Source organism: Boleophthalmus pectinirostris, unplaced genomic scaffold, assembly GCF_026225935.1.
Source record: "Boleophthalmus pectinirostris isolate CB_2022bp ecotype Guang Dong unplaced genomic scaffold, ASM2622593v1 HiC_scaffold_15, whole genome shotgun sequence".
Lineage (NCBI taxonomy): Eukaryota > Metazoa > Chordata > Actinopteri > Gobiiformes > Gobiidae > Boleophthalmus > Boleophthalmus pectinirostris.
In genome coordinates, this window is record NW_026571070.1 from 33,636,265 (window position 1) to 33,708,353 (window position 72,089).

General features: G+C 40.8%; 1 protein-coding gene across 1 annotated transcript; it reads left to right on the top strand.

Moving 5' to 3' along the window:
- Nucleotides 1-587: 587 nt before the first annotated feature.
- On the top strand, nucleotides 588-57,671 carry gfod1 (glucose-fructose oxidoreductase domain containing 1). Its single transcript, XM_020940650.2, has 3 exons — nucleotides 588-2,524; nucleotides 48,102-48,295; nucleotides 53,190-57,671. Exons 1-3 carry the CDS (start codon nucleotides 2,272-2,274, stop codon nucleotides 53,910-53,912), a joined length of 1,170 nt encoding a protein of 389 aa, XP_020796309.1. The 5' UTR covers nucleotides 588-2,271; the 3' UTR covers nucleotides 53,913-57,671.
- Nucleotides 57,672-72,089: the final 14,418 nt, after the last annotated feature.

Below are 72,089 nucleotides of genomic sequence, written 5' to 3' on the forward strand. Positions count from 1 at the left end.
TTTAGGTGCCACTTTCTACGTCCGCTTAAGAATAGGGTGACCAGACTTCTCTATTTACCCAGGGCAGTCCCAGTTTTGAGCCTGTGTCCTCTGTCTCAGCAGATTTATACAAAACCACTGATTTATCTCAGTTTTATACAAGAATTGTCTCAGGTTTCCCTATTTTTGACCAATCTGATCTAAACCAGAACTACATCAAGTCTAAACCAGGACTAAAACCAGGACTATCACAATTTTTGACTAATCTGATCCTCGCCAACAGTAAAGAGGAACATAATTTGTTTTGCGAAAATACAGAAATCTGTGTTTGTGAATGACCATAAAGGGGGGGGGGGGTCAAAAATCCCTCAGATTATGACTGACAAAAGAATGAATAATGTTACACTCTCACAATTTTATTTTTACCAAACATCCCAACCCGAGAATGTACCAGTTTATAATTTTGAGAATCTGGTCACCCTATATAAGAAATACGTTTGAAGTAATGTTACTAGAGTACTATTTTTAGCTGCTCTTCCGCTGCTGGTCATTTTAAAACGCAGTAATAGTTTCCTAGTACTTTTATTGTGACAGAGCAGAGCGTGTATCCGGTGCGTGTGTGACTTGACGGTGTGCGGGGAGCGGAGCGGTAACCAGAGCGCAGCGTCGAGGAGCGCGCTGCTGTGTCCAGTCACTGCGTCTACTGCGGCTGGAGCGGCGTGAGAGCGGCGAGAGAGCGGCGAGCGCGCGTCACCAGCAGCCCACAGTGCCCCTCTACCCCCCCCCGCGCTGCCCCCCTCCCGTTCTCCCGACCCCTCCTCCAGCGCCGAGCCGCGTTCCGAGCGCGCAGGGCAGGATAGAGGAGCAGCGCGCAGCCGGGGGACGAGACACGGGCATGACGCAGCCGACGCGCGGATCGCTGTCAGGAGGAACACCGCGTTAAAGCAGCTTTTGGATTATCTGAGGGGGATTATACCTTCCAGTGGTGGATCTGGGCGAGGGAGCGGCGCGTGCTGGAGGTACAAGCGGGCCGGTGATGCAGCAGAGGCGGAGCGGGCACAGGCAGTGAGTCCGGGAGCAGGTGGAGGGCCAGACCGTCGCTCCCCAGCCGCCGCTCCGCCCCAGTCCAGCTGCATAGGCGCTAGTCCGGACCAGTTTGACCCGAGCCAGATGCGACGTGACGGTTCCAGCGCTCGCGTAGAGTAGGCACCCCGTGTGACAGCGCGTTTCGTGTTGCAGGTTTGGCTCTGCACCTAAACATACGGTAGGAGCATGGGTCTACCCCGAGAAGAGATGACTCTAAATATAGATATAGGCAATATTTAGTATGAAGTAGCCTCTGTAGCTTAGTTACTACGAGTGAGTTGTTGATAGAATAAGGTAGAGGCAGTGCATGGGTCATTCCATGTCACTGTGTTAGAATGTTACGATATTTTAAGACAAGTATAAGACTAAAATATATATAAGTAATCTATAGTCATAGTAGTACTCAGTTATACAAGTTAGTTTTAGATAGGAGCCCCAGTATAAAGTTAAACAGTACATTTTCTTTGTATGTTACTATAACGTGCAATTGCCTATATTTGTGAACCTTATGTCATCTCTGTCACATAACACCTGCGTTATTCAATATACTTTTTAATCAAAATAAGGCTGAATTTGCTTCTGCATACAAAGATAGGCACATTATTTGACTGGAATTACATTACATAGGCTGAAAACTTGAATTAGAAGTGAAAGTCATACGTGAATACATGGAAACGTCATCTCCGTCACCTGGTACACTGATTATTGAACTTTGTGGATATTTTTATTTTTTATTTTTCATCGAGCATTCCTAAATATTGCATTATGTTAAAGCCAAAACTACATACAAGATAAAGTTTACAACGTTAAGTCTTATGTGAATAGGCAGGAACGTCAACTCTGTCGCCTGGATCATACGTTATTGGATCTATTTTCTGGACTTGGATCTGCAAATTTTTGCTAAAATTGACTTATCAAAAAAATAAAAATAAAAATTGCTTTCTGCTTGAAACTCGTTGTGAAGTTTAGAATGTTGAGTCATATCTGAATACCTGGTTACATCATCTCTGTCACCTGGATCATATGTTATTGGATATATTCTGGACTTGGACCTTCTAGTTTTGAAGTTTTGATTTTTGCCTGCGCACTTGTTACTGAATCTCATCATAGACTAAAACGTAGAATGTCGAGTCATTTCTGAACACCTGGTTACGTCATCTCCGTCTCGTGGAGCGTGCCTACCACCCATACCCCGTGGACGTCACCATGTTACCGGGCGTGGGCGTGTTCGGCACCAGCCTGACGGCGCGGGTGATCGTGCCGCTGCTGCAGAAGGAGGGCTTCAGCGTGCGGGCGCTGTGGGGGCGGAGTCAGGAGGAGGCGGAGGAGTTGGCGCAGGAGATGGGCGTGGCCTTCTACACCAGTCGCATCGACGACGTTCTGCTGCACCAGGACGTGGACCTGGTCTGCATCAACCTGCCCCCTCCCCTCACACGCCAGATCGCCGTCAAGACCCTCGGTGAGTGTTCCAGCCTCATGACTTTTATATGTGTGCGTTTTATGTGACCTCTTTCGAAGTTTTTTATGACCTTCTTCTAACTGACAGGGTTCTTCTCTGACACGTGTGACATATATTCTCTGTTCACGTCACAAACCAGGAAAACATTTGGAAACATGCGATGACAACTTCCAGTGGGCTCTGTTTGCAATTGTACCATATTTTTCGGACTGTAAGGCGCACTTAAAATCCTTAAATTTTCTCAAAAATCCACAGTGCGCCTTATAATCCAGTGCACTTTACGTTTTAAATCTGGTTGTGTTTACTGACCTCGAACCGATTTTATGTGGTACACGGTACACTCAAAAATCTGTCAGACTGTTGTAGTACAACTTTGGTAAACTACAAAGCCGCACCGCTTGATGGATTGTCAGAGCATTACGGCTACAGTAATCAGGAGCCTTGCAGAGTTAGTCTGAAAGAAGCTAAACCACATCAGCGCACAAGGAGGTGTTTTTATCAGAGCTTATAGTTTCTGCAAATAATCCATGTGGTTTTAAGTTTTGTTTCAGTAAAACGTAAACAAATGTGCACAAAGCTGCATTAAACACATTATTACTCAATGAGTCGTCCTTGTAAGAAATAAAAAACAAATTTAAGCGATCCACCCACATTCACATTCATAATCCACATTCACAAAGACAGAGAGGCAACGATCTGCCGATGGATCATAGACGCCTGGACTAAGAATCAGTCTCAAGTGTTGTCTGTTTGTTTCACTTAATGCGCCTTATAATCCGGTGCAATTTATGTATGAAAATAGAATTCAACATTATTGATACTGCGCCATATAATCCAGTGCACCTTTTAGTCCAGAAAATACGGTAAATCTGACAAAATCTAGGAAAAATGAGAAAATGTTCCAGTTTTCTTCATCTCCATGTCATTGTAGTGTTCCGATATGTTTGACTAATCAACACTTCCAACCATACTTCAGTTTTCATCATTTCCCCACTGACACACATCTCTGTACTGGTGCAAAAATGAGAGCATCAAATTCCAGATGATTCCAAACAGCACATACGTCTGCAGTCTTCATTTTACCACTGATCACATTTACTTCAGTGGGTTTGATCACAGTCGGTCGGTGAATCCAGTGTCGGGAACTACACCGGAAGTTGTCTTCACATGTTTCCAAACGTCTTTCTGGTTTGTGACGAAAGCGTGAGTAGAGTGTATTTTTCATAGCACTCCAGCCTTTTTCTTCAGCCCTATTATCCTGGGAATGATATTTTACTGCTAGTTTTAAATTGTCTGCCATTGTAGCTTTTAGATATAACTCTTTGGATGTGAGACAGGCCGGATATTACGGTTCTGAGTGTGAAATAAGCTGTGGTAGCACTTTAAAACCTCAGATAAAACCTGCTTTTTTAAATGATTCATGATATTGACCACCAGTCTATGGCCTTCCACATGGTCTATGATTCAATCTGTAGCAATATACAGTAAATTTGGACAGCCCTGTTCTGTGAGTTTCTGGGGAAAATGTGTTGAATGTGGAGGAACGGACTTGGGACACTTAAGATCATAGATTAATAACTGTAATAAGACTGTGATACACAGAGAGAGACTGGTATTGCTCTTACAACACCAGTAGTAAACGCAGAAAGTCCTGATTTCTAAAGTTTTCTAGATGTAAATGTCACTTTGTAAGCGATTCAGGTGGCAGCAATCAAAACTGGGACATTGTAATTTGTCGGAGCCTTCCACTTCCACATTTTGTTCAAATGCAGAAGGGTCTGGAATGGGACCATGGAGCGTGACGAACCTCTGGCCAAACTTGGGACAGTTCAACTACAGCTGCTCATTTATATCACGTGTGTCTCAAATGCAGATGACATCTCCTCATATCATTCAGAACTAAATATATCACTTCTTTTACTTGAGATAAATAAGAGTTTAGTGTTTCAGCTGTTGATTCTGTAGAAGTCTGAGCCTGTTTTACTTCTTTGAGTGATTTTTGTTTTTTCTTTGTATGGACCTTGTGTTTTTGTGACTGGTTAATTCTCCTTCCAGACCCACTCGTCTCTGTAAAGTTTTGTAAAAGCCTGTGGGTCCCTATGCCTCTCTGTGCTCGCCAAAGTTGTAATAGTGAGTAAATAGTAAAAGTACCGTATTTTCTGGGCTATTACACGCTCTGGATTATAAGGCGCACTGTCATTAAATGATCTATCTTCGAACTTTTTTTCACAAATAAACCACACTGGACTTTAAAAGAAACCCAACAGTGTGATGGGTGAGTGGTTTTGTTTGTTTGTTCGTTCACGGTGACTCTGGGCTTTGTTCAGTTGTGGCGTGTAGGGAGGGTGTGTCTGGGACCAACAGATTGTCGGCGTGTTCACAGTGACTCAGTTGTTCAGTTGTGTCTAGAAGCGGCACATTGCACTCGCTTTTTCGGTTCGTTCCTCCGTTCTGTTCCTCGTCGGTGTGGAGTGATGAGTGTGTCTGTGGGTGTGTTTCTCTGTGTGGTCGCTGTCTGCTCCGTGTGTGTTTGTGTGTTCTGTGGGTGGTGCAGCTTTGTAGTTTACTGAAGTCGTGCTGGGACACCTGAGTGGATTCGTGTATAGGTGCTCTGGATTGTGGGGCGCAGTCTAATAGCTCGGAAAATACGGTAATGTTTTTTCTCAATAAAGAAAGTCGTTTAAATCCTTGTAGAGTTTGTGAAGGAAAAAATACTGACTGTTGTGTGTGAGACGGCAACACTGAAGGTTGTACTGGTAGTTTTTGTTGTTACCGTGATGTTAAATTCCACTTACACATTTGAAATTTTGAAAAACACCACACTTAAATGAACGTCTGATGGAAATACTTAAAGTGGAGATATTATACAATTTGCAATTTATTTGCAATTTATTTATTTATTTGAGACAGGGACAGCGCACAATTTTCGCATTAACCTTGACAGGAGAGATGCATTGTACATCAGGTTGTAGCATCAGTGCTAATTTCCACCTGTTGTCCCTGGACAGGTTCATTGATTGATTGTATTTAACTGACCTTGACTATCAACTGTTCCGGAGACCTGTAACATGTTTCTATAACATATTTAGATCACCATGTTATCTTTTATTGTTCTGTAAATGCGATGTACTCCGAAAACCAAACAACTATTTCACTTTCATTTTTCACATTCTGAGGTCCCCCCCCCCCCACTTCCCCTTCAGAGCATCGTCACAAGCAATCAGCGTGCACCCAGTGTTGGGGAGTAACAGATTACATGTACCAGGATTATGTAATTGGAGTACAAATTATGAGTAACTGTATTCAGTTACAGTTACTGTTTCTGTGAGTGGTAATTGGATTACAATTACTTTGATAAAATAAATGGATTAGACGGCAGTATTTTCCTGTTTTGAGCTGGGCTATATCCCATTTTTTAAAAAAAATTATTACTTTGGTAATTCCACTCATTGCCGGAAACCCAAACAGAACAAGCACAAAAAGAGCTGTGTCTTATTAACGTTTGTGGCGTCGGTCACTCAGTGGACGAGGTTGAGGAGCCAGTAGAACAGAGCCACCAGTGCACAGGTAAAAATGTATTCATGTCCTCAAAATTCAGACATCAGTTCGTATTTAAAGAAGAAAGGAACCGCGCTTCCTCCTGTGCACATCTAAACCAGAACTAACACCAGGACTAAAACCAAGACTAAATTAGGACTAAAACCAGGACTAAACCTGGACTAAAAGGCAGCAGTGATCTCATATATAAAGCATTTCTCTATCAATAATATTTTTAATCTGTTCAAGGAAAGACTGGACTTTTTATTGTCTTTTAACAGACAAAACTTCTTATGTTCAGATTTCCTAGTCTTTGCTTTTCTACAACAAACCTGTTCGTGGAGACTTGGGCTCAACAGACAATTTGAAGAGAACAAACAAGAATTTTCAGGATGTGGTTGGTACATTCATGTCGTTTTAAAAAGCATGACAATATCAAGTAATCCAAAGTATTCAGATTATGTTACTCACTTTAAGTAATTTAATGGATTATGTTACAAACTACATTTTGGGGTATGTAATCTGTAATCTGTAGGGGAATACATTTTAAAAGTCACCTTCCCAACACTGCGTGCACCCCACTAATGAAACTACTGCACATCACATCAGGTTTGTGTAGTTGTAGTGTGTTTTGTATCATGTTTTTGTATATTTTTGGAGAATTAGCGTGGGAGCATGGGGGATGTAGACTTGTGGGCCCAGAAGAGATCACTTAATTACTCAAACATGCAAAGTCAACTTCTAAAACCTCTTCAGGCATGTTTTTTGACAAGGGAACAGCGGTAAAGGTCTAGTTTGCATAATACCCCCTCTTTAAGTGGAGTGTCTTGCCCAATGACACTATGACAGGTGGTAAAACTGTGATTGAACTCATTACTTTTGGGTTAAAAGATGAAACTAAAGTGATTATTGCATTTCTGAGAGTGAGTACTGCATACTGACACAAGGAGTACACCTTTTTCACATCAGCCGGAAGTAGGGATGGGCATTCGATGAAATTTTCTTAATCGATCGTCGGAAGAATTAACGATCGATTATCGGTTAATCATTAACGTTTTTATATTAAAATGATCATCATTATTATTAATATCTGCACTACTAATCTGCATAAATAAATTCTACTTTACGACGTATAAACTGTGACCGCAAATCTTTTTCCCACTGGACACCAAAACATATGTGCTGCTTTATACACTGTGCACATGGACTCACACTTGTCCCAAACGCAACGGAAAGTGTGGAATTTCTTGTACAAATCATCGTTAAATACACATTTGTGCTTCGGTACGTTGCAGACTGACTGTGTTTGCTCACTCCTTCTAAGTGCAGAGAGCTACATGTACGGACCCTGTTTGGTCACACAGCAACCTACATTCAGTTTGTCGATTAAAATTAACGTAATCGATGAAATTCTTAATGATCAATTATCGATTAATCGACTAATCATGCCCATCCCTAGCTGGAAGTCCCGCCCCGTGAGGTCGCAGAACTTCCGGTTGATGCTTTTCTGCGACAAAATATCTGTGGAAATGTCTGGCGTATTCTCCAGCAGCTTCATAAATCTGCCACATCACCAAACTGATCCACAACTATCAAGATAAGAAAGATGAAAGTGTGAAGTAGAACAACAATGAGCATTACTGAACTACTAACTGAACAAATCTAATGTTATGCTCATGAATAAAACAGAAGGAACTTGAACTCAGACTGATTCTAGAATTCAAATGAAAAATCGATTTCATGATGTAAATATTGGAATAGATGGATACATTTGTGCAGTGTGAATGTGAGACGTGATCTGTGAACATCTGTAACATTCTGCACACATCTGTCTGTGCCAATATCCACATCATGAAATCAATTTTTCATTTGAATTCTAGAATCAGTCTTAGTTCACAAGTTACTTCTTAATGAATTACTTCTTACTTATGTTATTCATGAGCATAACATGAGTTTTGTTCAGTGTGTCACTAATATGTTGTTGTTCTTCTTTAAGTTTTCATCTTTCTTTCCTAGTTGTGGATAAATTCTTCATGAAGAATGTTTATCCTTTGTGGACCTTGTTGGTTGAAAATTTGGTGATTTATGAAGCTGGTCACACACATTTACACACACATTTTGCCACAGAAAACCATTAACCAGACGTTCCACAAACCTGCCAGGCGGGACATCCGGCCGTTGTGAAAAAGTCTATAACTACACTGATACCAGAATGATGTCACTCTTCAAACTTGTTCATGTTCTCCACCCAGTCACAGACAGCAGCACACTGTGTCCATCCTACTTTAGGGCAGGGACACAGCTCTTTACATTTTCATTCTTATCATTTGTTATTATTTCAGACATTGTAAACTGGCTTGAGTTACATCGAGTTAATTATAGTATTGTAATTGTCTAATAACTCTGCTTTGCAAATAAGAAAATCAGGAGTGTTTCATAAGTTGTTTCATAATAATCCTCAATTTTACGATTTAAAAATTTTTCAGAATCTGGATTATTAAAACACAACTTCCATTCATTCATTTCCCAGCCCTGTCCCTTTATTCCAACAGCAGCTGAACAGGGCACAGAACCAAAAAACAAAACAGTGAGTTTTTGAGACTCAGGAAATACCTAAGACCTGACTGAAAATGTGACATTGTTGTGTGTTTGTGATTGGTCACAGTGGTCAGGCCTCATACTCAGACTTAATGCATTTGTCATGTTGGTTTGAAGAATGCACAAAACACAAAACACACTGGTCATCAGGCGTTTCACGGATACTGATGTTTGTTCATTCCACAGACTGTAGATATAAACAGACATACAGAAGATACTTGTTTTATTTTACACAAGAGTCCATGAAAAGGCTGAGATGGAAAAGTTTGAGTCACCTGTTTGGATCAGGAGACGTCACACTGTTTAATGAACAGAATCATATGACGCCTTCATGAGAACATTCTATAAAGAGCCTGACTAAATAAGAGCTCACTAATTATATCACTGAGACATGAGTACTGCAGTTTGTTGTGAAAGTTTTTCCTGACCGCACAGTCCCTTTTGGAATCGAACCACAGAGCGTGAAAAACCTTTGTCCAAACTTGAGACGGTCCAACCAAAGCCTCAACATTGAGCTACTCTCACCTCACAAACTGTGCACATGACCTCACACTTGTCTCGACTGGGACGGAAAATGGAGAATTTCTTGTTCATGTCATTGTTAAATGCGCATTTACACTTCGCCATGTTGCAGACTGACCGACTGTTTGTGTCTCGCTCCTTCTGAGTTACACAGAGCTACAAAAGATGCTCAAATTAATGCCCCCAATGAACGGAAATGAAAACGCGGACATTTCCATCACTTAAAAAAAACAAAAACCTGACGCCCAGGACAGGACGCAAAAACGGACATGTCTAGGGAAAAACGGACGTTTGGTCACCCTTGTATCACATGTCTCTCAAATGCATAAAACATCTCCTCACGAAAATTCTCTTGACTTTCACAACAAAATATAGAACTTTTTTTACCTGAGATAAGTCATAGTTTGGGGTTTCGATTGTTGATTCTGACATAATCCACACTGTTTCTCCGTCCTTTATGTTGTTTTTCTTCCTTTTTAATGTGCCATGTTTGAACAGAGCATGTGTCTCTCTGATTGGTTAATCCACCTGTCAATCATCTGAAATCAGGGACACAGGATATGCTCGACCTGCGTGTGGTTCTGGCTGGTCAGAGAGGTAAATATTGAGCTGTTGATCGTGTTGATAGAGGCAGACCGGCCGCCACTCTTCCATCAGTCTGCCTCAGGAGCATTTGTGCTACAGAAGAGTCCGTTTTTAGTTAGTTTCTTCAAATTACGTTCAAGGTGTGTGATGTGAGTTTTCTGGTAGGGGGTCTGCTGTCTGCTGGTCTCCATGGAGATGTTTCTGTCTGACATGTTCCACAGAAAAACAGCTCATATGACACGATATTCTCATCTGTGTTCTAATGTTTCCTCGTCACAAACAGACCTGGACTTGTGTTTTGTTTCATTCACACGTTTAACACACAAACTGCACATTTAGACTGAGTTCTTCTCTCAAACTGAAAACACTGTTCCACTTTGTCTTAATACAGGAAGCGCTCCACTGTGTTTTTAAACTCTCTTTCTACTCTTTAATGCATTTACTAGAATCTTTCAGATGATTTCAAACCTGGATTTGCTCATCTCTACTAAACTAAAGTTAAAAGGAGCTGTTCACTTGAAAACTACCACTTGATGACATCACAAGGTGGGACAAAACACAACTCCAGGTCTGTTTTTGAGGAGGTAACATTCTAACACGACTTAAAGCTCACTACAGTTTTCAATTTTGTGTAATATTGGACCTTTAAAGAAAAATGAATTCTGTCAACTGGACTTTGGTTGGCAGTGTGACTCCAACTCTCCCTGATGAATGCTGTTGTTGTGTCCTTTGGCAAGACACTTAACCCGACTTGCCCTCATTGTCTGTATTCACTGGTGTACGAGTGTGTGTGTGAATGGGTGAGCAGTTTTTGATGTAAAGACTCGAAGGTGGAAAAGCGTTGTACAAAAATGTGATTGACAAAGGGTACGTTTGAGACGAGGGACGTTTTAAACCCCAAATGTGGGTCAGAAAAGGGTACAGGAGGTCCTCAGGCACACAGGCCTGGGTCACACTCAAACAGTGAGGAGAGCGTGAGGGACGTGGAGCAGAGCTGAGACGGTCTCTGGAGACAGAATGCTCTGCTCGCAGGCGTCAGCAGCTCTGGAGTTTGTGCTGAAAACAAGGAAAAGACTGATATCACAGTTTAGATGAAATAACACACAATTTTGAGTTGATATTGACAAAATGGTTCTCCATGGGACAAAGAAACACTTTTTTTTTGTTACGAATCCACCATAACAAGTATATAGTATCGAATAGTTTTCACATGTCACTATTTTCTGATGTTCTAATGTTTTCTCATCACAAACAGACCTGGAGTTTTGTTTCATTCACATGTTTAACACACAGACCCTGCACATTTAGAAAACTCAGCTCCACCTTGTGATACAGAAAGTGTTCTATTGTGTTTTTAAATGAGTCCACTGCTACATGACATCACAAGGTGGAACAGAGCATCTTGAGTTTTGGAGATGCAGACAAACTAACAATAAAGAGTTATTCAAACATGTGTGAATGAAACAAAACACAACTCCAGGTCTGTTTTTGTTTTTGAGGTAACAACATTCTAACATGGTTTAAAGCTCACAGTAGTTCATTTTGTGCAATTATGGAACTTTAAGGAAGATGAAGTCACTTCTAAGTCACTGATCAGCTGGGATCTTTTTAATGAAGACGTCTACAGTAAAAGCATGTGGTGTGTGAGTTCAGACTTATAAATATAACTCATTAAAAGTCTGTGTTTGTATATTCAGAAAATAAATAATGAAATCCGTTTTAATTGTTTTACTAAGACAAATAAAATGGAATTAAAAATGAAATGTGTTTGATTAATATGTCCTAAGCAGCAGCAGCATCCAGATCCCCCTGCATGCTGTCCCAGTCCCAGTTTTGAGCCTATGTCCCCTGTCCCAGTGGATTTATCCAAAATCACTGATTTGTCCCAGTTTTATACAAGAAATGTGAAGAAAGGTGTCCCTATTTTTGACCAATCTGATCCTGCCAACAGTAAAGAGAGACATAAACTGTCATTTGTTTACGTAAAGTGCAGAAAAGCTGCTTAAAATGATGAAAACACAAAGAAAATGTGACTGCACTGCCATGTTAGTCATGAATGGGCCGTGTGCAGAACAATTTTCCTTAATTGCACAATCGATTCAGTTTTATTATTACCAGTCATCACAAACCGGATGTGCAGTTTTTTATTTTGAAAAATCTGGTCACCAACAATTGGGTTTCCATCAATAGTAATACAGTTTAAAAATATGAGTTTAAAATATATATAGTCTTTCAGTGTGTCTTATAGTGTTGTCATGATACTAAAACATGAATACTCAATACTCAGTAGAATGTGATTTTCAACATTAAATTGTAGAACTTTCTTTTCTATTTCCATGTGTCCTTATGTGTGTGATCCTCAGTGGTGCAAGTGGGGTCCACATCCTATTCTGACATCCCTTCACAACAACATGTCTCTATTTAGATGTGCCTAAACACTTTCAAGTATCGCTATCCCAACACATCATATATGGTTCAATCTGCAGATCGCCTACATGATGAAATGAATGAAGCACCAAGGCCCATGCAGCCTCCGTTTTAGATTCAATATTTTCCAAAGCACTGGCCTATGCTCTTTTTTTTAAATGCAGGACTGTTTCCCACGGCGATCAGTTAGGTAAGTAAGTCTTTATATATATATAGCGCTTTTCACAGACATTTCTTGTCCCCAAAGACACTTTACAGAGCATTATTCATTCACTCTATACCCAGTGATGGTAAGCTACTATTGTAGCCACAGCTGCCCTGGGGCACACTGACAGAAGCATAGCTGCCAAACCAATCACACCATCAGTTTCTCTGACCACCACCATCACTCACACACCACTTTCATACTAGGCAATGTGGGTGAAGTGTCTTGCCTAAGGACACAATGATTGAATTGATTGTATTTAACTGACCTTGACTATCAACTGTTTATGGACCTGGAGCATGTTTTGGGTTGATGGGGGAAACCCATCCAGACACAGGGAGAAACAGAAAGGCCCGGGTGACCCGGGGATCGAACCCAGAACCTTCTTGCTGTGAGGCATGAGTGCTAGCCACTCAGCCACTGTGCCACCTCAATTTCCACGGTCTGATCTCCTCTGTGACCCAAGTATTCTCTGATCAAGTGTCTTATGAAATATGGGAGCGCAAAGTATAATAGTCTATCACATTAATGTTATTCATGTCGGAAAAGTGGAATGTTTGAAAAGTGCCACAACTCCGACAATGAGGAAAAAAAAAATTCAAAATAGTCGGACGCTTGAAAAATAATGTTTATGCCGCTGCTCCAACAATTAGACGTCAATGTGTGAAAAGCATCATGTTGGTGTAGGAGCATTGAACCTGTCCAAGAAGGTGCCATAGTGTCCATGGGTGTATACTAGTCTGTGCTTTCAAGAAAGTTTCACTTCTGTCCTTTCTAGTATCAATACCTGCTCAAATAAGTTTCTAGTTTCAATACTGGTTTTAGTAATGATCAGTTTCTGATTTTTACTACTTTTGACAACCCGAGTGCCTTATAAATCACATCTGTGTAAGAAACAATTTGGGATTAGGTGTTATAAGTACTTTTTACTTCACCCTAAACCCTTTCAGTCCTGATCTATGGGATTGTAGTCTATGTTTTGTTTTGTTTTGTTTTGCAGTGCTGCGAAATGACCGACTAAACTACTACTACTAAAACACACTGGGTATGTCTTGCTTTCCGGTTCAACTTGTGACCTTAAACGGCTTCAAGATAACACGGCCAGCGAGCTTTTGTATTGTGTAAAATACCAAAGTGACTAACAGTGCGGCGCATGTGCTCATACCAGGGTCAGCATGTCAACACACACACATTTCTCTCACCGTCCTCCGCTCTGTTTGCTCTCATTGTCTACCTGCGGGTCAAAGGTCATCTGTTCCATTTGCACATGCGGCTAACTCACTGCCTCACGTTAGCGCGGGCCGTTTACGCGGACACATTATCATTATTTCATTCATGCGTGGAGCCAGCATCAGGAGCTGACGTGAGCGGCATAGGAAAGTATGATGCAGTCTGTGTGTGTGTGTGTGTGTGTGTGTGTGTGTGTCTGTGTGTATATGGTAGGTTAGAGCACTTCCTCTTTTGTCGCGGCGCAGGCTGATGTTATCAGTGAGAGCGTAGCAAAGCTCACCTCAGCCGCTCCAACGTGTGAAGTGTGGGAGTGCACAGACAGAGAGCACAGGCAGGAAGTGATCACTCAAAAAAGAAGAAGTGTTTTTTTCAGTTTCAAGTGCAGTTCTGATCATCTGGACCATTTCTGTTTTTATTTTTCAGATGACATTCACTCATGTCCACTTATGTTTAATACAGATTAGGAGCAGTAAAATGTAGATTTTTGTTGTAATACAGTGAGTAATAAGATCTAGTCCAGGGGTCACTCATTTTGGTCCGGGGGTCGTATCCAACCGACTTTGATCCCAAAGGGTCCGGATCAGAAAACTCATGACATATAAACCCCAAAAATAACAATAAGTTCAAATATTTGTGCAGAGAAACACAAATCTATTACAGAAATTGATGAATTGATGAACTCTTTCTTTTACAAAAACTTTGAGAAAAATACAATTTCAACACAATGTTTTAACATGAACTTGTATGTAAACAGGAATAAGTCAATTTTTCTTGTAAAATCCTGCACTCGGCTCCACTTTTCTCATGTTGGACATTTTTCTGATGAGGGTGTCACGGTCAACAGTCAAAACGATCGTCCTTTAAGAGCGTTTGGAAAGAGACAAGTCTTCATTTGTGCTGCTCTGTGATAAACACCACAGAAAATTAACAAGATTTTAATAGAAAATATTATTAATATATTTTAGTAGAAAATCAACCAAGGGCCAGATTAAAAGTCTTGGAGGGCCAGATCCAGCCCCCAGGCCGTATGTTTGACACCCCTGATGTAGTCAGTAATAGAAATGATCAGGTTCAACATTTGTGAATTTACTAGGGCAGACGTCCCTGTTTAACCGGGACAGTCCCAGTTTTGAATTATGTGTCCCCTGTCCCAGCAGATTTATACAAAACCACTGATTTGTCCCAGCCTGATTCATCAGCCGCTTTCACTTCATTGAAACCGTATGACTTTGCAGCATTACAATTTGTTCACTCGAAAGTACGTGGGTACTTTTTATCATTTAACCAATCACTCCTATTTGGTTGTGATGTATGTAATGTTCCACTAACGGGGCTAACTGGTATATTAAGCTTTTCCCAAATCCAGTAGGAAGAAGGACAATAACGTCTTTCCCCTTGATAAAATTCACCAAACATTCACTTTATTCTCTGTAAGAAGATGACACCCAGTCCTACTGAAACTAATCAGAAACTTGCTGTGCTCAATGTCAGATCTTTATGTAACAAATCATTTCTAATTCATGATTTTATTTCTTCTTTTAATCTTGACTTTATGTTTTTAACTGAAACATGGCTTGACAAAAAACACAGGTCATGCAGTGCTAGTGGAATCAACCCCTCCCAACTTCAAAAAAAAAACACGAGCAAATAAAAAGGGTGGAGGAGTGTGTGCTTTTTTTAGAGATCATTTGGTTACACACAGGTTGTCATTTGGGGTGTTTTCATCATTTGAGTATGTTTCCTTCCAAATGGAGCTAAAACAATCACCGTCCAGACTCTACATCGTCATATACAAACCTCCTCCTGATGATTTTACTGAGATGCTTTCAGTTGTATGCACTTTGATGGTTTAGTCATTACAGGTGGATTTTAATCCACGTGAATGTCTGTGTTGATAGAATAATGTTTGAGATAAAACTAACCTTGTATCACATGAATCGTTGCATGTTGAGGGACTATTTTCTCATATATCAGTCCGCCGCTACTGAGCTTTCTATCTGGAAGAACAACTCACTGCTGCTGCGCACACCTTCACATCCTTCAAATGCAAGGTTGGTTTTACTTCTAAATTATTCTATCAACACAGACATTCACATGGACAGTCTGGTGTAATAATAGATTTGTTTTGGGTGTTTTGTGGAGTGGGTAAGACTGTTTTTAGTGGCAGGAGAACTATGACCATTGACATGCACTAGTCTAGCACCAGTGACCTCTGCAAATACAAGGACTGGATGGAATATTTTAAAAAGTGTCTCCACACGTCTCCAACACTCTGACTCATGAGGAAATGAGGCCCTATGTCCAAAATTCCGAACTGTCCCGTTAATACTCATGTAGTATGAGTGTGTTTTACAGTGTATGACGGGTGTTGTTTTGTGAAGTGTGTGGGTGCTGTGGCCTTGGTCCAGGAGGGGACTAAGGAGGTAAATGAGCTTTGGCTGCATTTTTGCAAGTACATTTTTTCTCTTGCATTATCTTGTGTTTTAATTTGCACTGTCCCTTTACTGTAAATAATATTATAATATACTGAAGTCACTTTACTGAGATTTATTCCGTTCATATGTTGCACTGTTACTTTTATTGTACATAATATTTTTTTTGTTATTTTATATTTTTGCTCCACCGAAACAGTGTGTTACATTAGAGTCTATTTTTAAGCCATTCTCTATTATCTTGTTTTATTGTATGTTAGCATTTTCCTGCTGTTCTTGAATTGTGTGTTACAACACTGGAATTTCCCCACTGTGGGACTAATAAAGGCATATCTTATCTTATCTTATCTTTAATACAGGCATGTCCAAACTATGGCCCGGGGGCCAAATGTGGCCCTCAGACAAATTTTTCTTGGCCCTCCAACTTCTAGGTGAATTGGCCCAAATGACCTTGCATCAATTAAAAAAACATTTTTTACTCCACTACTACTTTGAAAATCTACATTGATAAAACTAATATTTCATATTTAGTGTGTGATTGTAAGGATCTTAGCATGAATAAACACTGATGGCTCATTCTAACGTGTTAAACCTGCACAGATTTCAATTATTCTCTGTATTGAGCACCAGTCTATGACCCTCGATCAGCCCTCTGCTTCATCTGTGTTTAGATATGTGGCCCTTGATGAAAAAAAGTCTGGACACCCCTGCTTTAATAAATAAATACAAATACAAATACAAATACAAATACAAATACAAATGCTGACTGAAAAACTGTCATCTAATACTAGGAAGCTTGTGACTGTAATGATATTTGAGATGGACTTGTTTGGCATGTATCAGATCACCTGTTGTAGTTCTAACTAAGTCATCTCCTTTTGTTCAGATTGTGTTCAAGTAAATCCCACATTAACTTCTAACAAAGGCTCAGACAGAACATGCCTACAGTTAGCATCACACCTTCCAGGGAATGTTGATGACATTCCTAACACTAGTCTCTAATAACCTGAATTAAACCATCCACGCCTGTTTGAGCCGTCTCTACAATCTCTTGAACTTTCACATGGTAAATGTAGCAGTCCCTTAAGGCTTGTCCATTGTCTTTTAAGTCTCTAAACTTGCTTGGCAGTTTCCAGTTTGCCCCAAGTAACACAGTAACTCTCTCCTCTCCGTGGGCTTTGTTATGTCTAGTATCAGGAGCACCACCCGAGCGCCTCCACCTGCAATCTTCTATTGTGCACCTAAAAGAGAGACAGCACCTGGTAGCTGTTCAGGTTTGGCGGGTGTTGAACCAGTCGGTCTTGTCCGTCGGCCGCTCCTTCAGATGAGTTGGAAGGAGCTGCGGCAGAGGGAGTCCTGGAGATGTGAGGTGGGCCTGTGATCCTGAGCAGGAGACGGGAGAGGAGCCCGGGGAGTTCCAGCAGCGCAATCCCACTCTCAGATCTTTAAAAGGGCTTGGATCAGACGTTTCAACTCGAGACTGGTTGGCAGATATATCAGACCCTTATTTGTACTTTTAAGGGTATCGTCTGTCAGTCTTAAATCTTCAGCACAGGCCGAGATTTTCTTTTAAATGATCACCTGCCTAAAGAACCCACATAGAGCTTTATTTGAACACTTGAGCGCAAAGAAATAAGAGCACAAAACATGATTGCGCAGCTCTTTTATAGGATGTGGCAAAAAGGAGGCTATGGGTGAGTTAACGTAGCGTGGGGAAAATAATCAAAATTGGACCAAAAATTACGACAGAGCTTATCAACCATTGGTCGCTCTGAATTCTAAATGATCAGTATCGGCATCGACCATGAAAAAAACAAAACAAACAAACACATAAAATCGGTTCCACTGCAAAAAAGCTTAAGATATAAACACTTAAATCAATCAGAAAATGACATAAATGTAATGAAGTTATCTTGTTACATGGTCAGATAATTGTATTTGACAAGTTATCTTAAAATAAACTTCCTCTAGACTAGAATGAAGCATCTCAGAACTAGTGAGTAGACAATAAATCTGAAAACAAGATGAATAACCTGATATAAGTTTTAAAATCTTAGCCAGATCAGAGAAATTTGCAGTGTGCGATATTGGTGTCAAGTATAGTGTAGTGTAGAGTTTTTTCTCAGCCATCAGTACACAACATTTTGCAGATATTTGACGATATTTTTTATAGTTTGTGTGTCCATGTGTCATTATAGTTTGTCCTCAGATCAGATTTGTCTTTTTGAACAGACTCATGAGAAGCTATGGAAAAAGAAGAGACATGAGGCTAGAAATATGACAGTGCGACAGTTACACAATCTACAACAAAGATCCTGCACAAATTAGGAATGCACCGATATGACACTGGTATCAGATATCAACGCTGTTATTTCAAAATGTTGGTAGATGGAATATTGGTTCAGTTGATATCAGTTCAGTCGATATTCCATTTTGGTCGATAAACTGGTATAATTAGACATTTTACTGGACAAATATTTTCATACTTTATACTTTAAGTCTCTGCCCTATTGTCGGTTAATATCGGGTAGATACTTAAAACCTAAGTATTGATATTGGTATTGAAAAAGCTGCATTGGTTTTGTTATTATTTGTTCAAAAGTGAATAAATAATATGTGACTCTTAACAGAAATGTGAGGGGTTTGCTGTGGGTGTATCAGCAGATAATGGTTACTGGACACAGCAGCATGTTGGTATCGGTAAAAAAAAAAAAAAGTTGAGACTTCTTGTAGTTAATGCAAGAATTAACATGTAGATTAACATGTAGAATAACTCTGCGAAATGACTAAACTAACTAAATCAGTGTTATTGATGAATCCCTTATGGAATTTCAGTAGCTCTGTTCTCCATATCCAAAGGACACGAGCTGCTCTCTGTGCATCTGGACACTAACTCACTAACTCACCACTGCCATCACTTTACATTTGAAGTATGATTCTTCAAATCTAATCATTTGTTTTCTAAAATCATTATTCTGATTACATTTGTTTGTTATTACAGCCCCTCTGCTCTGTGTAACATGTACAAAATATACTGACATTAAAACAAACATTTGTTTTTATTGCTCCAAAGAAAAACTTATAAATACAGACTGTATATATGATTGGACAGAGCTAACCTGCTAGCCAGTACTTTCCAAATAGGAAGTGAGCATGGGTGTGCTTCCAGCTCCATCGACTCTGGCTCCAATTCACTTTGTGTTGCACCTCTCTTCATAACTGCTGCTTTGACTGGAGCTGAACATTTTGGCTGACGTCACTTCCTTATACACACACTTTGCCTGAAATGTTCCATAGTATGGCATAAAAGTTATCTATCTCCATGGAGACAAGCAGGTGCCTGAGCACATGTTACACAGTGCTGCTTTTGTTTTGTAGGTGAATAGTCTGATCATGTCTTAAGTCATGGAGGTCAGACGATTGAAACAAGTGTGAAGCAGTTTCAGGTGCACTTCCTGTGTGTGTGTCTGTGTGTGTGTGTGTATGTGTGTGTGTGTGTGTGTGTGTGTGTGCGTGTGTGTGTGTGTGTGTGTGTCTGTGTGTGTGTGTGTGTGTGTGTGTGTGTGTGTGTGTGTGTGTGTGTGTGTGTGTGTGTGTGTGTCTGTGTGTGTGTGTGTGTGTGTGTGTGTGTCTGTGTGTGTGTGTGTGTGTGTCTGTGTGTGTGTGTGTGTGTGTGTGTGTGTGTCTGTGTGTGTGTGTGTGTCTGTGTGTGTGTGTGTCGTGTGTGTGTGTGTGTCGTGTGTGTGTGTGTGTGTGTGTGTGTGTGTGTGTGTGTGTGTGTGTGTGTGTGTGTGTGTGTGTGTGTGTGTGTCTGTGTGTGTGTGTGTGTGTGTGTGTGTGTGTGTGTGTGTGTGTGTGTGTGTGTGTGTGTGTGTGTGTGTGTGTGTGTGTGTGTGTCTGTGTGTGTGTGTGTGTGTGTGTGTGTGTGTGTGTGTGTGTGTGTGTGTGTGTGTGTGTGTGTGTGTGTGTGTGTGTGTGTGTGTGCGTGTGTGTGTGTGTGTGTGTGTGTGTGTGTGTGTGTGTGTGTGTGTGTGTCTGTGTGTGTGTGTGTCTGTGTGTGTGTCTGTATGTGTGTGTGTGTGTGTGTGTGTGTGTGTGTGTGCTCTTCCTGTGTGTGTCCTGATCTCAGCTCAGCCTCATGTCTCTCAGTCTGTAGTGAATGACCCACACTGTGGCTTCTGATGCTACAGGAGCAGCTGACAGGAAACTGAAGGACGTTTCACATGAAACTGACTCATTTAAAAAACACTTTGAGTGTAAAAGTGCTGTCAACTCTACAGAGGTATTTTCACTGGCACATTTAAAGAGTGTGTGGCAGGTTTGGATGATTTTTGACTTAAGTTGGTGACATAAGACCTTCTGTAAATACAAATGATAGTTTCACATCAATCAATCATCAATCAAGAAGCAGTTTGTGAAGAAAGAAAAACTATGATGAAAAGTACAGGAAGTAGAGAGTTTTATTTTAGAAAGTCCCGCTGATGACATCACTCTGGGAGAATTCCATCCAATAGTCAGACACACAATACACTTTTGATACTTTAAACATAATTTCAACAAAATAAAGATATTTCCTTTATTTCCTTATTTCTCAAATAACAATTCCTGTGTACATTAGTGTTGACTGTGTACCTCATGGTTGCTAGGTAACTGTTATGGAATTCCCCAGAGTGATGTCATGATTTCCAGCCAGGAAGTAAAATCTGAAACCTAAAATATTTTATTTTATTTATTTATTTTTACAATTTTTGGCTAAATATTTAATTGAGATTTAGTAGTCTGGCCTGTCTTAAGCTCTTTAATTTCATTTTTATTTGATTTTGCAGCTGTGAACTGTGATGCTCAGTGTTTTGACAAAAGCATTTGGGCTCTAGTGTGAGGTTCAAACCTGCTACTGTTTGGTCATTGGGCATGTGCTTAACCCACTGAGCCAAAATCACCTGCAACCAGGATAAGAAGCTTGTCTCATGTTTACATCTGTCCATCTCGTCATTTGCATGTTGTGCCTGTGTCCGTTTTAGTGACATGTTGATACTGTTTCTATTTCCTTGTTGCTGCTCTGACAGGTTAAACATCAGAGACATTGCGGGATAGGGTCGGTCTGCAGTGAATGTTTGGAAATGGAATTGGAAAAAAGGTTTTAAACATGTATAATAGACACACGTCAGTACAGGGTGACGTTCTGTGCTAAGATGTGCTGCTGCTGTTGTTGTTGGGAGCTGCAGAGGTTTCCATGGCAACAGAGGAAAGAGCAGGAAGCCCTGATTGGCTCTTTCCTTCCTTCCCTGTTTAATTAGGCTGAATCAAACGCTGTCCTATAATCCGCTGATATCCTGGGCTCTGGCTCTGCTCTGACTCACGATACTTTGCTCTGGTATTTGAAATATGGAGAACACGATCGCTCTTTCACTTTCCTTTCCTTTGGATCAAGTGTCTGTGTCGTCTGCTCGTAACACTGTTTACTAATGTGCATCATGGCTTCTTCAACACGACCAGGTCAAAAGGAGACAAAGGAAGATCTATTTACAGATTTAAACTTAAACTCTCCTGAAAAACACATTTTAAATAGAAACTGCTAAACTGGGCTATACCTGGAGGACTAAAGGGGAGAGGGAGCAGGGGCGGGGTCTGGAGGACTAAAGGGGAGAGGGAGGGGGCAGGAGGAGGGGGTAGGGGCCTGGAGGACTAAAGGGGAGGGGGAGGGGGCAGGAGGAGGGGTAGGGGCCTGGAGGACTAAAGGGGAGAGTGAAGGGGGAGGAGGAGGGGCGGGGATTGGAGGACTAAAGGGGAGAGTGAGGGGGCAGGAGGAGGAGGTGGGGGCCTGGAGGACTAAAGGGGAGAGTAAAGGGGGAGGAGGAGGGGCGGGGATTGGAGGACTAAAGGGGAGAGTGAGGGGGCAGGAGGAGGAGGTGGGGGCCTGGAGGACTAAAGGGGAGAGTGAAGGGGGAGGAGGAGGGGGTCATGGATTGGAGGACTAAAGGGGAGAGTGAGGGGGCAGGAGGAGGGGGTGAGGCCTGGAGGATTAAAGGGGAGAGTGAAGAGGAGGGGGTGGGGTCTGGAGGACTAAAGGCTAGAACAGTAGGCTACTCTAAAAAGTACAATTTCTGTATTCAAGTAAATGTAATTGAGTCCGAACTACCTCTGAATACAGGATTACTCGAACATGCATGAGTCAGTTGAAATAGTTTGGGTAAACGATGATGAGGGACATTTTTATAACATGGTTGATTTCATACGTCTCCTTTAAGAAGTCAGTGTACTGAGACTGTAGATATAAATGGACACAACTAACCTGCCAGCCGCTGCCTTCTAAACATAGAACTCAATAAAAATAAAATGTGGAAGGTGAACCCAAGATGACGTTGTAACGTGCACGGTGTGGAGCGTTTGGACCAATCAGGGCGAGAGCTGCTAGAGTGGAGCAAGATCACTTTTAGGAGCTTTGAGGATTTAAATATTTTAAAAAGTTTATGTTGTGAAAATAGAAAAGACTAAATCTACTAAATCTGCATTGTGTGTCTATGGGAGAATTCTTTCAGGGCCCAAACTCCCTGGAGCCGCAGTACCTGGAGCGGCCACTAGTCAGTCTGGAGCCAGGATGGGGGAGGGGCTTATCCAGTTTTTATTATTGACCATGGCTCTAAATCAGGGGTGGGCAAACTACGGCCCGGGAGCCATATGTGTCCCTTTAATCTTTTTAATCCGGCCCCCCCGAACTTGAAGAACAATAATGATAATAATTTTCAGTGTTTTAAAAGTCATTTCAATAAATAGTAAATACTGTGCAACTTGAAAGACATTTGAAAGATAATTAGTTGTAATGCTGTGTAATGATTTTCTATTATGGGATATTTCAATGTTATTTTGTTCTCTTATAAGGTGGATCACCAAAAAACTCCATCCATCTGCTCTTGGTCCGGCCCTTCCGTCAAATTTTAGAACCCTTTGTGGCCCACGAGTCAAAAAGTTTGCCCACCCCCCGTTTTAAACAGAAAGAGATCATGGGCACGCTTCTGGCTTTATCAACTCCAGCTCCAATTCACTTTGTCTTGAAAAAACGTTGCTCCTCTCTCTGTAACTGCTGCTGTCGGGCTCCTCAATTTGGTCTTAAAATGTTCGCCCGCTCTACATGATCCTGGTGTTTTTATTTCGTTATTTAAATCAATTCCTATGCCTAATAATAAAATCAACTTCTAATTCGGCCCTATAACTATCCTCAGTGAGTTTCATTTTCATTTGACTGGACACTGCAAAAAAGCTTGGCCAAAATGTAAAATATAAACTCTTAAATTGATCAGAAAATGACTTAAAAGTAATGAAATGATCTATGTTATTAGGTTCTTTTTACAGACCGAGAGTTTGTTTTTCATACCTTACAGTTTCGACTGCTCCAGTAAAATGATGTGTCCATGCAAGAAAATCATTTGACTTGACAAGTTCTCTTAAAATAAACTTCCTCTAGACTAGAATGAAGCATCTCAGAAGAAGTAAGTAGATAATAAATCTGAAAACAAGATGAATAAGCTGATATAAGTTTTAAAATCTTGGCCAGATCAGAGAAATTTGCAGTGGAGCTGAATGGCAACGTCACACTCCCTTTGTCCACTTCTTCTTTCATACAATCTGTGGTCTGTTCCGCTTTCAGAAATTGTCTTTAGACCTTCAATCTCCTGAAGCAAACATCTCGTCTTGACAGAGCAGAGATGTGATCATACTTACTGCTGGTGTGGACAGCAGCTCTTCAGGTCAAATGTGTAAGAATAGCCCAGGACTCGTGACCTCCTGATACATCTGCTCTTATCTGCTCCATCTCCTATCACTTCATACTGACTTATACTGTTTTTTTACAACTTTATACTGGCCTGTGTAAAGCTTTACTGCAGTGTTTATGTGTGTGTGTGTGTGTGTGTGCCACTCTATGTTCTAATGTTGTTGCCTCATCACAGACTTGGACTTGTTTTGTTTCTTTCACATGTTTAACACACAAACACATTTACACTGAGCTCTTCTCTCAAACAGAAAACACTCTGTTCCACCTTGTGATGTCAAGTGGAATTGTCGATCTCTACTGAACAGAAGATAAAACGTAGCTGTTAATCTGAAAATGACCTCTTCATGACATCAAAAGGTGGAACAAAGCATTTAGAGCTTTAGAGATGTAAACAGACTAATAATAAAGTGTTGACAAAATTCATTTTTTACATGAACTAGTTCAAAGGTCAGTTCACAAATTTCAAAATGAACTAGTTTGTTCATAGTTCATAATTGTTTATAGTTAATACTTCATTCATGGTTCCAAAAATGAACTAATTCGTAGTTTTAACTTCTTGGGTTCTTTTTAAAGACAATACAGTAAAGTGTGTTTACCTTGTTGACATGTTTCGGCTGCTGTTGCAAACATCAGAAAGTTCTGGAGATGACTGTATTGTCTTTAAAAAGAACCCAAGAAGTTAAAGTATATAAGAAGACAAAATTAACATCTTTGGCTTAATTCATAGTTTTTTTTGTTTTTTTTCTTTAATACGTTGCTACAAGCGATTATTTTTCAATATAGTTGCCAAAGCTCATATAGAACCACAGACAGCAAATATTTGATCAGTTTTAACAATGAAACGATGTGTTAGATTTCATCTTCATATCAAATTTTGAATCCTCATCCGACCAAGGTTCACGTGAGCATTTAGGGAACAGCATTTCGACAGTATTTCTGTGCGTTCAGTCACACGAGAAGCAGCTGCAGCTTTCACACCGACAGTACACACGGATTATTTACCAGTACAGAGGATGAGCCGCAGTCTGAGTGTAGAAAGCGCCGCTGTCTGTGCACGTAACATGAAGTTGCAGCGTTGCTCGTGCTGTTGTCAGTTTGACAGTTTCCCGTGTGATAAAATAAGTTGTGATGCTAAATGAACATGAGTGAGTGAGATACGTCGTATGTGTTAAATCAGGTGAGTGTGTAAACGACGAGAAGAAGCGTGACAAACTTCAGTGTCCGAGCATCCACTTATACCTGAAATATACACCTATCCCCGCCCCCGTGAGAGTCTGAAATCTACTGAAATCCTACAAGACACTGACATGATACAAATAGGACAGCAGTTCTTTCTGCAGGAGACTTGTGCAGTAGAGTGCAAAGTGGATAATCTTGTTTTGATGATGCATGCGGCGATGTAGCGCTGGTGGCGAGTGGTATTGCCATTTTGGATGTTTTTCCACTAAATATCGTGGACTCTTTACGCTGTGTTTACCCGAGTTTTCGTCTGGAACACTAAAGAAATCTGACACCCTACTGAATGAAGTTAAATAGAAGCACATGCAGTTCACAGACTCCAGAATGTTCACGCTCACAGTTTGTTCATCAGGCAGTAATACTGTGCATTCAGTTCACATTCACCCAAAATATTAATGTGTTCATGAATAATTGTTCAATGAATGTGTTCAGGTACAACACTCAAACGTGTGTGAACAGAACAAAACACAACTCCTGGTGTTTTATTCCCCACCATGAGTTTATAAGTATATTTCACAACGTTCAGAGGGAAGAGCAGAGTCTCAATGTGACGGTAACAACTAGCATGCTAAGTGTGCACATCCTGATCCCTGAACAATAAAATGCTTTCTAAATAACCAGTTAACATATTATAATCCTGTACATTTTCATAGATCTTTTCTTTTTAGTTTAGTTTGACATTATATTTGATTGTTTATCTCAGATCAGATTTCTAAAGCAAAGGTCGTGTTTCCTGTTTGTCTGCCTTGTGTGTGTGTGTGTGTGTGTGTGAGTGTGTGTAGTAGTAGTACAGTATTAGTATCTGCAGTAGTATGAGGATGAGCCAGAGTCACCTGCTGAAGGCCGGCCCACATACACTTCTATTTATAACTGCACTCTCATTATAAATACATGTGCTGCTCTTATGCAACTGCGCCTCCCGCTGGACAGGAGCTCCCTGACGTTACACAAGTACTCGAGCCCCTCTTCAAATATTTACTGTATAGATCCTAACAGCTCCAAGTCCACTTTGTCCACCATTTTGTGAGTTTATGACCTATACATTTTACCTCCCTTTTTTATTCTTATGTAACTATGAACTAAAATTCTGTGTTACAGTTGGAAAAGACCCTGGATATGATTTTTTTCCATTGCATATAATTATAAAGTGTTTTAATGTAGGAGAATCAGGAAGTCCACATTAGCATGCTAGTTGTTTGCATTACATAAGAGTTACGTAAAAGTCCATTCTTGTCTCGGAAAGTTGTGAAAAGTGATTATAAACTCATGGTGGTGAATCGTTAGGATGTTCACAATGCAGAAGATAAGTGAGGGAGAACTTTGGAGTACTGCAAACTGTTTCAAATGAAGTACTTTTACACATTTTTAATACTGTAAAAATCAGGTACAGCACCGTTCAGATTTGGCATAACTTAGGTGCACTATGTAACTTTTCACCTGCTTTTCTTAAATATATTACTAAACTTCTGTCATATTGGTTATTTATTTACTTTCAGGCCAAAAGATTTTTTTATACAGCGCCTGCTCATTCTTTCATAGTTTTATTGTTTTTTTCTTTATCTTCGATCACAGTGTGACATTTGTGAATGAGGCGGCACTTTAGAACCTTCCCTTAACAAAAGAAAGAAATTGAAAGAACTGGAACTGGATCTCATTTTTAATAGAACCAAATGGTTTTCTTTGTAACTTTTATGCATTTTGTAGTGATTAGCCATGAACCAACACAACACACCAACACATAATCCTCAAATTATTATTATTGTAGATTAGAGGTGCGCAAAAATATCAACATATTGATACATCGTGTCATTTAATGTAATGATGATGATACAGTTTGGATATTGTGAGTATTTTTTGGTATATTTGTTAAATTATTTTGATTCTGCTACAGTTTTGTTGTTTGTTTAGAGGAAGGAAATTTGTTTATGCGACACATTTGACATTTTCACTGTTGATGATTAAAATGTTTGTCTTTCATATGAACTTTGCACAAGAAGTGATTTAACAAAAACTTTTAGTATCACAGCAATGATTTAGCTTTTATTATTATTTTTTATTATTATTGTTTATTGAATTGAAAGCACTGTATCAAGATATGTATAGCATTATGACCTATGTATCATATTGGCAACTTAATGATATCCAGCCTTATTGTAGAGTAATGTTTTGAGTAAAAGTTCTCCCACTCTCAGTTTGAACCATTTAAAACAGGTTTTAGGTGTGGTCATTTCTTCTCTCTCTTAGATTGTTGATAAAATGAGTTCTCACTCTGGCTTATGCCATATAAATAAATATTTAAAAAAAGAAGTCTTTTAAACGACTCTTTGAAAAGAACAGATCCAAAAGATTCAGATCCCATAAAAGAGCCGAAAGTCCCATCTGGACCCATCACTAAAAGAGAGAGCTGTCTCCAGTGGCTTCAAGTCTCACTACTCCCTTTGTCTGCTCGTGTTGTTTACTCCTCGCCTTGTGTATGCACTGATCCTGTCCCCTCTGTCCTCCTCTGTCCTCCTCTGTCCTCCTCTGCCCTCCTCTGCCCTCCTCTACCCTCCTCTACCCTCCTCTGTCCTCCTCTGTCCTCCTCTGTCCTCCTCTGTCCTCCTCTACCCTCCTCTACCCTCCTCTGTCCTCCTCTGTCCTCCTCTACCCTCCTCTGCCCTCCTCTGTCCTTCTTTTTCCTCCTTTGTCCTCCTCTGTCCTCCTCTGTCCTCCTCTGCCCTCCTCTACCCTCCTCTACCCTCCTCTGTCCTCCTCTGTCCTCCTCTGTCCTCCTCTGCCCTCCTCTGTCCTTCTTTGTCCCCTCTGTCCTCCTCTGTCCTCCTCTGTCCTCCTCTGTCCTTCTTTTGTCCTCCTCTGTCCTCCTCTGTCCTCCTCTGTCCTCCTCTGCCCTCCTCTGTCCTCCTCTGTCCTCCTCTGCCCTCCTCTGTCCTCCTCTGCCCTCCTCTTCCCTCCTCTGTCCTTCTTTGTCCCCTCTGTCCTCCTCTGTCTTCCTCTGGTCTCCTCTGTCCTTCTTTTTCCTCCTTTGTCCTCCTCTGTCCTCCTCTGTCCTCCTCTGTCCTCCTCTTCCCTCCTCTGTCCTTCTCTGTCCTCCTCTACCCTCCTCTGTCCTTCTCTGTCCTCCTCTGTCCTCCTCTGTCCTTGTCTTCCCTCCTCCTCTTCTCTTCTCTTCTCTTCTCTTCCCTCCTGTGTTTTCCTCTGCTCTGTGGTTCTTCTCCTGTTCTCCGGCGGGTCCTTTCCCACCGGGGCAGGGTCCTGTCTGTGTGAGGAGCCTTTTACATGCTAATGCCGCTCTGTGTGTGGCACAGACACACACTGGACAACAGAGCTCCGTACACAGTCTGTGAAATTTGTGAACTCAATGAATGAAGAGCAAAACAACCAACACGAAGAAAAAACTGTGTCCTTCAGATGAACACACGGACTGAGAGAGTGTGGCCTCAGTCACACGGTGCAGGGCTTGTGTTTGGGTTTGGGTGTTTGTGTGTGTGTTTGTGTGTGTTTGTGTTTGTGTTTTGTTTGTGTTGTTCTGTTGGCAGGTGTTCTTTCAGAGCTCTGGGTTCCTTCATCAACTTTAAACATCACATTTTTGTTAAAAAAAAAAAAAAAAAAGGTTTCAGAAGAAGTGCTTCCTGGAGCCCCAGAGGATAATACAGTAGATAAAACTCAGTGGTTTTCTTTGGGAAGGGAAATCAGTAAAACAAACCAAAACCAAAAAACCCAAGGCACTCACTGGTTAAAATAAAATGTCTTTATTAATTAATTCATTCATTAAATACATTAAATTGTATTTAATTCACATGGTTTGCTCTTAATTCTGTTTGTCCCCTGAGGAAACCATCGGCTGAAATGCGTCGGGACTTTTTTAAAATTAGTTCATTAAGACATGTCATAAATGATTAAAAGCATTTTATTTTAACCAGTGAGTGTCTTGGCTTTTTTGCATCTTATCACATTTAGTTTGTTCACACATTTGTTCCCTCTTCATCCTCTTCTTCACCACATTTCACTGTGAGCATTAAAAAGTGACCTTCACCTTTGACCTGACCTTGACCTTAAAGCTGCAGTCACTTTGTCTGAGGAGATGTTATTGTATTGCCTAGAATGTTCCACAGTATGGGATTAAACTACATCCATGGAGACAAACACAGTCTAAGTCACACGGTGCAAAAACTCAAATCCCGCCAAGTTAAGATCAAATTAAGAAAGTTTATTATGATTTGAGTCAATTTCACTTCACAAGTAAAATCATCTGCCAATAGAACAAGACTTTTTGTATTTAAAACATGAAAATACATCTTGCTGCACTTAAAATAAGGAAAACAACAACTTTTTGCAATTAAAATAAGAAACAAAATCAAATATTGCTTGAATTAAGAAAAACACACTTATTCCATTGGTCGATCATTTGACTTGTCAAGTTGAATCGACTCAAATAAAGTCAAATGTTCTTAATTTAACTCATTTTAACTTATTTAGATATTGTTTTTTGCAGTGCGTTTGGGTTTGTGGAGAGTCGAGCCTGTTAGAAAAAATCTGTAACTGAATTAAAACAAGATAGATAAGTTTATTGTCATATTGTGGAACATTCTGGACAAAGCAATGGCGTCTTTAAGGAGACAAACGCCAGAAATGTTACAGTTACTAATTCAACATTCTGCAACCAACAGAGGAATGCACAGAGAAGAGAATTCTAGATTATTGTTCTGAAACTACAGTCAAACAAATGCAAAGATGTAAAAGTAGTATTTCAAACGCCACAACAGTGAAAGTGCTCTGTGGTCTAAACGTGCGGATTAGAGTCATTTCTGTTCAATAATCTGATGGTCACACGCTTTGGAAATAAATCTATTGTTCTTTTCACTCTGGGCACGTTTCTCTCGGCTCATTTGATTTAAAGCATTTCAAGGTTAAACAAAGAAAAACTCCGACTGGACTGGAGGAGCTTAAAGGGATTTTATTTAATGTTTTCATTTTAAATTCCTTAAACATGAACAAACTGTGTCCCCAGATACGAGATAAACATGTTCAAATCAGATATAACAATTCTAATGTAGATTTATTCTTATTTATAAAAACACTGCACATGATGGACGAGTTGTTGTTTTCATTTGGTGTTGAAACTGTCAACACAAACAAGAGTGTTTGTGTTGCCAGTTTCAATGTTCAAATCCAGTGTGTTTAAACCTAAAATGTCTCTCTGATCTGAACGGGCACTCCCTAAACCCCAACACCTGCAACTTATCATGAGTCAGTGCTAGTGCAGCCTCTGCAGCTCAGAATGGGATTCTGGAGGTTCTGAGTTTCACATGAGGCCTGAACATAAACTGAGAATGAGACAAACTTGGATGTGTCTGTATGTGCAGGTGAAGGACACAGGTTCAGTTGTGATTGTGATACTTTAGCCCTGCAGTTTTTTTAAAGGCCCATCTCATGCAAAATCAACTTTTCAGAGCTTTCTACCTTCTAAGAGTGATGTGTGGGCCTTGTATATGACGCAAAGTGGTTTTTAGATTTATTCAGCGTTTTTTTTTTTTTTTACAAATTGCAGTGTATTTTTGCCACTCTCCCACATGACAGCGAACTAAAGCTGCTACAACGATGACGCGGCAGATACACCTATGACACGTTTGACGTAGAAGAAAACACTTTGCACCCGCCCCCCTCCCCCGCTCTCTGTTTCTGTGGGCATCGTCTGACAATTCCCACATGAACACCTAAACAAAAGTAACACCATAAGCTCATTGTTCTACACGGCAGTGAACACGATATAATAAGTTGATCTACTAGTGTTTATTTAGGGTGAACAAACGTCCGTTTTTCCTCAGACATGTCAGTTTTTTGCATCCTGTCCTGGGCGTCCAGGTTTTTTTTTTCATAAAGTGATGCAAATAGGTTTTCATGATCTTTCATTGGGACATTAAATTGAGCATCTCTTGTAGCTCTGTGACTCAGAAGGAGCAGCAGACACAAACAGTTGGTCAGTCTGTAACGTGCCAAAGCACAAATGTGCATTTAACAATGACTTGGACAAGAAATTCCCCATTTTCCATCTCGGTCGGGACAAGTGGGAGACCATGTGCACAGTTTGTGAGGTGAGAGTATATTGAGGCCCCACCCCCCACCCCTGGTAAGGTTTCCAGGTTTCCACAAACAGAAATATGATCACCCTAGTTTATTAATACTTTACCAATCAGTAATGTTCAGCTGATGTGGACGCGGTGCTTGAGCTTCGTGCTCCTCAAAGTCCTCGTCTGATTCCGGGTCCAACACATGCAGCTGAACGCGTGTATCTCCATGATGAATAAAAGTTTATTCCTACCACTATCAGGGTCACGTCTGTCTCCCCCTCCCTCCCTGAGATGGTGGAGGAAGGGATTGGAGGGCGGAGCCTGTGCTTTCTCAGGACGGGTGGGGGGAGGAGCAATAGTCGGACTTTCATAGTTCCTGGTCTGTGACTGTCTCCAAGAAATCAGTAAGATTTCAGAACTGTTGTGTAATGGATGTTCCAAAACCCAAACTGTGCTTGTTTATGTGCAGAAGATACAGTGTGAAAAGAGTTATTTTGTATGAGATTGGCCCTTTAAGGGCACAGGTTCAGTTGTGATTGTGATACCTTGACTCTGCAGTTTCTTTAACAGGTTCCAGTTTAACAAGACATTTTTTTAAACATCAGTGAAAATGAACAAACTGCAGCTCTACTGTGCTCTTTAAAAACACAGAGAACAAACGGTTTTCTGAATAAAGCTGCTGCATTGTTTAGTGTGAGTCCCCAGACGCTGAGGCTCTGTTCTGGGCGTGCTCAGTAGGACTTTATGTGGCACGTGCAGGGGAGGGGGAGGGGGGAGTGTCCTAATTGGCCTTCAGGGATGAGACAAGCGCCAGGGGACGAGGAGGGAGGAGATGAGGAGGGAGGAGACAGCAGAGAGGAGATGAGGAGATAAAAGGACGAGACGAGTAGGTTGGAGATCAGGAGGTAGGACATACAGGTAGAAGACATGAAAGGACATAGAAAGAAGACAGGAAGACATACATGAGGAGACAGGAGGAAGGACACAGGAGTAGGGAGGTAGGAGTCAAGGATATAGGAGACAAGGTAGAAGTCAAGATGTCGAAAACAGTAGGAAGGATGAGGAGTCAAGGAAGTTGGAGATGGAAAGTAAGAAAAGGATGTAGGAGACAAGAAGGTAGGAGTTAAGGAGGTAGGAAACAAGGAAACAAGAAATGTAGGAGACAAAGAGATACGAAGCAAGCAGGTAGGATAGAGGAGGTGACTTGTAGGAGAAGAAAGGAGACGAAGAAAGGAGAAAGAAGGTAGGAGATGTGAGATGATGGTAGGACAGAGGAGGTGTTAATACTCCTCTGTGTGACGTCATCAACATTCTCTGAGGATGTGATGCTAACTGTAGGCTCTGCTCTGTCTGAAACTCAAATTACTCAAGGTCATTTTTAACCAAATTCAAATTTTAATCAACTTTAATCTGAGCTTTATTTCAAAACAATCTGATCAGAAAGAGCTGAGTCCATCTCAAATAACATCACAGTCACAAATAGAAGTGTGAAAAAATATTAAAATATCAATATATCGTATCGTTAAATGTGATGATACAGTACTGATATATTGTGGGTTGCTGTATCGATATATCACCAAGAGTATTTTTTGGTATATCTGACTAAATGATTTTGTTACAGCTACAGTTTTGTTGTTTGTTCAGAGGAAGGAAACTGAAACACTTTGTGTGACACATTTGACATTTTCACTGTTTTGATGATTAAAATGTTTGTGTTTCATATGAACTTTACACAAGAAGTGGTTTAACAAAGACTTTTAGTATCACAGACATGATTTAGCCTTTATATTTTATTGAATCGTATCGAATTGATTTGAAATATATTGTATAGCACCTAAAGCTCACTGTATCGAGGTGTGTATCGCATCGTGGTCTATGTATCGAGGTGTGTATCGTATCGCGGTCTATGTATCAAGGTGTGTATCGCATCGCGGTCTATGTATCGAGGTGTGTATCGTATCGCGGTCTATGTATCGAGGTGTGTATCGTATCGCGGTCTATGTATCGAGGTGTGTATCGCATCGCGGTCTATGTATCGAGGTGTGTATCGTATCGCGGTCTATGTATCGAGGTGTGTATCGTATCGCGGTCTATGTATCAAGGTGTGTATCGCATCGCGGTCTATGTATCGAGGTGTGTATTGTATCGGCAACTTCTTAATTATACCCAGCCCTAGTCACAAAATAACATTTGCCACTTTTTCAGTGAGTCACTCTCACCTTTTTAAAGAAAATCAAACTTCTTAAACAGTAAGGCTGGGTATCGTTAAGAAATTGCTGATATAATACATAGGTCGATACATTAGCCATGATGAGATACACACCTCGATACAGTGAGCTATGAGTTCAACGTAATACATTTCAAATTGATTCAATACGGTTCAATAAAAAATAAAGGTTAAATCATATCTGTGATACTAAAAGTCTTTGTTAAACCACTTCTTGTGTTCATATTCATTCAAGTTCATATGAAACACAAACATTTTAATCATCAAAACAGTGAAAATGTCAAATGTGTCGCATATGCACACACACACACACACACATATGCACACACACACACACACACACACACACACACACACACACACACACACACACACACACACACACACATAGACACACACATATAATGTCCACACTGTCACCAGTCCCTGTCACCTTTGTCCCTATTTGTATGTAATCTTCAATCATAATGTCTGTCTTGTATCTTGTATGTTCCTATTTGTTGTTGTAATGTATGTAGTTTTCAAATAAAATTATTAATAAAAAAGAAAAAGAACAACATATAACGAACCAAAAAAATAAATAAAATAAAAAATACTCTTTGAGCTATATCAATACAGTAGCCCACGATATCAAAACTGTATCATCACATTGAACGATACAGATTATTGATATATTGATATTTTTGCACACCCCTACTAAACAGAACCATGAACACTCCTGAAAATGTGCTCTTTAAATCTCTTTCGTATTCTTCCTGAGTTGAGTTTTCAGACTAAAACCACATTCTGTTGAATGTTGGTGGTGGATAAATCCGAGTCAGTTTTCCCAACATCCATTGTAAATATGTTCCATTGCAACAGTCGGCGAAAATATGGAGCCAGAGAAAGTTTAATGTTTATTTTGTTCTCTTATAAATTACATATACAGTCTGTAGAACGACATTTAGGACAAACTACATAGAACTCACTAGAACTACATCCAACTCTCAAAGAAATCAACCCTCTGACTGAACTCTGAGGAAGTTAACGTCAGGGATTGCCAGCTCCTGCTAATAAATCAAGGCGACTCAAGTATGTCAGTTGGACTTTTACATGTTCAGAAAAAATCTTGTGTTACTGTCAAATGATGTGAAAGAACGTCTAAATGTCACTACAAAGTTTTCAGAAGACACTTTCTTTGCACAGACTCAACTTAACACATCAAAATAAGGAAAAGACAGTCCTCCCTGTTTACAGCGTGCACCCACATAAATCCAACTGACTCAGACTGCGCCAAACTAACCCAAGTTTGTGTTTCGGAACCCCATTTGTTTGGTCATTCCATTGCACTTTCTCGAGGTGGAGGTTGATTTTCCCGAGCACAAGAGAATGCTCCATATGAACATTTTTGCTAGTGTTTGCTAATGTGTGCATTGTGTCTCCATGGTAACTACTCACATTCCTCTATCTAGACATGCATGTAGGCGTGATGTCATGGCAAAGTATCAACAGGAAACTAGAGCGAGGAGGTAGGAGTCTAGGAAGTAGGAAGTAGGAGGTAGGAGGCGAGGCGTGAGTGTGTTTTGGACCGGCCTGTGGGACTCTCTCTCTCTCTGCTCTGGTGATCTGATGCTGATAGTATTGTGCGTTTATGAATGAAGGCGTCTGCATTGTGTACACTCAAGTGGCATTTGTGTTCTAGTGTAAAAACAAGTCTGTTAACACTCTCTGGAGTTACTCGTGTTTAAGATGTTTTCAGACTTTGTTTAACAGGTTCATATTACACGATTTTCTAATGTATGTTATAATAATGTTTCCTCATCACAAACAGACCTGGAGTTGTGTTTTGACGCTCTGTCCCACCTTGTGATGTCATGAGGTAATACAGGAAATACACCACTGTGTTTTTAAACTCCACACACCTTCCCTAGAATCATCTGGAAACATTCAGCCCTGGATTTGCCGGTCTCTGAATGAAATGTAAAGGAGCTGTTCACTTGAAAACTATCATTTCATGACATCACAAGGTGGAACAGAGCATTTTTAACTGTGGAGATGTAGACAGACTAATAATAAAGGATTACTAAAACATATGTGAATGAAACAAACACAACTCCAAATACAAAGTAGAAAAACTGCAGGTCTGTTTTAGAGGAAGTAACAGTGTTAGAACATGAGCTCACTAGAGTCACATTTGCATGATATCAGACGTTTACAGAAGACCGTCTGTGCTCGTGTCTGCTCTGGGGTTATAATCTGTGCATCATTATGTTATTTCTGGCTGCTAACAAGAAACATTGTTATTTCTTTTTTTTTTTTTTTTCCCAAAATTGCTACACGGTGTCAACAATAAAAAAAATACAAATCTTCAAAGTCAGTACATAACAGTGGGTGTGTAAAGGTCGATGAAAGCAGGAATTTCCCAATCAAAGACGTCTTGAACACAGAACAGGAGGATAAAGGTCAAACATGAATCACAACTTCCAGTGTGAATGAGAAGGGAAACTTCTCTAGGTATTATTAGACAATGATCATCTCTGCTCATTAAAAAAAACACTCATTCTAAAAATTGCACAGGATGGGCCCACAGCCCACAGCACAGTCACACAGAAAGTGTTGTGAGTTTCACTGCAGCGTCAGCTCCCACTGGACACTACAGTTTTCTAAGTGCAGATGCAGAAGTCAGAGCACTTGTTTCTTTTATAAGGTGTTATACGTCAGAGCTCCTCAGTTATTTTCATCACACCTCCCCCAGGAAGAAGAAAACATTTCTCACACCCCACTCCACAGAATCACTACCAAACATGGACAAATCTCACCCTCGCCTTTAGCCGCCTACATACGAAAGCAAACACCCTCCCCCATAAGGACTGTTATAAATCAATATTGTGATTTAAAATGTGTACATTTTAACAGAATGATCCACAAGGATCAGGGATTATAACTTTAGTGCAGACACAAACTCAGTACCATATTTTTCAGACTATAAAACTCACTTAAAATCCTTTCATTTCCTCAGAAATCGACAGTGCGCCTGATAATTCAGTGCACTTTATGTATTTATTCTGGTTGTGTTTACTGACCTCAAAAAACAATTTTATGTAGTACACGGCGCTCAAAAATCTGTCAAAATGTTTTAGTATGACTTTGGTAAACTATGAAGCCGCACCACTTGATGGATTGGTGGAGCATTACAGCTGCTGTAGTCAGGAACCTCATAGAGTAAAGGGTGAAGTATAGTTCTGTGTCGACTCAATGCACACTGCTGCTGTCGCCTTGTCACAGAGAGAACACTCATATTCCACTGAGTCGTGTCCCTGAACCGCATCAGTGAGCTGTTTTTGTCAGTGCTTATAGTTTATGCAAATGAGTCATGTGGTTTTAAGTTTTGTTTCAGTAAAATGTAAACAAATGTGCGTGAAGCTGCATTAAACACATTATTACTCAGTGTTTATTTGAGTCGACCTCATAGAAAATAAAAAAAACAAACTTGAATGATCCACCCACATTCACATTCATAATCCACATTCACCAAGACAGAGAGACAACACCGGGCGAATTACACCACGATCTGCCGATGGACTAAGGATCAGTCTCAAGTGTCGTCTGTTTGTTTCACTTAATGCATCTTATAATCCAGTGCGATTTATGTTTGAAAATAGATGAGAAAATTCAACATTATTGATATTGCGCTTTACAATCTGGTATAATCCGAAAAATACTGTATGTTGTTATTCTCTGAAAAGTGGATTTAGAATAGTGCGCTGTCCTTTACTGTCCTGCTCCAGACAGTGTGTTACAATCCTGTGCTTGAGTTGTGTTGTTGTGTTTACGTGTGGTTCTTCAGAGTCAGAGCTGGAGGAAGTCCGTCTGCACCACTTTAACACTCACACATATTTAACACAAACCAAATCATGAAAACCTCTCATTTGCACTTTAACCTTCACTATAGAAACACATCCTGTCCTCTGACCCCAGCTGGAGCCTCCTGCAGGGGGGGCGTGTCTGTTACTGTGACAACCACCCACCCGCTCTCCCCCCTCGGCTGCAGACCTTCCAGCTGTTCACACCGCACTGTTTGACTGAGATTAAGCGACACCTTTTATCCGAGCACAATAATAGAGCTGTGTCGTCCGCTGTCTGCAGCCCCGACACAGCTGCTTCCTGCTCGGACAGACTTCACCGCGGTCACGTGGCGGCCGGAGCGTGTTTCAAGTCAGCGCTAACTGCAAACGTTGTGCGCCTGGTTAGAATTCCCCCCGTCTCCTCCTCGCTCACAGCGCCACAAAGATGTCCTTTATGTCCCCCGAGACTCGTCCTGTCTCAGTCACATGCGTTTGTTTGGGGAAGCGCTCGTCCTGCGTGGGGTCTGGAGACGAGGAGGTGGAGAGGAGGAGGTGAAGAGGAGGTGGAGGTGGAGAGGAGGTGGAGAGGAGGAGGTGAAGAGGAGGAGGTGAAGAGGAGGGGGAGAGAGAGGAGGAGGTGGAGAAGAGGAGGAGAGGAGGAGGTGGAGAAGAGGAGGAGAGGAGGAGGAGAGGAGGAAGTGGAGAGGAGGAGGTGGAGAAGAGGAGGAGAGGAGGAGAGGAGGAGGTGGAGAAGAGGAGGAGGTGGAGAAGAGGAGGTGAAGAGGAGGAGGAGGAGAGGAGGAGGTGGAGAAGAGGAGGAGAGGAGGAGGTGAAGAGGAGGAGGTGAAGGAGGAGGAGAGAGAGAGGAGGAGGTGGAGAAGAGGAGGTGAAGAGGAGGAGGTGAAGAGAGGAGGTGAAGAGGAGGAGGTGGAGAGGAGGAGGTGAAGAGGAGGAGGTGAAGAGGAGGTGAAGAAGGAGAGAGAGGAGGTGGAGAAGAGGAGGAGGAGAGAGAGGAGGAGTGAAGAGGAGGAGGAGAGGAGGAGGTGAAGAAGAGAGAGGAGGTGGAGAGAGGAGGTGGAGAAGAGGAGGAGAGGAGAGGTGGAGAGGAGGAGGTGGAAGAGGAGAAAGTGGAGAGGAGGAGGTGGAGAAGAGGAGGAGAAGGAGGTGGAAGGAGGAGGAGGTGGAAGAGGAGGAGGAGTGGAGGAGGAGGAGGAGTGGAGAGGAGGAGGTGGAGAAGAGGAGGAGGTGGAGAGGAGGAGGTGGAGAGGAGGAGGTGAAGAGGAGGAAGTGGAGAGGAGGAGAGGTGAGAGGAGGAGGTGGAGGAGAGGAGGAGGTGGAGAGGAGGAGGTGGAAGAGAGGAGGAGGTGGAGAGGCTGTGGGGGTTGAGGGTTTGGCTGCTGTGGTGGAGATGGAGGATGATACTTTGACTGAACATGTATCAGAGTGATGGTTGGCAGGTTTCTACTGATTCTGGAGATTGTCAATGGGGACACTAGAGGTGTGCAAAAATATCGAAATATCGATAAATCGTATCATTTAATGTGATGATACAGTATTGGTTGCTGTATCGATATATCACCAAGAGTATTTTTTGGTATATTTGACTAAATGATTTTGTTACAGAGCTACAGTTTTGTTGTTTGTTCAGAGGAAGGAAACTCGTTTATGAGACACATTTGATATTTTCACTGTTTTGATGATTAAAATGTTTGTGTTTCACATGAACTTTGCACAAGACGTGGTTTAACAAAGACTTTTAGTATCACAGACATGATTTAGACATTATTTTTTACTGAACCGTGTCAAATTGATATGAAATATATCATATAGTATCAAAAGCTCAGTGTATCGTGGTATGTATCATATCGGCAACTTCTTAATGATACCAGCCCCAATAATCACACTAGTTCTGTACTGTAATAGTGACAGCCAATAGTTTTTACAATATATTTTGAATGATTGATTGATTTCTATTGTATTAGTGAGTTTTGTAAGGATACACTATGTCTGTAAAATGTTTTATGCTATTTCACTTTAAAATAACATTTTGTTGAACAGTTGAAATTATTGTAGACTGCACGGGGAGGGCTTCCTGTTTGTGAGCGTGTGTGTGTGTGTGTGTGTGTGTGTGTGTGTGTGTGTGTGTGTGTGTGTGTGTGTGTACAGAAAATGAGTCTGGGTGGAGCAGGAGCAGCTGGAGAACAGGGAGGATTGGGCGGTCAGAAAAACATACAAAGTGATAATGTGGCCGTTCCTCTTCACATCTCCAAAGTTAATCAAGTCCAGGCCTGGGCAGTACTTGAGTGGGAGACCGCTGGGAATCCCAGAATGCCACAGTGGGGCTAAAAATTGTTGTTGTGTCCTTAGGCAAGGCACTTTACCCACATTGTCTGAGCATTGCATGGCTCCCAGGTCACATAAGGCCCTTTGGTCGACTCTGCCCGACCTGTTTAAGCTCATTTGGAATTACAAAATGAACACATTTTATCATTTGACTCATGTATGGACTAAAGCTGCACTGATTTTATTTTAGAGGTGTTTTCTTAAATGACATTTTTTTGTTCGGCAGCCTCACTTTTTTATAACATAAACTCTTCCCAAGTTTGAGCAGCTCGTCACAACAATGATATTTACTGATTTATATAAAGAAACACAATTCATATTATGCAGAATTGAGTTAAGCATTTTGGTCTTCACAATATTTTCTGTTTAAAATAATTGCCCACCTCTGGTCTAGTATGTGTGTAGGTGTGTGTGAGTGCAGGGGTGTGGCTGTGTCTGCAGTAGAAGTTTAGCACCACTGAGTGTGGAGTGGATGAAGAATTCTCTGTAAAACACTTTGGCTGCGTTCAGACTGCAGCCTGAAGTGACCCAAATCTGATTTTTTGGCCTCTATGTTCCTGTATCTGATCTTTTAATGTCAGTCTGAACGACTCAGATCAGATTTTTTTCAAACTGTGACCCAGGACACTTGGATATGTGAAACCGATACATATCTGATCTTTTGACATGTGACTTCAGTGTGAACAGCCAAAGTGCATTCATCCACCTACACGTTATCAACAAGACACAAACGTCACTATTCTGCGCTGAAGTTGGCGAAAATTGTTAATGAACTCCTTGTCACTGAAGTGAAGCACATCACCACTCACCACTCTTGGCTCCGTCTGTGCATCCACATGTTCCTTTCAACGTTCTGTCCCACAAAACACGGCCAAAAACCTCGTCCTTCTCCTTCTCAATCTCCTCCTTAAAACAAGTAAGTTGTTCATGTTCTGGCTCCGGTACGAGAGGAACTTTAAAATCTCCAGGTGCTCAATGCTGCGTCCATGTTTGGACAACTTCCATAAACACAGAGACGCTCGCTGCGGTTGACGTCGTCGTGTCTCCAGTGCACATGTGGGACACTTTCAGGCTGTTTACTGTTCACACTGGAGTCACATACAAGTCACATTAACTGGAAATGTGAACGACCTTGAAAAAACATCGGATTTCACAAAAAAATCTGAATTAAGCATTAAGCCCTGCAACCTTTGAGTGTCTTTAAACGCACTTTATAAATCCAATGATTGACTCATTCATTCATTCAGTCATTCTAATTTTTTGGGGAAAAGGATAACATACTTTTTACTGAAAGTTAAAATAAAAACAGCTCAAGAATAAGTTCTGACCTGCATTTACTGGATGCATACAAGCAGTATGTTCCCAGTTTTCTGCTTGTGTGTAAGTATATAGGTGTATATACGTGTGTAAGTGCATTGCCCAAAGACACAAGCATAATATGTATTGAAACACCTAAAAACATTTATAAAGCAGATTGATTTACAAACATATATCTAGATAGATTGGGGCGGCAGTAGCTCAGCTGGTAGAGCATTCGCCCACTGATCTAAAGGTTGGCGGTTCGAATCCAGCTCTCTACATAAACATCACAGGTTGAGCGGTCAGATCCACTGACCCACAGGTTGGCTGGTGTGATTCCAGCTCCCACAGATGAATGCTGTTGTTGTGTCCTTGGACAAGACACTTAACCCACCTTGTGTCTGTGTACACTGGTGGGTGAATGGGTGAGTGGTTCCTTGTTGTAAAGCGCTTTGAGTGCCTTGAAGGTGGAAAAGCTATAGAAAAATGTGACCATTTACCATAGATCTGGTCACCGGGTCAAAAGTGAAGGACGAGATGTAACCAGAAGCAGCTCCTCAGCACTTCCTGTTCTGAGAGGTTAATGGAGCACTTACCCTCCAGCATCAGCAGCAGCATCATCATCATCATTACCCTGAGGCTGCTCCTCACTCTCCCCTTTCTCCTTCTCCTCTTCTTCTTCTTCATCATCTTCTTCCTGAGAGAATGTATAGATAAGGGCAAGGGCAGAGGAGGGTGGAGGGAGAGGGGGAGAGAGAGAGAGGGAGAGGGAGAGGAGAGGGAGGAGACAGAGAGAGGGAGAGGAGAGGGGGAGAGAGGGAGGAGACAGAGAGAGGAGAGGAGAGAGGAGAGGAGAGGGGGAGAGAGGGAGAGGGAGGGAGAGAGGGAGAGAGAGAGGGAGAGAGAGAGGAGGAGACAGAGAGAGGAGAGAGAGAGGGAGGAGAGAGAGAGAGAGGAGGAGGAGAGGAGGGAGAGAGAGAGAGGGAGGAGACAGAGAGAGGGAGGGGAGAGGGGGAGAAGGTCCCATGGGAGAGTCAATTCTCCGAACACTTAGAACGTACAGATCCATTACTGTGAGTGGTGATGCTGCTGATGGAAGGTGTTTTCAAAGACAGAATTCATTCGTGAGTGGGCTCGCCTCTCCACTGACCTGACCTTTACTGATTTTAATGTCTCAAAAAACATGAAAAACAGAATTAGTTGATTTGAAACAGTTTGCAGTGGTCAAAGTTATTCCCTCATTCACCTCATGTTTTCAGAGCATTTTCATTATTCACCACCATACTAACCTCTGATCTAAAGGTTGGCAGTTCAAATCCCACTCTCGACACACCGCTCAGTGTCAGTGAACCAATGATGTGTGTGTGCGTGCGTGTGTGCGTGCGTGAATGGGTGAGTGGTTCTTTGATGTAAAACACTTTCACCTTTGATGGTGGAAAAGTGCTGTATAAAAACGTGACCATTTACCAATTTACCAACAACTAGCATGCTATCTGCACACTTCCTGATTATCAGACTATGAAATGTTTCAGAATTCGATGCAGACAGTACATAGCAGACCCCAAGAGCTGCTTATACAGTTTGTATTTGTACTGGGGCAAGACACATTTTTTCTCAGATACATGAGAAAAAATTGTGTAGAGGCTTTAATGCCATATTGTGTAACATTAAAATCAATAATCCTCCAGAAAAGTGACACAGGAGCAGGAGCAGTTGTTGGGAGGCGCTGCCCTGTTTGAGAAGTGCTGGTGGAGCAGAGGCAGGTTCTCACAGTGTCCTGTTTCAGCCTGACATTTCTAATCACTTTAGTCTAAATGAAGTTTGGTTGTGAGCTGATGCAGAAGCCTGCAGAACTCCCGCCGCACACACTGACACACACACACTGGTGCACACAGTGTGTACAGCCGAGTGTGTGTTAGAACACCGTTTACCAACCACAGCCATGCACAATCTGAAACAAATGTAGAATGTGTAAATGAATATGAAATGTTTTTTGTAGTGCTTTTCACATCCTCAAAATGTTTCATACGTTTGGCCTATCATTAATAGAGATTCACCGATACCGATACTGACATCGAGTATTGGTGCTGATGCTGAAAAATGTGCTGAATTGGTTATCGGTTCCATGTTATCGGTTTGGCCAATATCCTGTTTGGGCCTTCAATTTGATAAAACATTTACAGACTGATTTGGACCTAGAACGTCTCATAATGTTTAAACTTTAAATATGATGTTGTTTTGTGGTCATATAAAGGATAATAAACAGTTACATAACACTATTGGATTTCTTGTGCAATAAGTTAACTGTTTTAAGAAAATAAGTCTACACTGGTGTCTGTTAATGCTGAGCATGATACTTAAAGTCATAGTATCAATATCGGTATCAGAAATGAAAAAGTTGAATTGATGCATCCTTGATCCTTAAAAAAAAACATATAATTGTTGATATACTAGTAAAGAGATTTGTGTATAAAGTAGTACTGGTACACAGTATTGGAGTACTCAGAGTTCAGTTCAGTTGAGTCTTTATTAAGACTGCTGGAGTGGGAACAGCAGAGTGTTTTCCTGTCATTCTTTAGTCCTTGGCCTGTAAACACTCACTCTTATGCTTCACATTGCTCCCACTTTAAAACACAATGCCTTTTCTATGAAACCTCATACAGTTTCTGTTACATTTATAATAAAGAACATATTATATTATTAGGAATTATTATGCAAAACTGACCTTTAGTGTTTCTCAGGCTGTAGAGGATGTAACATTGTTGCATGATTTGCACACTTCTCCTGGTGCTATGTTAATATTTGTTTATTTTACAGTCAGACTCAGTCCTTTTTTATTTATTTATTTTATTCATTTATTTTTTTGTGCACACAAATCAGATGCCACAGAAGTAGAAGAAAAGATAAATAATATAATATAATTAACAGTAATACAATGTGACCATCCTTTTTCACCCCCCCCCCCCCCCGCCCTTTACCTCCCCCACCCACTCACCCCACCCCCCCACTGTCTCCAGAGAAAAGAAAAATAAATATTAATACATAAATAATATTAAAGAAAGAAGAAAAGAAGAAAATAAATAAATACAAAATAAAAACACACACACATATATGTATATATATATATATATATATATATATATATATATATATATATATAGAGAGAGAGAGAGAGAGAGAGAGAGAGAGAGAGAGAGAGAGAGAGAGATATACCCATACATATATATATACACACATATATATATACACATACATATACACACCTATTCATATATGCATATACACAGCACAACACATATATACATTACGTGGCATATATAGTGTGTATATATGTACACAGTCAGTCAGACTCAGTCCTATCCACTTTTTGGTCTTTCTACTGTAGGATGTTCTGTACTTTAGGATTTAGTCTTATTTTAGACCTGGTTTAGGCCAAATTTAGACTTGAAAGTCCTAGTATAGACCTGGTTTAGATCTGATGATACTCTGGAAGCCAAATCTTTTCTTGTGGTGGGCATAAAAAGTCTGAAAACCACTGCTAGAGCATTTAGTTTAATTTTGTTCTTTTCTGAATCTGTTTAAGAGGATCTAGTTTAAGCAGAGGAATGATGGAAGCACATGCGCTGCAGCTCTAGCACCGAGCCACACTCAAAGCCCATTGTGCGTCTGTGGGGCACCAACGACAGCTCAACAAATGTGCTCCAATCTGTTTGTGAGGAACTGTTTATGTCCCAAACTCAGCGTGGAGCCAAAACAACCCCCCTCCAGAAGAGACCCCCCGTGGCAGAGTGTGCGTGCCCGGGGAGGGGGCTCGTGTCTGGGGTGGGATGGCCCGGGGGGTCCCTGAGCGCTCCTTGGATCTGGGTCAGTGGGATTTGTTTCCTGGTCTGGCTGCAGCTAATAGTCCATTAGCATACATTTCACTCCCCAAACAGCCCCCCCGCTCAACCGACACACGGGGGGGGGCTGTCGGAGCACTCACCCTCTGATGTGTGGGGGGTTTTACTGTTCCTATAGGAGTCTTTGTGAATCCATATTTCCTCTTTGTCGTAATTTAAATATTTATTATTTTTTAATAGCTTAAAGGTCCATATCACATTATTTTCTGATCTCTGTGATGTTGTTTCCTCATCACAAACAGACCTGGAGTTGTGTTTTGTTTCATTCACACAGATTTAGCCTGAGTTCTTCTCTCAAACTGAAAACACTCTGTTCCACCTTGTGATGTCATGTGGTGATACAGGAAGTGCTCCACTGTGTTTTAAACTCCATACACCTTCACTAGAATCAGTTGGATAATTTCAACTCTGTAATTTCTCTACTAAACTAAACGTAAAAGGAGCTGTTCACATGAAAACTACCACTTCATGACATCACAAGGTGGAGCAGAGCAATTTGAGCTTTGGAGATGTAGACAGACTAATAATAATAAGGTAGGGTGACCGGATTTTCAAAATCCAAACCTGGGACACCATCGGTTTGTGGTGATGGTAATATTAAAATTCTGAAACAAGTGCGTAATTAAGGAAAATCATTCTGCACTCGGCCCATTCATGACAAACATTCGAGTCAGTATAGTCCCTTTCTTTGTGTTTTAGTCGTTTTTAAGCAGCTTTTCTGTATTTTACCTAAACAAATGACAATGTATGTCTCTCTTTACTGTTGGCAGGGATCAGATAGGTCCAAAATAGGGACACCTGGGACATTTCTTCCATAAAACTGGGACAAATTACTGGTTTTGGATAAATCGTTTAAAAAAAACCCAAAAATTATAAAGCAAATCAGCAGCAGATCTTGCCCACCAACCTCCAAAGAAAATTTACAAAGAGAGAAAGTCCTTATAATTTGAAAGGAATTGAAATCTTTAAAAAACCCAGGTTCAGAACAACAACACTGGAAAAATCAAAGGTGTGAGCTTATGGAACAGTCTAAATGAAAAAAACTTAAAAATCTGCTCAAGTGTTTAAAGGTAATGTGAAACATGATATGCTAAAAAAAAGTATGATGTATGAACTGTCCTTTTGTGTTTATTAACAAGTATTTAATATTATGTATGTCACGTAAATAAGTGGCTTATAAATGTAGTTGGAACAGTTGAAGTGTTTTGTTTTACTTTACTTTATGTTTTACTTTGTGTGAAAGGAGCAGATATTACAAGTATACATATTATTATATATTTTATTATATATAATATTACAACTCCTTTTCATTCACATTGATGCATGAAACATAATTATTTTGAATTTATCTTTCATGAATGAAAAAAAAAAAAATCTGTTGGGACAGGGGACACAGGGGCTCAAAACTGGGACTGTCCCGGGTACCATATTTTTTGGACTATGAGTCGCTCCAGCCACAAAATGCATAATAAGGAAGAAAATAAACATAAATCACACTGGATTATAAATCGCACTTTTTTGGGGAAATATATTTTATAAAATCAGAGACCAAGAACTGACATTTCCTGTGTAAAGTCAGTTTTCTAGTAATAAGAATAGAAGAGAGACTGTTAACGTCACATATGAACAGTTCTTCAGATAAACTATAACATAAACAACAACAGAACAAGTTTAACCAAACTCTCCATCTCACTCCAAATCACTAAATCCATTCAATTCTTCATCCTTCGTGTCACTTCTGAGCCTCCGGAGGTAAACAGAGCGCTGCTTCCTCTTCTGTGTCGCTATCGTCAGACTCAGTATCAGTTCCAGTTAGAATTATTCGGGTCTTTCTGAATCTCGACAGGATGGTTTCGGTGTCACTGAAGTCCAGGCTTTGTCCATCCATCCAGTGACTTCAGGAAAGTTTCATGGTGCATCCTCCTGGTGTCATATGTTTCTCACTCCAAACTTTCTTTCTGCTGCACGATTTCTGTTTTCAGCTGCAGATTTCACGACTTGCATCTTATAATCTTTCACATTGTTTCATTAATCCAAAGCCATCTTCAAACAAACAAAATCTGATTTTCTTTTTGGGGACATTTGTGTTCAGTCTTCTCAGTGTCTTTATAAGTTTGTTTAAATGTTAAATTGTTCAGTAGTGCAGAAGTAATGGTGTGATCCACTGACATGATACAGACAGAACAGAGGCTCTTTCTGCAGGAGACATGTGCAGTAGAGCCAAGTGACAGTGGTACAGGAGGAACAGGAGCAGCAGATACTGACACACAAGACTAGAACCTCTCACCGCTTCAGTGTCAACATGTTAATATATAAGTCACACCGGAGTATAAGTCGCAGGAAACACCCAAATCATGAAAAAAGTGACACTTCTAGTCTGAAAAATACGATAAATAGAGACATCTGGTCACTCTAAATAAAGGATTACTCAAATGTGTGTATGAAATAAAACACAACTCCAAGTCTGTTTTTAAGGAGGTAAAAACTAGTGATGTTACGAGATGTGCTGGGGCTTCGAAGCGTGTGTCGAGTAATCCAGGAAGTCTTTGGTGAAGTGCATATCGAGGTTTGTATCAGTGACGTATGTGATGACGTCTGAAGCCTCGTGAACCGTACCACGTGACTGGTTCAGGAAGTGGTTCGCAGATTTGTCGCGATTCGAAACATAAGGACCAAAGAAACGCAGCGGATTCACCTGAAACATTTTGTGGTTTTGGGTTACTGCAAGTTTGGTCTATTTGAGATTCTTTTTATTATTTTTTTGCGATGGAACACGCCTGTTTCATCTGTGCGCTGTGAACGTTTTTTTTTTTTTTTTTTTCAAAAGCAGGGGAAATTCCTTATTCCTTATATATCCTTTTTGTGGCATAAGCACAGATATAAAGTAGTAACAGAAGCACAGTCACATTACATCCTGATCTCCAATTTGTTCCTTCTTTTAACCCAACTGTTATATCATGAACACAGACTCCAGATTTATATATTCACACTTTATGTTGAAATCACAAACATTCAAATATTTAATCGTTCTTTTATTCAGTATAAATCTTTCCATCAGAACCTTGATGATCATGTTGATTGTTTTATTGTCACGCTGCCTGTTATACTTTTTTTTTGGCCTCTTGATGGGACAGTGGAGCAAATGAAGCACCTTGAAGCATCGGCTCAAGAGTCGAGCAAATGGCTGGAACGCTTCAATGCTTCAGGGGACTTCATCTCCACATCACTAGTAAAAACATTATAACATGACTTAAAGCTCACAAGAGTCAGTTTTGTGTAATATAGGATCTTTAAACATGAAAATCCAATAGAAGCTGATTATAAAAAGCACTGTCCTCTGTCCTAACACACTTCCTGTCTTTTATACTCAGGTATTGGCAAGAACGTGATCTGCGACCGCACCGCCACCCCGCTCGACGCCTTCAGGATGATGTCAGCGGCACAGTATTACCCCAAACTGCTGAGCATCATGGGAAACGTGCTGCGCTTCCTGCCCGCCTTCGTACGCATGAAGGAGCTGGTGGAGGAGGGATACGTGGGCGAGCTGCTGGTGTGCGAGGCTCAGGTGGGTGATCTGTTCCGCCGCAGACACGGATCTACTTTTTTTATTGGTTTCTTGTTCTAGGGGCCATTTTGAGGACATTCTAACACATAAAATATCCAGGTTTTCATGTTTGCACACCTAAATTTTCAGTGTTCCCTGCAGGTTAAAGGGAGATGTGAAGCTGGACGTGTTTGCTCATTGGCTCACACTTTTCACCTTTGTGCATCAAACAACACACAGCACACACTGATAGGAAATGTGAAAAGGCCCAGAGTACTATTTCGTCATCACACACAGACCTGGAGTTGTGTTTTGTTTCATTCACACATGTTTAACACACAAACTGCATATTTAGGCTGAGTTCTTCTCTCAAACAGAAAACACTCTGTTCCACCTTATGATGTCATTTGGTAATTCAAAAAGTGCTCCACTGTATTTTTAAACTCCACACACTTTCACAAGAATCATTTGGATCATTTCAGCTTCGGAATTGACCTTTTTCACAATGGCTGAGGTGCCAGTGGAACTTCCAGTTAATGTTTTTCTGTGGCAAAATGTGTGTGTAAATGTGTGCGTAAATGTGTGTGTAAATGTGTGTAAATGTGTGTGTAAATGTGTGTAAATGTGTGTGTAAATGTGTGTGTACATGTGTGTCGTCTTCTCCAGCAGCTTCATAAATCTGCCCCATCACCAAATCTTCAACCAACAAACTCCACAAAGGATAAACATTCTAACATGAACAATTTATCCACAACGATCAAGAGAAGAAAGAACAAAACTTAAAGGAAACAACGACCACACACTAGTGACACACTGAACTAAACTCATGTTATGATCATGAATAAAACAGAAGAAACTTGTTCACTCAGACTGATTCTAGAATTAAAATTAAAAATCGATTTAATGATGTAGATATTTGCATAGACAGAGATTTGTGCAGTTTAGATGTGAGACATGTGAACATCTGTAGTTTTTGATCTGCTCAAATCTCTGTGTCTATGCCAGGGGTGTCAAACTCAATTTGGTTCGGGGGCCGTATCCAACCGACTTTGATCCCAAAGGGGCTGGATCAGAAAACTCATGGCATATAAACCCCAAAAATAACTATAAGTTCAAAGAGAAATTCAAATCTATTACAGAAATCTTTTTTAATTGATGAACTATTTCTTTTACAAAATATTATAATATTATGAACAGCCTGAAACTTTAAGAAAAATGCAATTTCAACACAACATTTTAACATGAACTTGTTTGCAAATAGGAATAATTTTTCTTGGAAATTCCTGCACTCGGCTCCACTTTTCTCATTTATGACATTTTTCTGATGAGGGTGTCACGGTCAACAGTCAAAACAATCGTCTTTTGGACATTTGGAAAGAGACAAGTCTTCATTTGTGCTGCTCTGGTGGGAGGGGCCACGCACAGAGACGCTGGAGACGCTGCTGTGATAAACACCACAGAAAATGACCAGTATTTTAATAGAAAATATAATTTAAATATTTTAGTAGAAAATCTGACGTGGGCCAGATTAAAGGTGTTGCAGGGCCGGATGTTTGACACCCCTGGTCTATGCAAATATTTACATCATGAAATAATTTTTTTAAATTCTAGAATCAGTCTGAGTTCACAAGTTACTTATTAATGAATTACTTATTACTTACATTATTCATGATCATAACATGAGTTTAGTTCAGTGTGTCACTAGTGTGTGGTCGTTGTTTCCTTTAGGTTTTGTTCTTTCTTCTCTTGATCGTTGTGGATAAATTGTTCAAGTTAGAATGTTTATCCTTTGTGGAGTTTGTTGGTTGAAGATTTGCTGATGGGGCAGATTTATGAAGCTGTTGGAGAATATGCTAGACATTTACATAGATATTTTGACACAGAAAACCATTGACCAGAAGTTCAGCAAACCTACAGTGCAACACTTCTGTCCTTTGAGAAAAAGGTCTATTGCAAATCTACTGAACTAAAGGTAAAAGGAGCTGTTCACTTGAAAACTATCTCTTCATGACATCCCAAGCATTTTGAACTTTGGGGATGCCAACAGACTAATAATAGGATTACCCAAACATGTGTAAATGAAACTAAACACAACTCCAGGTCTGTTTTCGAGGAGCCAACAAAATTATAACATGTCTTAAAGCTCCCAGGAGTTCATTTTATGTGATATAGTTTATTAGTATCAATTATAATCACATTTTTAATACATTCCTAATATAACATAACAGCTCAATATATATTTATTTGCACTTACAATGTTCAGCCAAATCAGAGAATGTTTTTTTTTTTTAATTTAGTGATGCAGTCTTCTGTCAGCACCATGACTCAGACACTGCTGCCCCCTGCTGGACCAGATGCTTTGACACTAAGCTGGATATTTATCATTTGGTTGTAAACATTGGCTGTATGTATAAATGGACATGGATAACCCGCTAGCCACCATGTTCGAAATAGTGAACATGAGTATGGACACGCTTCTGGCTCCATCAACTCTGGCTTCAATTCGCTTTTTACTGAAAAAACGTCACCTCTCTCTGTACCCAAGCCTCATCACTTTGGTCATTCTGGTCCGTAAATGAAGAAATGAACATTAATAACAGACAAATCAGATGGCCTCCACTGAAGCTGCTCCTGCCAGTGTTAGGAGCAGGTTGATTGACAGTGTTGCAAAGCGCCCACACTGCTGGTTGAGCGTTGAGCGTGCACTTACATTCAACAGTCTCGCTCCTGATTGGCTCTTTGGTTGCTGTGATACTTGCAGTTAGAATTCCAAATATGAAACCCTGTTCCAAATTTACCCCTGTAACTGCGAGCCTCGATGAGCTTCATTTGACTGGAGCTGAACGCAATGGGTCACACTCACTCAGTCCACTTTTTATACAGTCTGTGGTTGTTTATGGAAGTCTGCATTACCGTATTTTCCGGGCTATTAGGTGCGCTCTTAAGCCTCCAACCCCATCAAAAAATGACCGCACGCCTCACAATCCAGAGCGCCCCATACACGAATCCACTCAGGTGTCCCAGCTCGACTTCAGTAAACTACAAAGCCACACCAAAACACAAACACACACGGAGACAGTGACCGCACAGCGAAACACACCCACAGACACACTCATCACTCCACACAGACGAGGAACGGAACAGAGGAACGAACCGAAAAAGCGAGTGCAACGTGCCACTTGTAGACACAACTGAACAACTGAGTCACTGTGAACACGCCGACAATCCAGCGTCCCAGACACACCCTCCCTACACGCCACAACTGAACAAAGCCCAGAGTCACTGTGAACGCCAAAAACAAACAAAACCACTCACCCATCACACTGTTGTGTTTCCTTTAAAGTCCGGTGCGGTTTATTCCTCTCCAGGCAGATGTTGCAGATTTGCAACAGCTAAATGCCAATTACCTACTTACTCCACATCCATATTTTATGAGCCTTTTTTACTCAGGAGTCTTTTTTCCCATCCATGCTGATAAACGTGGACGATGCAGACCGTTCAAGAATGGCTACACGCAAACAGCCTGCCAAAAGTGCAAAGTACTTTTGTGCTTTACAGAGGATAAAAATAGTTTGTTGGGGCACCACACGAAAATGTTCTTCTGCCACTGTAAAGCTGTTACACTGTGCTTTATGTTTTCATTGTTATGAAAAGTGGTGAACACAGCGTTAGCGTTAGCGTTCATATTAGGGTTGGGCATTCGATGAAATTTTCTTAATCGATCGTCGGAAGAATTAACGATCGATTATTGATTAATCATTAACGTTTTATATTAAAATGATCATCATTATTATTACTATCTGCACTACTAATCTGCATAAATAAATTCAACATTACGACATATAAACCGTAACCACTCTAGAGCCACATCAGCCCGTTTGACATTATCATGTGTTTAATTCAGTTTTGCGCAATTTTCACAGAAACAAAACTTAAAACCACATTTGCATAAACTAAGTGAAGATAAAAAAATAAAAAAAACAGCTCTTGTGTCGCTGATGCGGTCAACTTCTGTCGGATTAAAAGACATGACTCAGGTGAATACAGGTTAGTGTGATCAGATTTGCGTTTGTCAAAACCAGGACAGCGTACGGGCGGAGGGAGGTGGGGACTCGTCATCGACAGTGAGCGACTCTCACCTGGCAAAACTTTTTCCCACTGGACACCAAAATATATGTGCTGCTTTGTACACTGTGCACAAGGACTCACACTTGTACCGAACGGAAAGCGTGGAATTTCTTGTACAAATCATCGTTGCACATCGTTTGCATTTGCACTTCAGCACGTTGCAGACTGACCGACTGTGTTTGTGTCTCGCTCCTTCTGATGCAGAGACACATGTACAGACCTGTTTGGTCACACTACACACAGCAACCTACATTCGGTTTGTCGATTAAAATGAACGAAATTCTTAATGATCAATTATCGATTAATCAACTAATCATGCCCATCCCTAGTTCATATCATTTTCAATCTTCAGTGTTAATTTACCACAGTGGGCCAATGCTGCAAATCTGCAACATCCCAGAACGCATTGCATGTGAGTCAAAAAAAGTCAGGATTGTATATTACTACCCTATAAGATATTTTCCCCAAATATCAGATTTTTTCCTGTTACAAAAACTTAATTTGAGCCTCAGAGGGTTATTTGTGAAAAAAGTTCGAAGATAACCCATTTAATGCAGAGCCCCTAATAGCCTGGAAAATATGGTACATGCATTTTACAGTTACTCAATAAAAAAAAAGCTTCATCACGATTTTAGTGTGTATTTACATTCTAACTCTTTTTTTATTTCTATTTTTTGTAGTAGAATTTCAGTCTGCACTCCACCTAATGTTTAATTTTCTTGCCTTTGTACAATGTTAGATTATTTGATGTCTTATGACCTCCTCTGATCCTCTACCTTGTCTCCAGGTGCACAGTGGGAGCCTGCTGGGTAAGAAATACAACTGGAGCTGTGACGACCTGATGGGAGGAGGCGGCCTGCACTCGGTGGGCAGTTACATCATCGACCTCTTGACCTTTCTGACCGGTCAGCGTGCCATCAAGGTCCACGGCTTCCTCAAGACCTTCGTCAAGCAGACCGCCCACATCCGCGGCATCCGCCAGATCACCAGTGATGACTTCTGCACCTTCCAAATGGCGCTGGAGGGCGGAGCCTGTTGCACGGTAACGCTGAACTTCAACGTCCCTGGAGAGTTTCGCCAAGAGGTCATTGTTGTAGGAACGGTCGGTCGGCTAACAGTGACCGGCACCGACTTGTACGGACAGAAGAACGTGGGCGGACCTGAACTTTTGCTCAAAGACTCCACGCCTCTGGAAAAGTCTGCACTACCGGAGAAGGCGTTCAGCGATATTCCCACGCCGTATCTGATCGGGACAATTCGGATGATCCAAGCGGTCCGGGAGGCATTCCAGGACCAGGATGATCGTAGGACGTGGGATGGGAGGCCTCTGACTATGGCAGCGACGTTTGAGGACTGCCTGTATGCTCTGTGCGTGGTGGACACCATCAAGAAGTCCAATCAAAGCGGAGAGTGGCAGAGCATCGCGGTGATGACGGAAGAGCCTGAGGTCAGCCCGGCGTACCTGATCAGTGAGGCCATGAGGCGCAGTCGCATGTCACTCTACTGTTAGCACTGCACTGGACTGAAGGGGAGACAAACCACAGGAACCAGAGGAGATGTTTGGCTGTTCACACCTGGAGCTAGCAATGTTTCTGGAGTGATTTAAAGAGAACAATGCAGTGCTTTTCATACCAAGTTCAATTTCGACAGACACATGTAAAACTGCATTACTTAAAGGTGCTTTTGTGTAACTGTTCTAATGGAGGGTCTGCCACCACCTCTCCATGTATTCAGGGCTTTCAGACAAATGGTTCCTTCCTGATTTGAAGGACTTTGGAACTTTCTAAATTCTGACTATTTTGTCCAAGGGCGGGGCTTAGTGTTCCATGTCAAAACAAAAGCTAAACTGCAGTGTGCTGTGTGCTCCCGGGAGAGAGTGTTGACTTCTTAATCAGCAGATGGAATTGCAGATCATTTTAAGATAATAATGTTCAGTGACATTTTGAGATCAGTTAAACACAGTCAAGATCTTTAATTATTTATCATTTTCTTTTGTGTAAACATTACAGCTCAGTTTTGCCCAGACCCAGGTAAACAGATTTTACCAAAAACCTGAAATTTGCCTGTTCCTAAACCTAAACCTAACCCTAATCCTAACCTGAACCTTAACCTGATGTGAAAACATATAAGACGAAAATCAACACAGCAGTGTAATCATTAATGCAAAGTTGATGTTGATTGGTTTAACTTTGTTTTTGGTACAGTTTTAGGTCTAAATTCTTCTTTGTTTTGTCAAAAGTCTGTTTTTAGCCTTGGCAGCTCAGGTGAATAGGAAAACACTGTTTAAAGTTGGTTGTCATGGTTGCAATAGAATGTTAAGTCCCGCCCCCGGACAAAATGTCATGTTTTTAGGGAGTCCCGAGGACCTTTCCCCATTCAAAAGAGATAATCTTTTGACTTGAATTGCTTAATTGCTCTGACTGCGGTGGACTGTTGCCATAGCCTTGACTAACCCATGAATATACTGTTGGTGCTTTACACATTCTAGAATGTGACGTCATGGGGCAGGGGGTGAGAGACAGTTTTACACATTGATTACACTCTACTTTGTGTGAAATATCCACAAGCTTAAAACAAGAAAAAAAAAGTGTTTTAACTATATTTAGTTTAACTTTTCCCAGGCGGATTAAATATTATTGGCCAATAGAATATTAAGTTGTTATCTGAATTTTTTTTCCTTCTTTTGTGTTTCAGAGAACATCCCAACATTCTACTGACAAATAATATTTAATACAAATGGGGGCGGTTCAAATTCAGGCAGTTCAAATGCAGATTTGGGATGTTGTACACTGAGGTCATGGGTTTAGTCACTAATAAAAATGATCAGGTTCAACTCTTGTCCCCGAATGTGAGAATGACATCATCACTTTCTACAATCTGAAAACCACCAGTTGTTTCGCGTTAAACCTGTCTGACTTTAAGAAGTGACACCACCAGGCCAAGTTACTAGTCAGATCTGTGGAGAGGTGACCCCATTCTTTGTAAGAGTGCATGTTTTTGCAAGATAAGGACTAATATGCTATGCTTGGACGTTCAAACACCACTGGACCATCAGCAGCTGAAATCCGTCTCTTTAAAGTACACACAGGCACTTTATTCTGTCCTGTTTCCAGACTTGTTAACTTCAGGTGTGAATGCAAGTTTAACCAAAATAGTGAAACAGAAGAAAAAAAAGATTGAATTAAAAAGTGACACCATCTCTCCATCACATGCTGCCTCTCGCACAGACTCAGAGCTGTCCTGTAGAACTGCACTGAAAGGATACTACTGCTGCACCCCGTTCAAACGCATGGACCTGTCTGGACCAATGGCTGCTGTTCGCTGGGACGTTTACACTGAGTTATGAACCAATGGCTGCTGTCCTTACTGTGATGTCAGACTGCTGTATATGTCTGTGCAGATGAGAGAGGATGGGAGGGGCGCGGGTGATACTGGGTAAATTATTGTATTGTTTTTTGTAATTATGAGTATATTTGATCTTGGTTATTGCTTTTTAAAGTATTTTGAGCGATGGTGTCCAAGTAATTTTACTTCCCAAAAACGTTTTTAAACATCTGAAAAAAGTTATTTCAGATTTATGTTCTAATGTAGTTTCCTCCTCACAAACAGACCTGGAGTTGTGTTTTGTTTCATTCACACGTATTTAACTACAGAAGCCGACAGGGGTCACAACAAACGCAAACGCTGCAACAAATACAAATGCGACAACACAACAAAAAGCCACAACACACCAAAAAAAGCCACAACGGAAATGACAGCGGGACTCTATTTTAATGCAAACGCCGCAACAAATACAAACGCCACAACACAAACACAAATGCGACAACACATTACAAAGTCACAACACATTAAAAAGCCACAACGGAAGTGACGGCGGGACTCTATTTTCAGACGGACCGATCAAGCAGCAAGTGAAGAAGAAGAACTACAACATGAAACGAATAATGATAAAACAATAAATTACTTTTACTTGCATTTCCAACTTCTCCGTTCCTTTACTTTTCACATTGTAGTTCTTCTTCTTCACTTGCCGCTTGATCGGTCTGTCGGAAAATAGAGTCCCGCAGTCACTTCCATTGTAGCTTTTTAATGTGTTGTTGCATTTGCGTTTGTGTTGTGGTGTTTGTATTTGTTGCGGTGTTTGCATTAAAATAGAGTCCCGCGGTCATTTCCGTTGTGGCTTTTTTTGTTGTGTTGTGGCTTTATGTTGTGTTGTCGTATTTGTGTTTGTGGCGGCGTTTGCCTTTGTTGTGACCCCTCTCAGCTTCCGTATTGAACACACAAACCCTGCACATTAAGATGAGTTCTTCTCTGAAACAGAAAACACTCTGCTCCACCTTGTGATGTCATGTGGTGATACAGGAAGTGCTCCGTTGTGCTTTTATATTTCATACACATTCACTAAAATCATTTGGATGATTTCAGAGCTGGAATTGGCAATCACTACTGAAATAAAGGTACAATTAACTGTCAACTTAAAAACTCTCAATACATGACATCACAAGGTGGAACAGCATTTTGAGCTTTGGAAATGTAGACAGACGTGTGAATGAAGCAAACACAACTTCAGGTATATTTTTAACAAGGTAGTAACATTTTAACATGACTTAAAGCTCACAAGAGTCAGTTTTGTCTTATGTAGGACCTCTTATTTCTCTGACTTTTTCTATTTATTTCTGGCAAAGTGGAAATTAGTGCTAAAATGGTGTGGAGTTTGCATGTTCTTCCTGTGTCTGGGTGGGTTTACACTTTCATCAATATGCCAATCCTCCAGCCAGGTGCTCCTAACCTCACCAAGATCTGGGCCTGGAGATGGGTCCCCAGCATAGGATGGGTCAAACGCAGAGGTCAAATTTCAAACTTCTGCTCTATGTGGCTTCACCGGCGACACACTCGACTGGAGCCGTTAGAATCATCCACATGCACACAATCGAATGGTCTGATATTTCTGCCGCTCTAATGTAACTGATCCGTGTGGTATAAAAATAGTGTCACAACAGCTCAAGTAAGCTTCCCTCAGATCGATAACTGTGAAAGAACATCCCTGGCCCCGCCCCTGTCCATATTTGGACACATCCTCTCTCTATGTGATGTACTTCTATCTGTGTATCTGCGTCTGGACTACTGCTCCTGTACATGTGAACATATGATCTACTGCAAGTGTACATACTGTATGAACATATGATGTACTGAATGTGTATCCGTCTGTGTGTTTGTGCTGTGGCCTGGGACTTGTTATTTATTTGAATAAAGTGACTAGGAAACGACATGGAAGTGTGTTTTGTCTCAATGTATTTCAGATAAGATGTGTTGTGTTGGTTAGTACAGCTGTCATCAGTGATTTTAAATGTTAGAACAAACATAAATCACATTATCAATGTAGCTCCTGTGTGATATCAAAACACTAATCCTTGCAGTTGAGCTCACAATAGACTGGTGCAGCATTTCATAAGGTGACCATATTTCCATTTGTGAAAACCCAGACACCTTACCGGGGGTGGGAGGTGGGGCCTCGGCATTGAGCTACAGTCGTCCCTCACTTTTCATGGTCTCGCCGTTTCGCAGATTTTTTAATTTATTTTTTTTTTACACACAGGTGGGTCAGGACTAAACTAGGTCTAAACCAGGACTAATCTTGAAGATTAAGAGAGAGATTAAGAGAGAGAACCCCGAGCAGGGTGTCCGCAAAGCATGATCGGGCAATTGCTGCGTTTACCTTCGTGAGGTGCGGAGCTGAGTCGGTCCTTTCTCCTGCGGTCACCTCCGAGCCCGTCCCAACAGTGAGTCCTGTTTCAGTCCTGTTTCAGTCCTGGTTTAGTCCTGGTTTAGTCCTGGTTTAGTCCTCCTCTTCAGTCCTGGAATCATTCCTGGGTTAGTCCTGGTTTAGTCTTAGTTCAGTCCGTGGCATAGGCAGCGCAAAATCTTGATATAATCACGGGTTAAGGGGCGGGTGTGGTGTTGTACTGCGGGTCTCCAAAAATGGAGCCGTGCAGGACTGTGCGCTGTAGGGCTCTATTACGGAATAAATGAATCTTTGGTTCGTTACATAAAGAAGGAGGAAAATAATAAAAGAACAACAACAGCTATAAGTTTTAAGGAGGATGAAAAAAGGATTGTAACTGTCCTATCTGAAAAAAGTGTATAAAGTTTGTGCTGAGGGATTTTACAAATTTAAAACAGATATAATAATTATAAAATATAAAGTTGGCTACTTCGTGGATTTCACCTATTGCGGGTTATTCTTAGAACGTAACCCCCATGATAAACAAGGGAACACTGTACTCTCACCTCGCAACCTGTGCACATGGACTCCCACTTTTCTCGACCGGGATGGAAAACGGAGTTTAATTTCTTGTACAAGTCATTGTTAAATGCGCATTTGTTCTTCAGTATGTTGCAGACTGACCGACTGTCTGTGTCTCGCTCCTTCTGAGTCACAGACGCTACGAGAGATGCTCAATTTAATGCCCCTAATGAAAGGAAATGAAAACTCTGACATTTCCATCACTTAAAAAAAATAAAACGTGGACGCCCAGGACAGGATGCAAAATACGGACATGTCCAGGGAAAAACAGACGTTTGGTCACCCTAGTATTTCCCCCCCAAAAAAAATTTCTGGGGACCCATATTTTAAAAGTCACAAACCTTCGTGACCCAAGTCAATAAACATTATTCGTAAATCACAAAATAAAAGTGGATGTAAGAGGTGAGTTGGGCTTTGTCATTTAATGGGATGTTTTTCCATAGAATGTTTGCTGATGTTTTAATCTCCTGTGCTTTTCTTTCAAAAAGTTGAAGGGTTTATTGGCCAAATCGAATGCAGCATTTCTAAATTTCTAGATTTGTTCAGATTCTCGTTTGCCAGTTTTTTGCTGCAGATGACACAGACGCTGATTTATCACCTTCTTTTTGGACAACCAAGGAACATTTCTCAACTTCAGCTGCAGAAACACTTGCTCAGAGCAGATAGAACTCACTGACTCACTCGCTCCCTCATGTGGCAGAACTGTATACTGCAGACCTACATACACATCATGACTAGCCTGATTCATCAGCCGCTTTCACTTTGTGGAAACCGTCTGACCTCGCACTGTTAGAATTAATTCACTCAGCAGTAGGTGGGTACTTTTTATCACTTAACCAATCGCTGCTATTTGGTCGTGACTTATGTAATGCTCCACTAACAGGACTAAATGGTATATTAAGCTTTTCCCAAATCCCGTAGGAAGAAGGACAATAATGTCTTTCCCCTTGATAAAATTCACCAAACATTCTCTTTATTCTGGCTTTAAATCCTTGATCTCGGGAATCGTTGCCAACACAGAATATATGGCTCTTCACTGATTGGCTGGTGCCCGAACTCACACTTCTGGGGTTTTTGCGAACCATCCATCCATCCATTTTCTTCCGCTTATTCAGGGCTGGGCAGCAGTCTAAGCAGGGACTCCCAGACTTCCTTCACCCCAGACACGTCCTCCAGCTCCTGGAGGACCCCGAGGTGTTCCCAGGCCAGCCCAGAGACATAGTCCCTCCAAGCGTGTCCTGGGTCTTCCCCGGGGTCTCCTCCCGGCGGGACATGCCCAGAACACCTCTCGAGGGAGGCGCCCAGGAGGCATCCGGAACAGATGCCCGAACCACCTCAACTGGCTCCTCTCGATGTGGAGGAGCAGCGGCTCTACTCCGAGCTCCTCCCGTGTGACTGAGCTCCTCACCCTATCTCTAAGGGAGCGCCCAGCCACCCTGCGGAGGAAACTCATTTCGAGCGCTTGTATCTGCGATCTTGTCCTTTCGGTCATTACCCAGAGCTCATGACCATAGGTGAGGGTGGGAACGTAGACTGACCGGTAAATCGAGAGCTTCGCCTTTCGGCTCAGCTCCCTCTTCACCACAACACCGATACAGCGACCGCATCACTGCAGACGCTGCACCGAGCCACCTGACAATCTCACGCTCCATCCTCCCCTCACTCGTGAACCGTCTACTGTATTCTGATTCCTGACCTAGTCGCTGGAGAGAAATGAAATTGAGGCAAGGCACTAGGTAGCGCCGGCCTGGCTAGATCGTGACCAGGGGACCCAAAAAATTCTCCACCTGAGGGTCACAACCCTGTCTTTGGGAAACAGTGGATTAGTGGCACAAGAAAATGTGAACTTCTGGATTCTTCACCAGAGTTATTAGCATCCGGTTGCTTTTTTGTGCGGCTATTTTCGACGGCAGGTGGAAGGGTAAATCAATGATCTTTTTAAGTTAAGGTGTTAGTCAAATCACGTGTTTTTTTTTTTTGTTTTAGTTGTGTATTAACCTGCCTCACCATCTCTTTGGAAATAAACGGATCATAAACGGACATAGACATGATCTGTGGCGGGGTTAGTTTGAATGAAAAGTGCACTGCTCCCGACTTTATCCATGTCATTTTGCACTCGGTTTATAACATGGCACAGATAATAAAAACATTTACCAGGTACAATGTGGTAAATGATTATGAGAAAACACTTCTCAACTACACCCATATGGAATAAACACTAAACACTTGTGTGAAGACGAAGACGTGTTTGACATATTCTGTTTTTTCCACCATCACAGTATTATTACACAGAATTATTCTTAACCCTGTCTGCCTCAGATTGTCTTATTGATGATTTTTCACTAGTATTTGTATTTACTTCACTCACAAGTACAAAAGTGTGTATTAAAAACATATGTAATGGAATGAGGGCATGTATTCACACATATGGAACTTTTATTTAAAACACAAACAAGTGTTTCACCCTACCAGTAAGGAACCCATATGGAAAAAAAAACAGGAAAAAAAATACAAGAATTCACCACAGTCTTTGTAGTAAATCTTTATATAAGGTTAATATGTGTCATGTGTGGTTTACTCCTGAAAGTGTCCCCCTTTTGTATTTTTCTCATACAACTATATTATGAAAAACTAGTAAAGATAAAGTGAACATTTTGCATGATATTTACAGGTAATGTGCATGATCAACTACATTTTCTTTATATGCTCTATGTAATGTTTGTGTTCTTTAATTATATGTTGCAGTAAAAAAAAACAAAAAAAAACTAAAACAAAATCTGAGTCAGAAGTGGGATTTGAACCCAGGTCTACGATGTGACAGTCCAGTGACTTAACAGTTGAGGTCACCAGCTGCTGCCTGTGGAGGGAACAACAGCAGATGTTGAGGACACTTACAAGTACCTTGGTCTCCCACAAGCAAATAGCAACCTTGAAGAGGCATCACGGAAAGAGGCTACAGGATTTTGCAGAGTAAAAATCACTGTGATATCAGTGGAAGAATGTGTGTCTTATGTTTTTTAAGACTGTAATGCAATATTTGCATTACTGTGTTTACACCCATGCTGCCCAACACACACACACACACACATACATACACACATACACACATACAAATACACACATACACATATAAACACACATACAAACACACAAACACACACAAACACACACACGCACACACACACACTGTGATCATTTTCTTTCTCACTCTCACACACACAACACAGCAATCGAGTTTAAGGAAAAAAATCATCATTTCACTTGTTTTTCTGTGATTCTGTGGTAAAAATGACCTTTGTCCAACACTTGTGAGGAGATTGTGTGTGGGATTAGTGTCATGTTCAGCTCTTGCAGGTTACAAAGTTTTATATGTTTCATGTTGCACATATTTACCAAAGATCTTGTAACTGTTTTCACTGTCATATACAAATCTTTTAGGATTCAGATAAAACATGTTAAAATTGTGTATGATTTGTCTAAACCTTTTCCATATGGAAAATGAATAATTATGCAACTAATATTACCCATAACTGATGATGCTGATATTATCTATCGAAATACATCTGACTCTCACCTACGTCCTCTGTATGTCTCCTTCAATAGTTTGTGTAGATTCATTTTGCAATGTCCGTATGTCACTCATCATTGTATTCTGTATGAAACTCTGGACTGGTTACTTCCTGATGCAAGAACGCACTTTCATTGGTTTCAGTTCATCTTTAAATGTATTTTTCGTTTCTGTCCATCTTACCTTCAACAATAGGCGAGTTTCAGCTGACGTCATGGCGTTGCATGCTGGGAAATATTTTGGTCAGAGGCAAGACACAGGATAGCGGTCAAACACAGTGCGTAACCTCGCGTATTTTCATCACAATACTCTCTCAGACAATTAGACCATCCTTCCTTTGTAATAAGACCAAGAGCTCCAGAGTCATCGGACGAAGAGCGTTCAGATTCAAAGCACCATCAGACTGGAACAATTTGCCAAACTCTGCGCTCCACATCATCATTCGACATCCTCAGTGTTGGGGAGTAACAGATTACATGTACCAGAGTTATCGTAATCAGAGTACAAATTATGAGTAACTGTATTCAGTTACAGTTACTGTTTCAATGAGAGGTAATTGGATTACAGTTACTTTGTTGAAATAAATGGATTACATGGCGGTATTTTTCTGTTTTCACATTTTGGGCTAAACCAGGACTAAACCAAGTCTAAACCAGGACTAAAACCAGGACTAAACCAGGACTAAACCAAGTCTAAACCAGGATTAAACCAGGACTAAACCAAGACTAAACCAAGTCTAAACCAGGACTAAACCAGGACTAAACCAAGTCTAAACCAGGACTAAACCAGGACTAAACCAGGACTAAACCAGGACTAAACCAGGACTAAACCAAGACTAAACCAAGTCTAAACCAGGACTAAACCAGGACTAAACCAAGTCTAAACCAGGACTAAACCAGGACTAAACCAGGACTAAAACAGGATTTAACAGGACTAAATCCTGCTGTGTGGACGTGTCTCCTCATTTTCTATCAATAATATTTTTAATTTGGTTCAGTAAAGTCTGGGCTTTTTTATTTTCTTTTAGCAGACAAAATTTCTTATGTGAAGATTTCCTCGTCTTTGCTTCTCTATAGCAAATCAAGTAATCCAAAGTAATCAGATTACGTTACTCACTTTAAGTAATTTAATGAATTCCGTTACAAACTACATTTTGGGGTCTGTAATCTGTAATCTGTAGGGGATTACATTTTAAAAGTCACCTTCCCAACACTGCATATCTTTAAGAAAGACTTATTCATTCATCTTAAAACACAATGTGATGCTTTTAGTGACGGATCTGTTTGGTTGTTATATTAACATTTCTCTATGTTTATGTTTAATGTTTGTGTCTTTGTATTTTGTCTTATCCTTTTGTGTTTATGTTGTTTTGTTTTTGTATTGTTTTTGTTTTGCTTGTTTGTATTTTTGTGACTTGTTGTTGTATTCTTTGGATGCCAGTGATCCCCCTCGAAAATGATGGGACCACCTCAAGGGGCTTTTCCTTAATAAAATAAACGTATGACAAAGATTCAAACATAACAGTTTCTGCGTTCATTTAAGAAAATACCCGAGTAACTTGACCTGTGTAATTTGAAATAAGACACTATAAGGGCAGATTATACTTGAACATCGTGTAATATTCTGTGACATGCACGTGTTACCCAACATCGACAAAAACAAGCTAAACAAAAATATGGCTGTGTCTTGTACCATTGTGACCTTAGGTACCATTTAATTGCCAATAAATACATAAAATACAACACATAAAATAACTAAGGTCACAAGTAAGTACACTACCGTTCAAAAGTTTGGGGTCACCCAGACAATTTTGGGTTTTCCATGAAAAGTCACACTTTTATTTACCACCATGAGCAGTAAAATGAACAGAAAATATAGTCCAGACATTGACAAGGTTAGAAATAATGATTTGTATTTGAAATTATAATTTTTTTCCTTCAAACTTTGCTTTCGACAAAGAATCCTCAATTTGCAGCAATTACAGCATTGCAGGCCTTTGGTATTCTAGCTGTTCATTTGTTGAGGTAATCTGGAGAAATTTCACCTCATGCTTCAAGAATCCTCCCACAAGTTGGATGGACTGGATGGACACTTCTTGTGTACCATACGGTCAAGATGCCCACTTCTCTTTCTGCTCTGCTTAGAGTCTTTTTGTGCTGTTCTCTGAAGGAGTAGTGCACACCTCTGTAGGAAATCTTCATCCATCCATATTCTTCCACTTATCCAAGGTTGGGTCACGGAGGCAACAGTCTGAGGAGGGCCTCCCAGACTTCCCTCTCCACACACACGTCCTCCAGCTCTTCCAGGGGGACCCCGAGACGTTCCCAGGCCAGCCGAGAGACATAGTCCCTCCAGCGTGTCCTGGGTCTTCCCCGGGGCCTCCTCCCGGTGGGACATGCCCAGAACACCTCCCGAGGGAGGCGCCCAGGAGGCATCCGGAACAGATGCCCGAGCCACCTCAACTGGCTCCTCTCAACGTGGAGGAGCAGCGGCTCTACTCCGAGCTCCTCCCGTGTGATTGAGCTCCTCACCCTATCTCTAAGGGAGCGCCCAGCCACCCTGCGGAGGAAACTCATTTCGAGCGCTTGTATCCACAATCTTGTCCTTTCGGTCATTACCCAGAGCTCATGAACATAGGTGAGGGTGGGAACAAAGACTGACCAGTAAATCGAGAGCTTCACCTTTCGACTCAGCTCTCTCTTCACCACAACGGTTGATACAGCGACCACATCACTGCAGACGCTGCACTGATCCGCCTGTCAATCTCACGCTCCATCCTCCCCTCACTTGTGAACAAAACCCCGAGATACTTGAACTCCTCCACTTGAGGCAAAGACTCTCCACCCACCCGGAGACAACAAGCCACCTTTTTCCGGTCGAGAACCATGGCCTCGGATTTGGAGGAGCTGATCTTCATCCCAGCCGCTTCACACTCGGCAGCAAACCGCCCCAGTGCACACTGCAGGTCCTGGTTCGATGAAGCCAACAGGACAACATCATCTGCAAACAGCAGAGATGAAATCCTGTGGTCCCCAAACCGAACCCCCTCCGGCCCCTGACTGCGCCTAGAAATTCTGTCCATAAACACAATGAACAGAACCGGTGACAAAGGGCAGCCCTGGGGGAGTCCAACATGCACCAGGAACAGGTCTGACTTACTGCCGGCAATGAGAACACAGCTCCTGCTCCGGTCATACAGGGACCGGACAGCCCTTAGCAAAGGGCCCTAGACCCCATACTCCATAAATCTTCAGTTTCTTGGCAATTTCTCGCATGGAATAGCCTTCATTTTTAAGAATAAAAATAGACTGTCGAGTTTCACATGAAAGTTCTCTTTTTTTGGCCATTTTGAGCGTTTAATTAACCCCACAAATGTGATGCTCCAGATCCTCAACCTGCTCAAAGAAAGGTCAGTTTTATAGCTTTTCTAACCAGCTAAACTGTTTTCACCTGTTCTAACATGATGCACAATGGTTTTCTAATCATCCTTTAGCCTTCTGACACAATGAGCAAACACATTGGACCATTAAAACACTGGAGTGACAGTTGCTGGAAATGGGCCTCTATACACCTGTGTAGATATTGCATCAAAAAACAGACATTTGCAAGCTAGAATAATCATTTACCACATTAGTAATGTACAGAGTGTATTTCTGATTAGTTTAAAGTTATCTTCATTGAAAAAAAAAAACAGTGCTTTTCCTTCAAAAATAAGGACATTTCTAAGTGACCCCAAACTTTTGAAGTGTAGTAGTGTATGTAAAATTTATTAAACACTAAAACAGGGCAAATGGAAGGTAAAATGATTTATTCTATAAAAAGGGAGCGAGGCAGATTGTTGAAATTAATAAAAAGCCAAATTTCATAAAAGGTACTAAAATAAAGATAAAACCTTGCAGCCCCTGGGTGGAAGAACCAAATCTGCAACAAACAGAAATAAATGTTACAAATAAACCAAACGAGGACGACTTGAGAGAGGGCAGCCCCACCCAGAACAAAACAAAGTGCTGCCATGCAATCACATCAAACAAACAAAAAGGAACAGGCGAAACCCCTCCCAAGCACAACCCCAGAACTTTAACTAAACTAAATGTTATGGTTTGGCAAGAGGGACCCCAAAGCAGAGCCAGGACTCAGTCAAGTTTTAAACGGTTTATTGTCCAAACAAGAGGCAGGCTGAGGAGGCAGGGAGCTGGCCGGCTTTTCCAGAGGCTAAGGCAGACGACCACGGAGACATCTGGGCAAAAACAGAAGCAGGTAAGTCCAAGAAGAACATCGAAGCAGCAAACAAAACAGATATATTTCCAAGAGTCTGACTGAGCACTACTGAACAGAACGGAATTATCTGGCAAAGTGGTGGTGAGAAGACCAGGGCTAAATACAGAGGCGGATGAAGGGATTGATCGCAGGTGATCCAGAAGAAGCCACGCCCCCTGCCCCACTCAAGATCTGCAAAACAAAGAGGGAGGGGGAGAGAACACACAAAAAAAAAAAAACTAAATCCTAACCCTAAAAGCCCAGGGACAGCAACGATAAAAACACACGTTTATTAAAAAGGTGCAATATATAGAGCTAAGATACAGATGTAAAACAAAACCCTAAACAAAATAAAACTGTACAAAACAATACAAAACAAAACACTAGCAAACTAAACAAAACAGAAACAAAAGTAGCAGACCACTCCTAAAATAAAAAGGACAGATTATGATTAAAACCATGTTAAAAACTCTGAGTGAAAAAGATACCTGTCCTACCTTTAAAACGTGGAAGAGTCTGCCACCGGTGATATCCTAACTCTAAACAGATTTTTGGCAACACTTTAAAATAACTACGACCTTATTTAGCCTTAATAAAGCATGAACAAAGACTTAATTAATAATGAACAAATACTTAATTAAAGCATAATTAATCTGCACTTTACAAAAGCTCTTGAAAAGACTTAACTGACAGGTAACAGCTGCTTGAATGATCATTGCATTGCAGTATTAGTAAATCATTCTCTCATGGCTTATTAATCATTAATAAATGCTCAAATCTGTACACAAATATACATTTACCAATACACACACAAATGGGTAGTTTATGGGTAAATAATTATAAAATAATTATGAGTAACTATTTACAGCACAGGCAAATTAAGTGCAAGTTAAGTGCTAATTAAGGTAGTAGTTAAGTAGTTATTAAGCCTGAATGACTCTTAGTTAAGTATTTGTTCATTATTAATTAAGTCTTAGTTTGTTCATGCTTTATTAAGGCTAAATAAGGCGTAGTTATTTTAGAGTGTTACCAAAAATCTGTTTAGAGTTAGTTTTTTTTTAAAACCCATTAAAAACCAATTTATAAAGAGCTAAAATAGTTGAAAAGGGAGAACAGTTAAAACCTTACTGACACCAGCAGCAGAAGTTGGGACTGAACTATTGCCATGTGATTTAAACCCCAACCTTTGCCGGCACAGGAAGGAGGTGTCAGGTATTTTTAAAAAAAATAAAGTGCGCCCCCTGCTGTCCACCACACCATCATAAACATAGAAGTAACTACATGAGTTGTGCTGTGATGGGTGGGGGCAGTAAGTGTTATTTTTACTCCAATGATTTAATTGCATTGCTATAAATCGATCTTCTTCTTAAAAGTGAGCGACCCCCTGCTGTTTCCCTGCTGCTGTCTGTCTTGTCTGCACTCACATGACAGATGGACTTCTTATCCACACTGGAAACAATATTAGAATGCATCACCAGTGAAGACAGAGGCAAAAATCTAATATCTACAAGAGTTCAAATGAGCTCTAATCTTAAAGTAATCTATTATTTTACAGGGGCATTAGACAGAGTGTCCATTATCCACTAAAATCATCCAAGCAAAAGAGAAATTTAAGTCAACTGGACAAAAGTTTAACTTCTTCTTTGCTGTGGATCCTCCCTGGACGACAGAGGGACATGAACATCCAAGCCCGACCATAAAATCAGTGTGAATGCTGAAAACATCTGACTCAACTTACAAACCAGAAGTCTTCACTGCAATGAACAATAAATGCGAATGACCCATTTTACAAAAGATCAAACATTCTGTAGCGGCTTGTTGACCAACCTTACAGCTGCTCGGGAAGATCAGAGTGGGTCCTAGGGTCGTAGTTTGTGACGCGCGCATGAAGGCTATTACAAACTAATACACTCAGATCCAGAATGCATTTTTATATTATTTAACAGACATACAGCTCTCCCAGTGCAGATGGATAGAACCAGTTAGAGAATAAAGGGGTGAGTATAGAAAAGGAGTGGCGTTCAACAAAAATTACGGCTACCCAGCCCTGACCCTCAGTCAAAACTGGGTAACAGGTAAGTGCACACTTTTAAATCCTTCCACAGGCCCACATGCACACGCACCTGCCCGCGTGACCCCGCCCCCTCTGCACCAGAGCAATACACCCACACCCTGAACCACACCGTGCACCAGTCCTGTCTCCTACACATTCTATTGAGCACATGAAGTGAAGATGTGTCTTCTTGAGCTCAGATGTGTCTGTCTCTTTGGTTCTTCTCTCTCTCCACTCAAAGAGTCTCACTTTGTCCAACTTCAAATATTTCATCAAAATAAAATCATTTCTGTCTCAACAAAGTGTATATGAACAGAACATGGGTTAAATGTAGAAGAGCTCCTCTCTCTCTGTTCTGTGTCATTCAGAGCAGCTCCAGACGTCTTTTACCTCTGACTGACATTTAGTGCTTCAGTTTTTGAAAGAAGCTCAAACTGTTTCTCAACTTTTTGTGTGTGGAGATTTGACTCATGTCCAAAGTTCACAATGTGACACATAAAAAAGACAAGCATGAACAAATGGTCTAAAACAGGAGTGTCAAACATCCAACATCCAAGTCCTTTAATCTGGCCCTCGGCTGATTTTCTACTAAAATATTTGAATTATATTTTCTATTAAAATCTTGTTAATTTTCTGTGGTGTTTATCACAGCAGCGTCTCCAGCGTCTCTGTACGTGGCCCCTCCCACCAGAGCAGCACAAATGAAGACTTGTCTCTTTCCAAACGCTCTTAAAGGACGATCGTTTTGACTGTTGACCGTGACACCCTCATCAGAAAAATGAGAAAAGTGGAGCCGAGCGCAGGATTTTCCAAGAAAAATTTAATTATTCCTATTTTCATACAAGATCATGTTCAAACATTGTGTTGAAATTGTATTTTTCTTAAAGTTTCAGGTTGTTCATAATATTATAATATTCTGTAAAAGAAAGAGTGCATCAATTAAAAGAGATTTCTGTAATAGATTTGTGTTTCTCTGCACAAATATTGGAACTTATTGTTATTTTTGGGGTTTATATGACATGAGTTTTATGATCCGGACACTTTGGGATCAAAGTCGGTTTGGTACGGCCCCTGGACCAAAATCAGTTTGACACTCCTGGTCTAAAATTTTAAAAAAGGAAGAAAAACAGACTTTATTTCAGATTTTGGACATGAACAGAATAAACATCTGTTGTAAGTTGCTCACAAGAGTCAGCAGCAACCAGAATAAAAACAACAACAACAATATTTCAGGTTTGTCTCTGAAAGCCCAAAGTGGAAAAGAAGACAACTAAAAAAAGGATGAACAAACTAGCTACAAAAGAAAGAAGAAAATCTTAACATATCATTTTAAGCTTTTAATTGTTGACACCTCACAGAGCTCAGCTCCACAGTCTTGAGTTTCTGAAGCCTGATCTCCAGTTTTTTGAGTTTGATTTTAAGTTCACATGATCCTCCAGGCAAGTCGCTCTCGAACACAGAAATCAAGTCAAGAAAAAGACTCTGTGTTGACCCTGTCCTGCTCTACAAAAACACTAAGTACTTCTCCAACGGCCAGTTTTTTCAAAAAGAGGCACCAGATGTAAAAATCCCCCAGACAGTGGAACAAACTTTATATGAATGGAGATGGCGCCCTCTACAGGCGAGTCAATGCTACAGCTCAGCTCCTCCCAAAGGACCAACATGACACTGTCTTCAGAGAGAAATGAGACACCTGGAGACAGAAAGGACTTTGAGGTTAATAAAGGACAGATTTTACTGAACAACAATACAAAAACATGTAGAGCATTTTGTAATGCGCCTGGGAATGTTTCAAAAGAAAACGTCCCATAAAGTCAACAGAGTCTCACTCACATGAACACAACTTTTGATTTAGTGTCGATTGACTTTTTGCACTTCGAGACACACGAGCATGTGGAATATTGAGAGGAGAGTTGGTACTGTAAATTTTAGATAAAAGTGGGAGCAATGAGCAAATCAATGGGAAACATTAAAAGTTATATTTGATCACTGTTGTTATTTATTTATTTATTTGATTTTGTTTTTATTATCACTAAGTCGCACTGACACTGCTTGTCAGTTGGTGGCGGTAATGCAGCAGTAGTTGTTTGTCAACCGCCATAAAAAACTCACAAGAAGAAGAAAAATGCAGTTCTCCCCAAGAGGGTCCGGCTCATGGATCATGGATATATTAAAGAGTTCACCATGTTAAACTTACCTACAACCTTCATTTATTTTACAAAAAAGGGCCATAAGAATTATCACCAACAGTCATTGCAGAGAGCCAACAACCCAATATTTGTTCAACTTAAAGTGTTGAAAATGCAGGATATTATTGACTTAAGTCTCCTCAAAGTCATGTATAAAGCAAAGTGCAGAGTGTCACCTGCAGTGTTGGGGAGTAATCTGAGTACAAATTATGAGTAACTGTATTCGGTTACAGTTACTGTTTCAGTGAGTGGTAATTAGATTACAGTTACTTTGTTGAAATAAATGGATTACACAGCAGTATTTCCCTGTTTTCACATTTTGGCCTATATCCCTTTTTTTTTTCTTTTTCCCAGTAATTCCACTCATTGCCGGACACTAAACCAGGTCTAAACCCAGGACCAAACCAGGACTAAACTAGGTCTAAACCAGGACTAAAACTAGGTCTAAACTATGTCTAAAACCAGGTCTAAACCAGGTCTAAAACTAGGACTAAACCAGGACCAAACCAGGTCTAAAACTAGGACTAAACCAGGACTAAACCAGGACTAAACGAGGTCTAAACTATGTCTCAAATGGGATTTAACAGGACTAAATCATGCCGTGCGTACTGTGTCTCCTCCTCTTCTGTCAATACTATTTTTAATTTGGTTCAGTAAAGTCTGGGTTTTTTATTTTCTTTTATCAGACAAAACATCTTATGTTACGATATCCTCATCTTTGCTTCTCTACAGCAAATCAAGTAATCCAAAGTATTCAGATTACGTTACTCACTTTAAGTAATTTAATGAATTCTGTTACAAACTACATTTTGGGATATGTAATCTGTAATCTGTAGGGGAATACATTTGAAAAGTAAACTTCCCAACACTGGTCACCTGTAAATATTCCATGACAGTTTGAGATAAAAACAAGCCACTACAATTTAAAAGGAACCTACATGTTTAAAAAAAAAAAAAAAAAACAGATTCAGAACCAAGGTTATGGAGCGAAGCATCACAGTGAAAGGAGTTCACTTATGGAACAGTCTTGACAAAGAAATAAAAGAATCAAGTACAATGAATGACATTTAAAAAATACATAAAATCGAATGCAGTGTGTATGTATAAAAAAGAAAACAAAGTTGTTGTGTATAAAAGTGAAGATTTCTGTTTGCAACTGATCAGTAATTGTGCCTGAACTGATTTGAAATGTTTAGTGACCATCAGTGTTGATGTTTTGTCTTGAAAAGGGGAAAGGGGGGCAGATAACATAAGATTTTTTTCTTCTTTCTGCTCCTTTTCATTCATTTCTTGTGTGTCTGATGTTGTGACACTGT

What these genes read in the sequence shown, in the direction of transcription:
- gfod1 (XM_020940650.2), top strand. Translation starts at nt 2,272, where the DNA reads ATGTTACCGGGCGTGGGCGTGTTCGGCACCAGCCTGACGGCGCGGGTG. An exon ending in GATCGCCGTCAAGACCCTCG is followed by an intron (nt 2,525 to 48,101) that starts GTGAGTGTTCCA and finishes TTTTATACTCAG; the next exon opens with GTATTGGCAAGAACGTGATC. An exon ending in TGCTGGTGTGCGAGGCTCAG is followed by an intron (nt 48,296 to 53,189) that starts GTGGGTGATCTG and finishes CCTTGTCTCCAG; the next exon opens with GTGCACAGTGGGAGCCTGCT.